This window comes from Colobus angolensis, unplaced genomic scaffold, assembly GCF_000951035.1.
Source record: "Colobus angolensis palliatus isolate OR3802 unplaced genomic scaffold, Cang.pa_1.0 Scaffold566, whole genome shotgun sequence".
Taxonomy (NCBI): Eukaryota; Metazoa; Chordata; class Mammalia; order Primates; family Cercopithecidae; genus Colobus; species Colobus angolensis.
Window position 1 is genome coordinate 1,357,732 of NW_012119221.1, and position 61,707 is coordinate 1,419,438.

The 61,707-nt window shown below is 38.6% G+C and overlaps 1 protein-coding gene across 1 annotated transcript; it reads left to right on the plus strand.

The window, feature by feature from the left end:
• Positions 1-36,254: 36,254 nt before the first annotated feature.
• Positions 36,255-53,431, plus strand: LOC105525921 (exocyst complex component 1-like). The gene is made up of 3 exons (XM_011961719.1): positions 36,255-36,375; positions 47,544-47,674; positions 53,165-53,431. The coding sequence occupies exons 1-3, from the start codon at positions 36,255-36,257 to the stop codon at positions 53,429-53,431; spliced, it is 519 nt and encodes a 172-aa protein (XP_011817109.1).
• Positions 53,432-61,707: the final 8,276 nt, after the last annotated feature.

Genomic DNA, 61,707 nt, shown 5'->3' on the forward strand with positions numbered 1-61,707 from the left:
AGAAATCTATATCTATGTAGTGGATCACTGAAGTCTGCTAGTGAAGTGTACTAGTTCCTAATCATTGCTGCCCCATGAACCATATGTTTTCAAAGGTGTTTGCCTCCTGAACAAAAGTCATTCATTAATAGTCCATCTATCTCTCTCTTTTTAAAATTAAAGACATATCTTCTTATCAATCAGTACTTTTGATCAGTTATTAAATACATTTATTTATATTCAAAATTAGTTATGTATCTCAAACATATTCCCCAAAAAATACACATATTAGGAACTCAAGGATCAATATTCCTTTAACCAATGTACAAAATACATGAAAGGGAAAAACTGCTTCATTAGACCAAAGAAAATAGAAATATCCCCACCACCTTTATTTAATACCATTTTGTTTTCTAAAACACTAAAACTAAGGAAGGATTAAGAGAGTACACACATAAGAAAAATAATTTGGCATGACTTTTTTATAGTGTGATATGATTTGTCTCTGTTTCCTGACCCTCATCTCGAATTGTAATCCCCACATGTCAAGGGAGCGAGGTGATTGGATCATGGGGGCAGTTCCCCCATGCTGTTCTCATGAGAGGAGTGTGTTCTCACGAGATCTGACGGTTGTATAAGTGTCTGGCATTTCCCCTGCTTGCACTTCTCTCACCTGCTGCCTTGTGAAGAAGTGCCTGCTTCCCCTACACCTTCTGCCATGATTGTAAGTTTCTGAGGCCTCCCTAGCCATGCAGAACTGTGAGCCAATTAAACCTCTTTCCTTTATAAATTACCTGGTCTCAGGTATTTCTTTATAGCAGTGTGAAAATGTACTAATACAGAGTGCTAGCCTGTATTTGCTTAAAATAATAAAAGAAAAGCATAAGTGGATAGTATTGGAATAATCATATATCAGAAAAACATCTTTTTTTTTTTTTTTTTACCTCTCTGAGATTTTCTTGGCTTCTTAGATTAGGTTGAATGAACAACAATGTCTTCAGCTTTTCAAAATCTTTGCTCTATAAAACAAAGTGTATTTATATTGAATGCATCCCACTTGTCCCCATGGACACAATTTCTTCTAAAAACTTGGAAAGGATTTATCACCTGTGCAATATGAGGTATTATGTTTAATTTTGCACATACATTTTGTTGAAATGACTTTAAGAAACAGATTTACTTAAAACAATTGAAGCACCAAGCATGGAATTCACTGGTCATGTTATAGATAGACAAGTTTAATTATAACTAAGACAATAGGCCCATTATAATCAATTGAGAGTTGTTTGCATAATGAAATGCTATTTCTTGAGTTATGATTATGATTTACCCCATGAATACAGCTTAATCTCAGATCAACTAAGTCAAACAGGGTTCACATTCACCAAACAGATTTCATGTACTTATAAAAAAGGATCAATAGTAGTCATTTTCTTTTTATCTAGGGAATTCAGTTTGAAAACAGTATTACCAACTAAGGGCTATGCCATAAGGTGAAACACAACTCAGTTCAGTTGTGTTTGTTTATCCCAATTATGCATTATCTTTAACTATTTATTCCAGGTCTTCAGTATCAACATAAAACATTATTTCCATGCTATATCTTGCTATCACCTTGCTCTTCACATCACACATGTGATGATAAAAATCTGAATACAGGCCAGGCATGGTGGTTCATACCTGTAATCCCAGAACTTTGGGAAGCCAAGGTGGATGGATTACCTGAGGTCAGGAGTTCAAGACCAGCCTGGCCAACATGGTGAAACCCTCTCTCTACAAAAATACAAAACTTAGCTGGGCATGATGGTGGGTACCTGTAATCCCAGCTACTCAAGAGGCTGAAGCAGGAGAATCACTTGAACCCAGGAGATGGAGGTTGCAGTGAGTTGAGATTACACCAATGCACCCCAGTCTGGACAACAGAGAATCCATCTCAAAAAAATAAAAATAAATTTTAAAAATCTGAATATAGATCTAAGATACTCCTAGACCTATTCTGATAACTGTTTGTTCTTACTGAGCATTTAGTATGTCAGACACTATTCCAAGCACTTTATATGTATTAACTCACTCATGAAAGCAGTTTCCATTTTTTGGTTTCCTGTATAAGAAAAATATTATTTTTCTGGTTATTTAATTATGGTTATTTAATTATATAAAAAATTCTGGTCATTTCTCCTGGTTATTTAATATGCCTGTGAATGACACGCAATATTCTGACTTAATCCTTCTGGTTTTTTGTAGCTGTTTGTAAAAAGGGAATGAAGGACAGCAGTACCATATAGCCTATCAAAGAAATATAGCAAAGATGACACAACACATAATCCTATATAGCTTGCCTACACAGGGAATTATTAATACGTAATAAAGTGTGAAGCAAATTAACACTCCCATCATAGCTGGAATTGTTCTAATATCATTCACATGAGCTCATGAAAAATGAACTTTTACCCAGTCTAACCCTAATGAGTCCAATCTACTCAAATGTATGCCAGCAAGCAGCAGAAAATTATTATTGAGGTAATAAATAACAGTGTAACTGTACCAAATAAAAATAACAAAGGAAAGTAAATTGTTTAATTTGATGTCACTATATTCCCCAAATACATATATCAAGGAATTTAACCCTATTAAGCATAATCAACTGTAATTTTCAGAATTAAGTTTTAATCTGTGATGGAAGGCACATATGTAAGCTTGAATTATTTTAACATTAAATATGTTAAATTTCAAACTAGTCTACAAAAACACGTAACTATGAAAATAGTTAATACATTCATGTGCATAGAAAAAACGGAGGAAAATATACCAAAATGTTAAAATTAATCATCTGTCATTTAGGAAACAGAATTTTTTAGCCATTTTTATTTTCTTCTTGATAACTTTTCTATAATATCCAAGTTTCCTACACTAAACCTGTATTACTTGCATTTTAAATTTTTAAAATAGCTACAATATTTTCTGATTATAAAAATAATACATTTACATTTCAAAAGTGAAAATTTGTTGAAATTCTACCAACCATAATCACTGTTATATTTTGATGCATTCTAGATCTTTCTGATTCTCTGTGTCTTTGTGTGTGTCTATAGAGTGGGAGAGATGGAGAGAGGGAGATGTTTACATATGTATACGTATGTTAGTGTGAATATTTATTCACACACACACACATATATACATCTGTACAAATACAGAAACATACTTTTACAGAAATAAAGTTATACTATTCTGTTTTGTAGCCTGTTTTTTTTCCTCAATGGTATATTGATTTTTTCCCAAGTGTATATCATTATTTCTAATAGCTGCATCTTATTCCATTACATGATACATCAAAATATATTTAACCCAATCACTGCTCAGCATCCAGTTTAAATATCAGTTCATCTAAAAAGCCTTCGCTGCCTCTCCAAGTTAAGGTTCAACACCCATCTTTTGTGCTCCAACCACAGTCTGTACCACCAGCACCACACTCAATTAATGTTTAGTCGGCTTTCTTCTTTCCTAAACTGTAAGGTATATGAAGACAGGGATCATCTATCTCTAGTTAACTTTTATAGCTCAGTACCTACTACAGTGCCCAGTAGGGGTAGGTACCCTATAAATCATTGCTGAAATATAAATTGTTTCCTTCTTAAAAACTATAAAGAGTAAGATGAACATCCTTGAACATACAAATCTGTGAACCTATCCAATTGTCCTCATGAGGTAAATTTCTAAAATTGGAATTGCAGAAAAAAATGGTATAGGCTTTTTGAACTTTAATACATATTTTTTAATTGCCCTCCAAATCCCTGTAGGAATTTACATTCTCACCATCAGCCAATGAGTGTTTCCATTTTACCATGTCCTTAAAATACTGAGCCTTGTTATCCCTTTAAAAACCTTTCCAAATGTGATTATCTTGTTACTATTCAGCATTTTATCACTACAAAAGCATTTTTATATATTAGAGAGTTTGCTTAAAACTAGATTGGGATGTAAATAAAAAATACTAACCAAGTTATATTTGGAAAAATTGTTCATGCTAAATAATGGTCCATACACCAAATGATTCTTCATATTCAAGTAAAAAAGTGCCGACCCTTCTGTGTGACTCTTTTCAATGTACCTAAAGGAAAGATGATATAAATTTAAAATATAAACACATAGAAAAAATATATATATAAGTACCTACTTGATGGAGAAAATCTGCACAAAAACAAGCTAACATTGAGATGAATCTACTGTGGGACAACTCTATGGTATGGATTCAAAAAACAAGGTGAAATTGTCAATTTACAGCCGAGGAGGTGATGTGTTGCTCTGACAAAGGAAGTTGGAAGATGCTCTGTTGTGCTACTCTAGAACTGCATTCCAGTGGTCTGTTGTCTCCATGCACAGGGATGTCAAACAATCCCCAAACTCACTGGGTCCGAAGCAAAACTCATGTTCTTCCTCTTTTCCCCAAGAACACTTAGTACATTTCAGATCCAAGGCTATCAAATTATGTCTAAGAGTTGTGCTGCCCAATACGGATTAGCAGTTAATATAAACTGAGATGTGCTATAAATGTAAAAACTACCCACTGCATTTTGAAGACTTAATATGAAAAAAGAATGTAAAATATCTCATCAATAATTTTTACGTAGATAACTTGTTGAAATGACCATTGTTACTGGTGGAAGGTATCTGAGTTACCAGTGCCAAATCCATACATGTCTGCAGCTATCTCAATTCTTGCCTCCTCAGAAGAAGGTATGCGACTGAGGGGCATAAGGCAGAAAAAGAGACCGAGGCAAGTTTCAGAGCAGAAGTGGAAGTTTATTTAAAAGCCTTTAGAACAGGAAAGAAAGGAAAGAAAAGAACACTTGGAAGAGACCCAAGTGGGCGCTAAGGTCAAGGGCCCCATTTAACCGTGATCATAGGACTTTATAGGCTCACTTCTTTCCCATGATTCATTGTTCCCTTAAGGTGGGCTGCCAGCATGCTCAGCGCCCTCCTTACCCTTGGGAAGAGGGTATGTGCAATGTCTTTAAGAAGTTGTATACATGCCCATCTGAGCCTTTCTTCCCTTTTCCAGTGGAGTGTCCCTGAAAGGTCATAATTTGCCATTTTGTCTCTTAAGGAGCATGCCCGGGAAGTTCCTTCTCCCTGGCATCTGCATTCAATTAACACTTTAATATTAACAGCTGTGGATCATCAGAAGATTGTCTCTCCTTGGCACCTTGGTGCCCGGTTGCCAAATTATCATTTTTAGAGAGGCAGTGTGATAATTGTTGAACCATCACCTGACATCCCTAATGGGTTGGGGAGAAGAGCCCTCTCTTGCCCCACTCATGCCTATCTAACTACTTGTAACAACTGTGTTTTTGAGATATTAGGTTGAAAACATATCATTCAAAATAACTTTACCTGTTTCTCTTTTCCCTTTTTTTAATTATGTATGTGGCTCATGTTTATGATCTGCATTATATTTGTATTGGACAGCAATGGTCTAGACCAGTGAGATCAAGGGCTAGATTATGAAGCTAATTATCAGGTTGGATGTTATGCCCTAATAATCCTGCAGAAAGGAACAAGAAAGTGAGAATAAAAAGGAGAAAGGGAAATCCCATGAATTGTGCGTGGCGTGGACTTTGGCAGTCAGTGAAGGGATCTTCCAGGCATAAGAGACAGAGTAGAAGCTGAGGAGAACTATAAACCTGAAGATAAGACACCTATGTTTTACATGCCAGATTATCTAAATCTATGACTCTCACTGTGTTATCTCTCTGATGTTGTTGCCAGAGCCTTTAGCAGTGCCTCAAGACATTCTAATCATGTCTAAGTTGGACTACTAGGTAGCAAACTTGAGCTAGAGTTAAGGTTAAAATGAGAAAGTGTGGAAGCTAAACAACTCCATTTTGGATGCTAATCTACCATGTTGACTTATTAGCCCCAGTTCTGGGAATGCCTCTAAGATTTCTATTTTATCTACCATTCCTTGTGCACTTAGATCCCGTTAGATCGAAACAACCTTGACCATAAATCCTGCCCTTAGGTAGACTCACATAGCATGCCTGCCTTTCCCTGAGGGGTCAACTGTAATTGTTCTACACATTCCTTCCCTAAGGTCTGGGGGGTAATGGGGTTAAGAGTGGGTAATACACCATCTTGTCTTACGCCACCCGAGGCACAGACATAGCTTCTGTTCATAAGTCCCTATTAAATGTTTCTTTCTAAGAAACTGGATTTGTCAACCTCTTTCTTTGGCCTCCCTGCTTCCTTGGACTCTGGCGGTCATTTTGCATAGACCTGCCCACCACAGAATGATCGTATATCTCCCATCGCCAGAAGTGACCCATAAGAGAGCCAAGAGGATGATGAATTTGAAGGACAGAAATCAGCTGCCCTACCTACCAGGAAAGTCCTTTTCCACTGCCAACCTTGAAGTTCTGCGTTTGGGTGGGGGTTTCTGTTTGTATGTTTTTATTTTGGTTGTGCAGTTCAAGGATGGCGTCATTCCCTAAGGACCTCCTTTAAAGGACCTGCAAAACCTCAGTCTACCCCAATCTTAAAGTTTACCTGAATCCAGTTGCCTCTGGTTCTGAAGTTGCCACATGCTTTGGAATCTGTGTCCTGTTATCACCTAGTTCCTCTTTGTATCTATCTCCTTTCCCAGTGAGCAGATAGCAGCCTAGCCCCAGTTACTTCAACTTCCCTCCTGGTCTTATTCCATAGAAATCTCTGAATGTTGAACTACTTGGTAACAAAGGCTAATGATCTCTAAGGTCTTTTTCAATCTATTGTTACCATAACAAAAAGCATATCAGTGGTTGCCTGGGGCCAGTATGGGAGTTATTACAATAAGTTTTGGGAGTAATGGGTACCTTCATTATTTTGATTGTGTGATGGTTTATGGGTATATATATATATATATATATATAAATGTATCAAAAGGTACACTTTACATTTGTCAACTACACTTTCATAAAGCTGTTAAAAAACAGCATTAACATGTTTCATTCTCATATTCAATTGCATCAAACAAGAAATCAATGATGAAATACTTACGTAAAACCCACTCTAGCTATCTGAGTTTCTGGGAGGAATAGGGACTCTCTTGGCCAAACAGCATCTCAAAGGGAAGTTATTCTATCCTCTGCTTTACACACATAAAACAATATTTTAGCAGCATACATTCCATAATGTATCTCAAGGTGCTCATCAGAAAAGTCATCTGATATACGTTTGAAACCATTGAATTGGTTAGTTGTCTTTCCATATAAAGAAATATCTCTAGTGAATAAAGCATAAAACTCTGAAAACCTTCACCACCCAGTATAGTAGAGTCACTGTCTTAGGTCACGTTTCATAGAAGCAGAGCCTGAGAGGAGAATTCTTGTGCAAGTGATTTGAGGCTCTTGAGTGAAAACTCTCAGAAAGTGCCACAAGCAGGACAGGAAATGAAAGCAGCCAGGCAAAGATGCAGGGCCAGCTGCAGTCCAGCCCCAGCCCAATCCCACAGGGAGCAGTGGAAAATGAATGACACCACAAAGGTGTTCCCTGTAAGGCAGCAAGTTTGGCTCTATGTAACCCCTGGTCAGTCATCCTTTAGCTATTGACCACACCTGAAAGTCTTGAGGTGTAACCTCCTGGGAATCTCCCAGCAGGCAGCTTCCATCAGCAAGGACAATGCTTGAGACAGGGTGCAGCTGTGAGCTGTTGGCAACCTATGCTCATAGCACCTGGAGAATGGGGATATTATTTGTCCTCACTAAACTCATGTTGAAATTTGATCCCCAGTGTGACAGTGTTGGGAGGTGAGGCCTAGCAGGAGGTGTTTGGATCATGAAGGTGGATCCCTAAGAATGGCTTGCTGCCCTTCTCGTGGTGGTGAGGAAGTGCTCACTCTGCCAAGGCTGCATTAGTTCTCACAAGAATTGGTTAGTTCTTGACAGAGTGGGTTGTTATAAAGCCAGAACATCCCTCGTGTTTTGTCTCTGTTGCATTTGTCCACTGCCCCTTTGACCTTTGTGCACAGGGTCAGTCCACAGACGTGCACCAGCACCCCGGCGACCCATTGCAGCCTTCTCCTCGCTGTGAGGGGAAAGAACTGTGAGCAAAATAAACCTCTTTCTTTATAAATGACCCAGTCTTAGGTATTCTGTTGTAGCAACATAAAATAGACTAAGACATCATATAATCTTAGAAAAGTTACTTAACTCTGTATTTCAGTTTCCTCATCTGTAAAATGGGGCATATGAGAGCAGCTGCTTCACGTGCTTGCCAAAAGGAAATAAAATAACAAAGCACTCGGAATAGTACTTTATATTAAACTGTATATGCAATTTACTTAAAGTCATGCATAGCACATAATGATCAATAACTTATAAATTTTGTTATTGTTGTTGTTATCCTGTCCTCAGAGATGCCTGCACCAGGTGTCTCGTTGCTCAAGTGCTATCCAGGTGCTTTATACATCTGGACACCCAGGAGTGAAATTTTTGTCTCAATATTGACCTTAAGGGTAATCTAAAGATTCCACATCTAGGTGACTGCCTAAATAGATACATGCATGTATCCATTTAATCTGACATTTCTCCAAGCTCAAAATCAAACAAGTGTAGAGCCAGGCCAGGTGGCTCATGCCTATGATTCCAGCAACATGAGAGGATTACTTGAGCCCAGCAGTTAGAGGCTGCAGTGAGCTATGATTGCACCACTGCACTTGGCCCTATCTCTTAAAAAAAAAAAAAAAATTAAACCAAGGTAGCCTTTTGTGTGTTTCTCTTTTAAAGAGTGGGATGGATGCTATTTCATCATTGGCTGCTTTTTACTTACGTGGAGACCCTCAATAGGCAGATTCTTCTGGTCTGTGGTAGGAAAAACAAAGAAAAATAAAACCCCTCTCTTTCCTAAGCCTCCAGACCCCAATCATGAAACCAGAGTTTCCCTCAGGCAACAATGTCCCCACAAAATTGCATCCAAGTGTAATTTTGCACAAAGTTATATTTGAAGCAACACTTCAAATCAAAGTCCCAGCAGCCAGTTCTCTGATTCTTGCACCCTCCAGAGGCAAATACGAAAAACTTCAGACTCTTCCTCCAGTTCTGTTTTTCAGTTTGGGGAAACAAACTGGCATCTCTGACCCACACCTGACTAGAGAAGGTGGGATGGGTTAGTGGCGAGTGGGCCACTGACCTCTCGGGAGAGGGAAGGCAGCGATTCCAGGAGTAGGGGGCGCCTCGCTGCGATGGCAGGTTCAGCTTCGGTTCACTAATCGCAATCAGCCCCCTCGGGAGATGGGGAGAGCCCTGGCGGCTGCAGGCCGGAACCTGGGCCGATGTTACCTTTTCCTGCACAGGGTCAGTCCACAGACGTGCACCAGCACCCCGGCGACACCGTTGCAGCCTTCCCCTCGCCCCGGGCGGGCGCGGCCTCCGAGAGCCCTCAGGGCTTGGGGCTAGGACCATGGCCATCCATCTACGCGCTTCGGCCTCGCAGTTCCCAGGGATGCTGTGGGCCCTCTCCATCCTGGGAGGCGGGGTCCGGGGAGGACACACCCCTGGCCCCGCCTCTCTGAACGACCCTTCGGATTTTTCTCTTCCACACCGGTTCATCCAGTGGAGCCCCCCACCCCATACCCCGCAGAAATCTGGGGATGGGGAAGAGCGACGGCCGCTAGCGGTGGCGCTGCAGCTGGAACCGACCATGCGTATGTGGAGGTGGGGGAATTTGAACTTTTATTTTGTATGAAATTAATAAGCATATAACATCTTCATTCATTCTTAAAAGAATGCATGGCTTTAAAATAAACGTAGCGGGACAAGAGAGACCCTCGGAGTAGCTTTGCCTTGGGTGCAAGTTTGAGAAGCGCTGTTAGGTACACAGGTGCTTCTTTCTAAATTCGAGTTCTTGACGCTGGACCCCGCGGGTCCAGGACACGCCCTCCGGCTGCGATCCACGTTGACCCCCAACAACCCTAGGGGCGAAGGAGGACAGCAGACCTTCGCCTAGGTCCAACTCCTTTAGCGAGACAGCGTGTAACCTGCATCTGGGCCCTCCTGTAGAAAACAAAGAGGCCTGGGGCATAAAAAACCATTTGCAGAACGTTAGACAACTGGACAGTGAAAGCAGAGGTCTCTCCTTGTGCTGTAGGATAAACCGCACTGATGGCTTAAGGGGCCCTAGAACTGTTCCTTCTGTTAGGTTGATTCATAAGTCATTGCTGTGTCAACAGAATAGGCCCAGTTGCTTTAAATTTACCGGGAAGTGAAGCTAAATATACATTAGTCATCTATAAGTACTTACAGTGCCATCAGCAACAGCCATGTAATGAACTGTTCATTAAGAAATTTAATGTTTTCTATAATTTTCACGTTTTTGTTCCATTAGAAAGGCCTCAGAATGGAATTATGCCAGAAATACATGAAAATATACATGGTTTTATTAGACTTACCTAACATATGTGGTTTATAAGCAAACTAATCTAAAACAGTAAATCTGTGAAAGTCATTGTTGCCTTTATAATTCAGCTTTTTTTTTTTTTTAAAGTCATAAACACCATCAAGATTTTTTTTTTTAACTGGGGAATGATAGAAGGATGGTTGTAAGGATGCCCAAATCTCAAGATTTAAGCTGATTCTGAATCTGATATAAATAATGAACCTGAATTTAAGAACTATCTAGTCTTAACCATACACTGATTTTTCTTTTTTTCTTTCTTTTTCTCGAGATGGAATCTTGGTTTGTCACCCACACTGGAGTACAGTGGCACGATCTCAGCTTACTGCAAGCTCCGCCTCCTGAGTTCAAGCCATTCTCCTGCCTCAGCCTCCAGAGTAGCTTGGATTGCAGGTGTGCGCCACCACGCCCAGCTAATTGTTGTATTTTTAGCACAGACAGGGTTTCACCATGTTGATTAGACTGGTCTTGAATTCCTGAACTGGTGCCCTGCCCGCCTCGGCCTCCCAAAGTGCTGGGATTACAGGCGTGAGCCACCATGCCCGGCCAAACATACGCTGATTTTTCTTATGCGAAGTCTGCTCAGTAAAAATACATGAAATTTTAAAACTGTTGGAACCCCCAAAAACACTTTAAGCCTTTACAAAGATGTGGCTGATCTTAGTCACATATGGTTAAAACTTCTGTTCTCAGATTATAGATGAACTCTTTTTCTTGTTTTTCTTGTTCTGTACAATGACTAATGAGAATTAAACAGCATCAGGGACAAAAACCTCCTGCCTTCTTAATTCATGACCCTTGTTATAGATTAACTTCCCTCTTCTTGTCCTGCTTTGCTTAGACCAGATGAGAGAAAACTCAGGACTATTAGACCCTCTGTTTTAAAAAAAGTGTTAAATGTACCCTTTCCAAAAAGGAACATTGCCCATAACCAGTCAAATTGCTGTAACTGTTTGCCAACCTTGTATCAATAATGTTGCAATCCGCCTAAAAAACGCCTCTGTCTCTGCCAGTATATATGAAACCTTAACTTCCCTACTTGTGAATGCTTACTCCATTCTTTTGTTGTTGGTGTTTCCAGGTGGTCCATTCTCACACTCTGCACTTGAATAAATTATTTTTAAATTAGATTCTGACCTTTTTGATTATTTTAGATTGACAGCTCTGATCAATTAGATCACTCCCCTAGATACTATAATAGCCTTCCCCCACAACCAGAAGCTGTTCCCTGTCTCAGTGAATGGCACCAACTTGTCCATTTGTCCAAGACAGAGACCCAGGAATCTTTTTTTTTATTCCTCCCCCATTCTAGTGGCTCTCAAATTCATTCTCTCTGTGGCTACCCAATTGATCTTTATAAAGTACAAATTTGTACACATGTCACTCCTTTGCTAAAACCCCTTAAATGATTCCCTATTGACCAGAGAATAGTCCCAACCCGTCCCCCCCCATTCGATTTTAAGGCTCCTTGCAGTTCACCTCCACCTCCCGCCATCCCTCCTTCCCAATGGCACTTGCGGTCAAATTGCTGTAATTTCTGAAAGGTACAGGAATGTCCCTTTGATCACTGCGCCTGAAACACCCTTCAGTCCTTTCTTCCCTGACAAGCTCTTACTGCTTCATCAGGTCTCTGATTAGATTATTTCCTGCAAGTAGCTTCTCAGATTCCCTGCCTACAGGTTCTTACAACCCCACCAGACCTTATCACACAGTAATGTAGTTACTTTTTCCTCCATTTCACCACTAAACTAAGCTGCTGACTTGTGCCCAAAAGGAAGCTGCATTTGGAAAGAGATCAAGTTTTCAACTCAGAGATACCTGGGATCTAAATCCAGGTCTTGCATTTACAAGTTATGTGCACTTCAACAAGTTTCTTAACCTGACTGGCTGCATCTCAGTTTCCTATCTGCAAAGAAAGACGATCATAATGAAAATTAATGAGACAATGTGTGTAAAGCATTTTGCAGGTAGCCAGGCACTTAGTAAATGCTCAGTAAATAGTAGTTACAAATGGTAACCCTCTGCCTTAAAGCTCCTCCCAGACTGGACTCCTCCCAAGAGAGTGGACAGCTCTTACCACACCAACTAGAGACAGATGAAGAAGAAAACTATAATATTTCCTAACCCCAAAAAGTTTCATATTAGCTGTATATATTCACAGAGTTTATTTGACTGGTCTGCTTCATGCCTGTTTATCTGTTTGAACATGCTTCATGCCACCAGTATAATCAAAGAATAGCATAAAAGTATTTTGAACAACATATAGCATTTTGAAATGATGTGTTCCTTTCTTATTATTTGTTGAAAAAAAAGTGATTTTAAAACATTAAAATATTTGAAACTATCTTAGGGCTAAGGGACCATAAATAACTGAAAACAACAAACCCTCACTTATAGCCAAGATCCTTGACATTTTCCTTTAGCATCTTTTTACCAGAAAAGATAAATTGTGAAACAAATTGTTAGGAATTTTACCACACTTTCTGCCACCATCTACTATAATAGTGATATAACTAAGCAAGTGAACAGCTAGTATAATAAGACAGGCCCCAGGAATCAGGAAAATCTATATCTTGTATAACATAGCGTTAGATAATTAAGATTAGGGTTTTGTTTGTTTGGTCGGTTTTTTTTTTTTTTTTACAATTTATCATACACATCTTTTTTACAATGTATCATACATATCTTAGACTAACAGATTATTAGAACTAGAAAATATATAGCATTCTGGAGAAAAGGATAAGATTGAATACATACACGCTTACTTTCACTACTTCCAAATTCCACAAAAAATGATAGTAAAAAAAGATGGTTGTAAAACACATAAGATACATGTGGGAGAGGAAACATCACAACAAACTGAAAGCTGGAAAACAGTGGATGAGAGGCAACTTACTCAGACAGCTGATTTAGACCTCAATCCTAAACCTGCAGGAGAAAGCTAAAACGCAACCCAGTTTCACTACAGGATCCAGAAAGTCTGTGGAATAAGCAGCACCAGGTACCTCTGAAAGTAGGGACAAAATTAAGGCCATTGAAGGACTGGGTTGGTTAGTTTAAGAAGCAATTAGAACTTCTGATCACTCATTTTCACTCAGTGTAGCAAACCAAATGCCTCCCTAACACCCCATCCAAACACTGGAGGTTTACTCACTTCAGATAGAAAAAAGAGTTCCAGGACTAGGAGTTATTAGGCACAGTTGAGGGAGTATTATGCTGAACCCAGTCATATTAACAGAACATTGACATGCCGAATGTTGAGAAGACACTCCTTCCCTTCCAGTCTCTTCTTCAGCTCCAGAGTGAAGAGAGCCAGCACTGTACATTTTAAGCAGGAAATGTAAAAATACTTCTCTAGGAAACATGAGTAGTCCTAATTAATATATATTAAGGATACCCACAAAATGACCCTGGCAAATCACCCTCCAGGAATCCCATAGTCAACAAGCTTAGAGCTCTTAAATATGAGCAAGTGGCCAAAGATCACCAGATATCTGAGGGAAAGCTATGGCATGAAAGAAACTAAAACAAAGTAATAAACAGGAAAATCAAATTAAAGAAATAGAGACTACTGTAGAAAGAATAAATCCTTAAACGACTATAATTAATGTATTCAGACAAATAGGAAAAGTTATTTTACTCATAAGACAATAATAAGATGTTCTCTTTAAAAAAGAAATATTCTGGAAATTAAAAGTTCTTGAAAATCGCATGTATAATAGTAGAAATAAAAACTCAGTAGAAGAGTTGGAAGATAAAGTTAAGAAAATCTTCCAAAAGTAGAAAGCAAAAATACGTAGAGCTCTGCTTTGGCAGCATATATATTAAATTTGAATGATACAGGGAAGATTAGCATAGCGCATTGCAAGGATGACACACAAATTCATAAAGCATTCTTTAAAAAAAAAACATAGAAAATAACAAGTGTTGGAAAAATTGTGGGGAAGCTGGAACCCTTGTGCACTGTGGGTAGGAATGTAAAAGAGTGCAACCACTATAGAAAACAGTATGGCAGTTCCTCGATAAATTAAACATAGTTACTATATGATCTGGCAATTCCACTTTTGGGTATAGTCTCAAAAGAATTGAAAGCAGAGACTCAAATAGATATTTGTACACCCATGTTCATAGTAGCTTTATTCACAATAGTCAAAAGGTAGAGGTAACCCAAATTTCCACTCATAGATGGATAAACAAAATGTGACATATACATAAAATGGAATTTATTCAGCCTTGAAAAGGAAATCCTCACACAGGCTACAACATGGATAAACCTCAAAGACATTACACCAAGTGAAATAAGCCAGTCACAAAAAGACTAATGTATGATTCCACTTATATGAGGTACCTGGAGTAGTTAAATACATAGAGACAGCAAGTATAACAGTGGCTACCAGGGGCTGGGAGCAGGGTTTAGTGAGGAGTTATTGTTTAGTAGTTACAGAGTTTCAGTTTGGGATGATGAAAACATTGAGATGAATAGTGGTGATGGTTGCCTGACAATGTGAATGTGCTTAATTCCACAGAGTTATACACTTAAAATAGTAAATCTTATGTATATTTTACCACAATAAAAAATACTGTCACTAACTTAAGTGATATAGTGGCAAACATTAAAAGAAGTAACTCAGAGTTGGAAGTGGTTTCTTCCAAGGATGGGCAAATGTCAGAGGAAGGGCTACTGTTTTTCAAAGAAGCTTTGTAAAACTATTTATCTCTTTAAATTATGTGCATGTAAAACTGTGGTAACAATTTTACAAATAACACTAATAATGAACTTGAAGACTGAGTGTAATGAACAAATAACACTAACAATGAACTTGAAGGCTGAGCGTGACGGCTCATGCCTGTAATTCCAGCAATTTGGGAGGCCAAGGTGGGTGGATTGCTTGAGCCCAGGAGTTTGAGACCAGCCTGGGCAATATAGCAAAATCCTGTCTCTACAAAAAACATAAAAATTAGCCGGGTGTGGTGGCATGCACCTATAGTCCCAACTACTAGGGAGGCTGAAGTGAGAGGATCACCTGAGCCTGAAGAGGTTAAGCCTTCAGTGAGCAGTGGTGGTGCCACTGCACTCCAGACTGAGCAACACAGAGAGACCCTGTCTCAAAAATAAATAAATAAAATAAACTTGAGATATTTTTAATTCCTTCAATTTCATGGAGAGAGGAGGACCTTTGGCCAAAGTAATCTAAAACAGCAAGTGGCAGAATAAAGACTTGAACCAATATGTTCTAAATCAAAGTTCAGCATCTTACCACCACAAGCATTGTAGTCTATGATAGCATCTTCCTTAGTACCCTAAAATAAACTTTTCTGGGTGTCCTGCCTTAAACCTTCTTAAATTACGTTTCTTAATGTTTTATAAAATGCCTAATAATACTGCAGATTTTTCCATTTTTACCTAGCATTATTTAATACCTAATCACATATTTTCTAATCCAAATACGCTTTTGAAAAAATATGCTTTTCCTGACTTTTTTCTCTATCTTCGTACTTAAAATTGAATAGGATTTTGGGGTCCTATGTTTAGTGTTGCTCCTTAAATAGTTGGAGAGACTTTGCTATTGCTGAATAAGATACTGTTCTTTATTTCTTTTCTTCTCTTCTTCTTCTTTTTTTTTTTTTGAGACAGATTCTCGCTCTGTTGCCCAGGCTGGAGTGCAATGGCATGGTCTCGGCTCACTGCAACCTCTGCCTCCCGGGTTCAAGCAATTCTCCCGCCTCAGCCTGCTGAGTAGCTGGGATTACAGGTGCGTGCCATCACGCCTGGCTAATTTTTGTGTTTTTAGCAGAGATGGGGTTTCACCATGTTGGTCAAGCTGGTCTCAAACTCCTGACCTTGCGATCCACCCGCCTCGGCCTCCCAATGTCCTTTATTTCTTTTTTTTTTTCTTTTTCTTTCTTTTTTTTGTTTTTTGGAGACAGTCTCCCTTTGTCACCCAGGCTGGAGTGCAGCGGCACCATCTTGGTTCACTGCAACATCCACGTCCTGGGTTCAAGCAATTCTCCTGCCTCCCGAGTAGCTGGAATTACAGGCGTGCACCACTGTGCCCAGCTAATTTTTGTATTTTTAGTGGAGACGGGGTTTCACCATGTTGGCCAGGCTGGTCTCAAACTCCTGACCTCAAATGATCTGTCTACCTTGGCCTCCCAAAGTGCTGGAATTGCAAGCATGAGCCACCATGCCTGGCCAGGCCTTTATTTCTTGAGTGGGATATTTTATACTGAGTCCAAAGAGCTACCCATGGTCTCCTTTAAGACAACAAAAAGCATTGCCAGTTCAATTAAACTCAAGTCACTAGTCTAATATTAATTTTAATGTTAATTTTTTCCATTAGAAATATGGTATCATTATAAAGAGCATTTAGACTAAGGAATGATATATAATTTACCATGCTTCAGACTTTGCATTGAAGCCCTTATGTGCACATCGCTTCCAACAGTACTCCATTAGTTATCAGTTGAGCATATACTAATGGACATCCATGAAATATTTTTTAAAGAACTGTGAGGACCTGTCATAAGCATATCCTCCAACACCGACAAAGTGCCTTTTCCCAGAATAATGTGCTTGATAAGTTATCAATGTGAAAACTCTAAATAAGATCTATTATGCTTTTAAGATATCATCCCTTATCAAAATAGTGTAGATTACTGTGTATGGTTTCTCGTCTTATGTGACTGTTTCAGCAAGGTTGTGTGCTTCTTGAGGGCAAGGTAATACAGGACTACACACATAATAAGTGATCTTTAAGCATTTGTAATAAGTAAAGAATCAGAGCAAGGAATCATGGAAAGTTACAGCTGAAATGGGGCTTAGGGATCCATGGCCTACCTACCTCTTTTCAGAGTAAAGGAAATACTAATTGATATTTGAATGTATATTTATGTGGGATATTTCATATGCATTTGCTCACAGCAGCCCCTCTAAATAGGTACTGTTATTACCTCCTATTAAAGATATTAAAAAGAAGATCAGAGAAGTCAAGTAACGTACTCAAGGTCACATAGCTGGTCAGTGCTTACACTTGGACTGTAGCCAAGGTGATTGTAGTCCGGAGCCTGTGCTTTGCTAAAGTCTAGAGATAGATGTTAGCTCATTTACATGTGATCATATGGCTGGCTGCTAACAGAGGCAGGCCTAGAATTCAGATTGGTTTGTTGCCCAGAGCAAAAGCTTATCTTGGGACCCACTGATGCATATTTTAAGTTAAAAATAAGTTTCTGTCTAGGGATGCTCTTGGCTATAATTTCTCATTTTTATATAGCAAAATTTGAAAAGACTACATATAAATTACTCCTGCAAAATTGTCTCTCTGAAACATATATCTCAGAGCTGAAAAAAGTTAGCATTGATTTGCTTCCATTTCTTAAATAAGGAAACCGGCTCAGAGAGATGAAGAGACAAATCCGAGATCATCCCACAGCTAAGGGAAGGTAGGCAACTGGGACCAGGTCCCTTGCTTCCTGGGGCAGAGCTGCCTCCCCCACCTTCTGGTTCCATGTGTCAACAGAGTCTTCTATTCCCCGTGCTCTATAAATCCATATTCCAGATATATCCTTCTGGAACTTTCCATTTACCTAATTACTTTCATCACATTTCCAATCTCTGATTTACTCCTTATCTATCACTGTCTATAATATCAGACTCAATTTATGCACATCCTCAGATTAGCTCTTGCCATCTGCCCCCTGCCATTTGCTCAGTAGAAAGCCCTGGCCACTGCCACCATTGCCTCTCCGCCCAACACTGCAGGATATCTGTTCATTCCGTGGAGGGAGGCCAGAGGCTGTGTGGCCTCCCTTGGGCCCCACATGGGAGCAGCTGTAACTGCTCCAGCATCAAATTCAGCTTACTGACTCTCTGAGGCCCTGTGCTGTGCAGCATGGGATGTGGATTTCCCATCAGCTATCCCAAGCAGTCAAATCACACGACAAAAATGGGGCAAACTTTGACCAATGAGAGACATAACACATGAAGGAACCAACAGACAAGTTTATTTCATTTCATTTCTTTCCCATGACTTTTCCATGGACACCTTCAAGACATAATGGTTTCATGTAGCCTATCGGGAGACATCCTTATAACCAAAATATCAGCTGCATTTTCTTTTGAAGCTTTTTCCAGTGCAGTAACGTTCTACAACTCTCTCTGTATGGCCCCTCACTCTTGCTACCCTGGGGTTGCACTCCCCAGTAAAACAATGGCAAGAACACTTTACCCTATGCCTATCACAAAAGCTTCATAGCAATGAGCGAGTTTTGGAGGAATAAAACTCAAATTAAAAATATCTTTGGCTGGCCACAGTGGTTCATGACTATAATCCCAGCACTTTGGGAGGCCAAGGCAGGCGGATCATTTGAGGTCAGGAGTTCAAGACCAGCCTGGCCAACATGGTGAAACCCCGTCTCAACTAAAAATACAAAAATTAACTGGATGTGGTGGTGGGCACCTGTAATCCCAGCTACTTGGGTAGCTTAGGCAACAAAATCGCTTGAACCCAGAAGGCGGAGGTTACAGTGAGCCAAGATCACACCACTGCATTCCAGCCTGGGTAACAGAGCAAGACTCTCTCTCTCTAAAAAAAAAAAAAAAAAAATTATTTCACAAACTCATTTGGCAATTGTGGTGGGTGAGCATTCTTTTCTGAGATCTCCTGAGTCCTGGCAAGGACGAGAAGGGACATACAGAGGTTGGCAAGGAAGAGGTCAAGGGAACTGTAATACTCATTATGGATCTTCATTTCTTTCCTCCACTTTCAAGCACTTCAGCTCTCAGTAGATTATTTTTGAACCTAGGAGAGGAGGTCCTCAAGTGAGGGGAGGTCATGGATGTGTATATTCTTCTAGGATATCTACAATATCTAGGCAATTAACTTAGAGTGTGGAATCTTTGGGTTGCTGTTAAATTCAATGCGGAGGGCCAGGTGCTCCCTCCCCTTTGAAAGTGAGGTGTTGCTACCCACTCTGATTCTGGAGGAGGGAAGAGGTTTCACTGATGGGAATGAAGAAAGCCTTTGGAAAGGAGCTGGCAGCCCTGGAAGTTGAGCCAGCAGCACATGGCTCTGAGTGTCCAGCTATGGAGGGGACCTGGGCAGGACTCAGGCAACCAGGCATCTGGTATGGGCACCTCTGCTCAGGTTATAACTGCTACTATCTACTGAACATTTTCTACAGTAAGCACTACTTTAAATGCTTTACAAAAGTTAACTTATGTAGTTCTTGCCATAAACTGTAAGATAGGTAATATTATTATCTACACTTTATAACTAGGGAAGCTAAGACAAGGTGGCACAGAAAGGTTCAGTAACTTGCCCAACCTCACTCAGCTTGAAAGGGGCAAAGCCAGGATTCAAATCCAGTGAAACTGACTCCAGAATCTACTCTCTTAGCTATTGTGACACTGTAATACTGTCAGGGAAGCTGCAGAAACCCCAGCCCATGGAGAGGACAGAGCAAAACCTTCTTCTGTGGTCCTTCCTAAGCTATTGTCTCTCCACTTCAAACATATCCTATACTCGGCTTTGTGATGCTGTTGCTAGGGCTCTGCCAACCACATTTCAGCTTTGTCAACTGGCTTGTCTTTAGCCTTGCCAATGGGGGCTCCATGGGAGACTTGCAAGGCTGGAAGAGGAAGAAGGGGCCTGTCTCCTTCCTGTGGGCTTCTTGTTCCTCTCTGTCTTCCTGCTCCAGTAAGCAACATTTCAGTAATTCTTCTCCACTCTGCAGGAGCCATGCCTTCCTGCAGCAGCAGCTAAATCCAATTTACAGTTTTTCCAGCATTTATAGAACCACCTTCATCACATTCTCTTCAGAAACATCCAGCACTAACTGGCTGGAGGTCCCTCCTTAGAAATTAGGGTCCCAGTCGCCAGGCCCTCTCCTCTGCACTCAGAAACGCCAGTTCAGCTGAACAGACCTCCTCCTCAGAGACCTGAGTTTCAACCCCATGGGGCCCTTACTGTAAATTTGTAAGTTTTCATCATTTCAACCTCTTTTCTTTGTTTCCTCTGTCCTAGGGGTGGTAGAGTCACTTCCTGCTGTTGCCACCTCCATGATACAGAGTTCTTCTTTTGTCTTTTACCTAGTCAACAATTATTCATATGAAATTTTCTAAGTCAAAATAACTGTTGTGTTTTCTCCTTCTTGACTATACCATCTTATGGTTAATCCTGGCACTTGAATTTGCATCAGAGTTTAATAATTTATCAATAGCTCGTGACAGATTGCCAAAGTTGGGGGAAGATATGTGTGGAATAAACCCAGCCAGTAAAAATTCTGGGAAAACAAACAGATTCAGATCAATTTACAATGTGACATCCTCAAGAAAATAATGCTAAATTCCTCACACCTGCCAATATTTCATCTTATGCAACAATGATATTCTGTCTTTACCTTTTATTAAATCAATACTGGAGACAGATTCAAGTATCTGTTGTTAATAAAGGTCACGATAGTCTTGTGGAAATGGAGAGGATATCAAAAACGTATATATAATGGAGAGCAAGATCTTGCCCTGTGACAGACTTCTCAATGGCATCTTTAGCTTCCTACCACATAGGAATCACTCAGCTAGGCTAGCTATTTTTGTAATGACGGGCAGTGGGAAATACTCTGGAGTGGTAGCAAAGTACTTGGGTTCTAATCCCAGCTATGCCATTTCATATTAAGTTGGTGCCCTTGGGAAAAGCACTAACTTCTCTGAACCTCAGTTTCTTTATTTCAAATGGAGTTATTAATACTACTTACTCAGCCTCCTTTATAGGCTTACTCAATTCGCTAAATATTTATTCATCATCCATAGGCAAGATGTGTGGTAGGTATCCGAGGATTTAGATAGAAAAGTAAAATACGGGTCGGGCATGGTGGCTCATGCCAGTAATAATCCTACCACTTTGGGAGGCTGAGGAGGGCAAATCACTCTCAAGTGATCAAGCCAGGAGTTCGAGACTAGCCTAGACAACATGGCAAAACCCCTTCTCTACTAAAAATACAAAAAAATTAGCTGAGCATGGTAGTGCATGCCTGTAATCCCAGCTACTCAGGAGGCTGAGGCACAAGAATCGCTTGAACCCCAGAGGCAGAGGTTGCAGTGAGCCAAGATAGTGCCACTGCACTCCAACCTGGGCAACAGAGCACGACTGTCTGAAACAAAAGAAAAAAAAAGAAAGAAAGAAAAGTAAAATACAGCCCCTGCCCTAAAGAAGTTTACAATTCAGTATTTCTTCATGCATTCAACAGTTATGAAACACTGTCAGGCACTGTGCTAGGAGCTGAGAATACAGTGATGTCTAAAGTATGATTCCTTTATTCAAAGAGACTACAATCTGTACAGAGATAAGACAGCAGTGCAGATAACTAGAACAGGAGGCAGAGTGTACGATAGGGAGATGAAACTAATCAGTTAAAGAAACAGAGGACGTGCACTGAGTTGAGAGGGTCAGGAGAGGCTTTGTAGATCTGGTGTCACTTGAACTGACTATGTACAAAAACTTAATGAAGGAAAGACAAAGGGAGTAATTTAAAAAAAAAGAGCTTCCTGAAAGCTTAGAGGCCACGCACGGTGGCTCATATGTGTAATCTTAGTGCTTTGGGAGGCTGAGGTGGGAGGATCACTTGAGGCCAGGAGTTCAAGATGAGCCTGGGCAACATTGCGAGACCCTTTCTCTATAATTTTTTTTTTAATTAGCCAGGCATGGTGGCATGCACCTTTGTAGTCCTAGCTATTCAGAAGGCTGAGGCAAGAGGATCACTTGAGCCCAGGAGTTTGAGGTTATGGTGAGCCAAGATTGTGCCACTATATTCCAGCTTGGGCAACAGAGCAAGACTCCATCTTAAAAAAAAAAAAAAAAAATCCTGAAGTGGAGTGGAGTTACTGGAAATTAGAAAGAAGAAATGAATATAAGTGATACTAGATGAACAGTGCTCAAAAATCCATATGGGGCAATTATAATAACAAATGAGTTACTGTTGAGGATATAGTAATGGATAAGGCAGCTGAGGTCTGTTTTCAAGAAGCTTTTGATTAGTTGAGGCTACAAAAAAGTTTTAGTTTCCTTAGTATGGTCTATTTTAAAATGTAGTGTGTTGACAGAAAATTTGAAGTTCCATAAGGCCAACAGATCGGGAGTCTATTGCCAGTGAAAAGATGGCTTCATTTTACTCACAAATCCCAGGAGGAAGGGGCACACCATGTCACACAATGGAGTCAGGGGAGACACAGGGAAGCACCAGGGTTGGTCAGGAGGTAGAGGGAGGGGGAAATTGTGGGTAACAGCTTTTATTATGGTTTCCACAGTCAGGAACAGATGACACAGGGTTATCAGGTTTAGGATTGGCTAGTTCGAATCATTTCAGCGGGCTCTAGAGCATAGAGACTGGCCTAATTGTCTAGCACTTGGCTCTGGGGTGATTGGGGCAGATGGCCAGGAGTATGAGATAAAGAAGGTGGAGGGGCATGGGATTTGGATTGGTTAGTTTGCAGCTGAAAGTTATACTCACAGGTGAGGTTTTTACTATCTCTAGAAATTAACTAACTCTGGGAGGGGACATCCCTTCAGGGTCAGCAAGGCCCCAGATATCAAAGCATCAGATTACAGAAAATAGATAGTTAACACAGCCTCCTTAAAATAGGGGAGCATATTCAACTTTGTATCCCTAGCATCCACCATAATACTTTGCACATGAGGAGAGAAAGTACACAGTGTTTGTTGGATGATCATATTAATAAATCCCCTCTTTGACTCTTTAACTCTGTTAGAGCTTGACAACTCTAACACATCCTTCAGTTCTCAGCCAGGTGGTCACTTTTTTAGGGAGACCCTCTCTAATTCCTTAGACAAAGCAAGTTATCACTGTGGTGGACACGTCGATGCACCACCCCAACCCCCCCTTCAGTGAAGGAGGGCTGGCAGATAGCCTTCAGTAGGTTACGCATGAAAGCTAAGGAAGCAATCCTTTTAAAACTTAAAGGTACTTTTAAAACAGAAAATGAAAGGTGAATGAGTGGTTATTTCCTTTGTGGCAAGGCTACTTTATATCATAATTACTATTCTTTCAACTTCAAGAGACAGAAATCCAACCTAAACTTACTTAAGAAAAAGAAAAAGAATTTATTGGTTTATATGACTGGAGAGCTATCTTCAGGCATGGCTGGATCCAAGGAGTCCAATGATGACCTCAGAATTCTCTCCATCCTCATTTATCTCACATCTATTTCTCTCTCTGTGCATGACCTCATCTTTTTCTTTTTTTAACTGAAAATAGCCTCCTTCTCTGTCACTGGGGACAATGGTATCAAGCAGCTTCTGTTTACCTTATACTTACAGCTCCCAATCCAGTAAGAAGATACAGATCATCATTTTTTACATACCACTGTATAAAATTTCAGAGGACATTTATATCAGTCAGGATCCATTCTGGACACAGAAACCACACTGGTTATCTGAACAGGAAAAATTTAACAAAACAAGTTTTAACCAGAGCAGTAGAAGGTGGTTCAGTAAAAGTTAACATCCCCTGCAACTTTTTAAAATAAATGACCAAAACAGCACACACACACAAGGATGCTATTGAGTCCAGAAATAGCAGGTACAAAAGAGCAGCTACTAATTGTAGGCTCAGGATGAATTAACAATAAAGGAACCAAGGACTAAAGGAGCCCTCTCCTGTTGAAGGATGAGGCTGAGACCTCTTTGAAAATGATGTGGCTAGTGCAGGAACAAGAAGCCTGCTGGTGGTAAGTCAATTTGCCATAGGGCACAGACCACAGCCAGCCTAGAGAAGCAGCTTGCAATTGAAAGAGGGTGTGGATAGGCGGCAACTGGTCTGTTGAAGCAGCCCACTGCTGCCTGAGGGTGTGGCTGAGCATAGCTACTGAAAAGTAGCCGCAGATGGGGAGCACATTGCCTAAGGATACAACTAGAGCTCCCTGGTGCAGCCCCTGGGCTCCCACCCTAATTAATAAGAACAATAATGAAAAGTTATGTATTTAATATGCAGCATATTGTATACATACATATAATAATAATGTAGGACCAGGACCTGGAAGGGAAGATTCTTCTGCTGCTATTGCCTTGCAGGGACACTCCATTGTTCTCGATTGGTGCAGTTTAACATTCCACTAACAAGCATAGGAGAAATGTTTACAGGGCTCAGTTCCAAGATCCCAAAGCAAGGAAAAGAAGGATGGGTTTGAAGCTGGGAGACGGTAAGTTAGGCACAATCCTGCTGGGGTCATATGCACAGCCCTGAACCAATCACTGTGACTAGGGGAAGGAGGACTCTGAGTAACTAAATCCAGGCCAGATTCATGAGTAAGCAAGGGAAAGGAGGAACAGCTCCACAGCTACACGTGGAATGACTTCTTCATAGAAAAGATGGATTCTTGGCAGGGAGCAGTGGCTCATGCCTGTAATCCCAGCACTTTGGGGGGCCGAGGCTGGCGGATCACGAGGTCAGGAGATCGAGACCATCCTGGCTAACACGGTGAAGCCCCGTCTCTACTAAAAATACAAAAAATTAGCCATGCGTGGTGGTGGGCACCTGTAGCCCCAGTTACTCAGGAGGCTGAGGCAGGAGAATGGCGTGAACCCAGGAGACGGAGCTTGCAATGAGCCAATATCACACCACTGCACTCCAGCCTGGGAAACAGAGCGAGACTCCATCTCAATAAAAAAAAAGATGGATTCTTCTACCAGAAAAAAGGAAGAACACTAGGCAGAGGAAGACAATAGATGTCTTTTGTATATTATATGTTGATCTTAAAATGTCTGGTTCTATTTGAGGTTGTTGGTATAAGAAAGGTAAAATTAAAGCCTTTCTTTAAGACCAATGAAACTGTGTTCATTCTTTCATTTAAAAGATGGTTATTAAGCATCTATTATGAGAGAAGTACATCCTTATCACTTCTGAACTCCTGGCATCTTTGTGCATGTAGGCAAAATTGAAAGGTCTGGCTGGGCACAGTAACTCATGCCTATAATCCTAGCACTTTGGGGGGCCAAGGCAGGAGGATCACTTGAGCCTACGAATTCAAGACCAGCCTGGGCAACATGGCAAAAACCCATCTCTACACAAAAACACAACAATTAGCCAGGCATGGTAGCATGTGACTATATTCCCAGCTACTCTGAAGGCTGAGGTGGGAGGATCACCTGATTCCAGGAAGCTCAAGCCTGCAGTGAGTCACAATGAGGCAACAGAGTGAAACCCTGTGGAAGAGAGAAAGAGAGAAAGGTGGGGACAGAGAGAGCGAGAGAGAGAGACAGAGAGAAATAAAAAGAAAGAAAAGGAAGGAAGGAAGGAAGTAAAGGAAGGAAGGAAGGGAGGAAGGGAGGGAGGGAGGTGGGGAAGGAGAGAGGGAGGGAGGAAGGATCTAAATTGTACCTTTGGCCAGGCGTGATGGCTCACGCCTGTAATCCCAGCACTTTGGGAGACCAAGGAGAACAGATCACGAGGTCAGGAGTTCAAGACCAGCCTGGCCAATATGGTGAAACCCTGTCTCTACTAAAAATACAAAAATTAGCCAGGCATGGTGATATGCACCAGTAGTCCCAGTTACTTGGAAGGTTGAGGCAGAAGAATTGCTTGAACCCAGGAGGCAGAGGTTGCAGTGAGCCAAGATCACACCATTGCACTCTAGCCTGGGCAACAAAGCAAGACTCTATGTCAAAAAGAAAAAAAAGAAAAGAAAAGAAAATTGTACCTTTATTTAATGATTAAAATGTCCAGAGAAATATGTGTACAGTTTTTGTGGCAACCTTTTTTCTTTTCTTCAATGTTTAAGTTCAAGGGTACATGTGCAGGTTGTGCAGGTTTGTTACATAGGTAAACATGTATCATGGTGGTCTGCTGCACAGATCATCCCATCGCCTAAGTAATAAGCCAAGCACCTATTAGCTATTCTTCCTGATGTGCCGCCCAACCCCCAACCTCCGAAAGGCCCCAGTGTGTGTTGTTTCCCTCCATGTGTCCATGTATTCTCATCATTCAGCTCCCACTTATAAGTAGAACATGCGGTGTTTGATTTTCTGTTCCTGTGTTAGTTTGCTGAAGATAATGGCTTCCAGCTACATCCATGTCCCTGCAAAGAACATGATCTTGTTCCTTTTCATGGATGCATAGTATTCCATGGTGTATATGTACCATATTTTCTTTATCCAGTCTATCACTGATGGGCATTTAGGTAGATTCCATGTCTTTACCACTGTAAATAGTGCTGCAGTGAACATACACGTGCATGTATCTTTATAATAGAATGATTTATATCCTTCTGGGTATATACCCAGTAATGGAATTGCTGGGTCTAATGGTATTTCTCCCTCTAGGTCTTTGAGGAATCACCACACTGTCTTCCACAATGGTTGAACTAATTTACACTCCAACCAACAGTGTAAAAGCATTCCTTTTTCTACACAACCTCAACACCATCTGTTGTTTTTTAACTTTTTACTAATAGCCATTCTGACTGGTGTGAGGTGGTATCTCATTGTGGTTTTGATTTGCATTTCTCTAATGATCAGTGATACTGAACTTTTTCATGTCTGTTGGCAGCATGTATGCCTTCTTTTGAGAAGTGTCTGCTCATGTCCTTTGCCCACTTTTTAATGGGGTTGTTTTTTTCTTGTACATTTGTTTAAATTCGTTGTAGATTCTGGATATTTGACCTTATCAGATGAATGGATTACAAAAACTTTCTCCCATTCTGTAGGTTGTCTCTGATGACAGTTTCTTTTACTGTGCAGGAGCTCTTAAGTTTAATTAGATCCAGTGTGTCAGTTTTTGCTTATGTTGCAATTGCTCTTGGTGTTTTCATCATGAAGTCTTTGCCCAATGTGTACAATTTTTTTGAGATGGAGCCTTGCTCTGTCGCTTAGGTTGTAATGCAGTGGCTCGACCTCTGCTCACTGCAAGCTCCACCTCCCAGGTTCATGCCATTTTTCTGCCTCAGCCTCCCCAGTAGCTGGGACTACAGGTGGCTGCCACCACACCCCACTAATGTTTTATTTTTATTTTTTGTATTTTTAGTAGAGATGGGTTTCACCATGTTAGCCAGGATGGTCTCAATCTCTTGACCTCATGATCTACCCACCTCAGCCTCCCAAAGTGCTGGGATTACAGATGTGAGTCACTGCACCCTGCCAATGTGTACAATTTTTTTTAGCAAAGTTTTTAACTACTACTTATGGTCAAATTGGAACAAAACAGTAGATATGGTAGTTAAGAGCACAAACTATAGCACAACGTTGCCTGCATTCAAATCAACTCTACTAAAATGTGACATTGGACAAGATATAACTGGTAACTTGTGTCTAAGTTTCCTCATATGTAAAATTTGAACAATAATACCTATTTCATTGGACTGTTTAAAAGATTAAATAAAATAACATCTGTAAAGCTCTTAGAACAGTGTCTGGCAAGTAGTTAGCACTATATGACTGTAAGGATCATTATGAATTGGTTGTTATAGCCATTATTATTATGAATTGGTTATTATTAGTTGGATATCAAGTAATATAATTTTCACTCCATTTGCTAATTTGAAATCCCCTTATCTCCAAAATTAGGAAAAAACTTATTTTAAAAACATCTAACTGCTACATATATGTTGGCACCCACAAAACAGGACTTTTTAAATATATCCTATAGGAATAATTTTATTCTTTTCATTACCTTATAATATTGAAGTAGCCTCTTCATAAACATAAATCATATTTCACAGAACCAAAAAACAAAAAACTTGTTACTGGTATTATCCTGTAGAATACGGAAGAAAATACAAATCTTTTCGTTATAAGCTTTATTTAAATATTCATAGACTTGTATGAAAAGACCATCTTCCTGAAAATCTATTTGTGTATATATTTTGTCAGAAGAATGTGGTGATTTTTTTCGTGAAGTACTTTTAGGATTTCTTTTATTTTTCTCACTTAAAAGGAAACTGCCTCTGTAAAACCAATGTTTTAAAATCACACCAGAACATTCTGAGCAAGAGATGTACTCCAGCTCTGGCTGAGTCAGAGAAACCCCTAATGAGGACTCTGGCACTGACTATGAACTTCTGAGGCCTTCCTACTGTGACACATTCTGCAATATTAGTGATAAACTGATGTCTGAGGTATCAGGCATCTCAGCAAGTCCTCATCAGTGAATGTTACAATGTCAGGGAAGAGTGGTCACAAAAAGAAGCAACTATATTTCTTTTCCTTTCAGGAATAGGATTGATTCTTTATTAACTCTTACAATAGAGTTGTGGGATTACAAACATTCATAACCAAATGGAAACAAGAGAAAACACCTCACAAAGTATATCCACTTGAAACCCACCCTTGATCATCATAATGTGCACAAACAGGCACACACATATACACACACTCACATGCATATACACACTCACAAAACATTCCTAAACTACAGTCACCAAAGAAGTATGAGATTAAGTAAAACTCAGATGATACAATAATAGAATTTTTGTATGTAATAGAAGATTAAATATTTGGATAACAACACTATCCTGATTCCTACAAATAAATTTAAGCAATACAATATAGAACTGGTATTTTCCAATCTGGTATATAAACACACATAAAAAGATATCAAGTTCAAGACTCTATTAATAAAGAAATTTTAGTTACAGCAATTTTTATTACTAAATATTGATTTAATAATAGTTAGCTTTAATTCCTGAACTTGTGATTTCAATGTTACTTAAGACATTATTACCAAGGGTGGAAGCAACAAATGTGGATCAGAGATGTATTATCTTCCTTGTCAGGCTTTAAGGAGGGCTACCATGTTGCCATAGAAAGCTCTATTTCCTCAAGACAACCCACAGAGTAGGAGAAAATCTTCACAATCTATGCATCTGACAAAGGACTAGTATCCAGAATCTACAAGGAACTCAAACAAATCAGCAAGAAAAAAACAAACAATCCCATCAAAAACTGGGCTAAGGACATAACTGGGCAATTCTGAAAAGAAGATATACAAATGACCAACAAACGTTTGAAAAAATGCTCAACATCACTAATGATCAGAGAAATGCAAATCAAAACCGCAATGTGATATCACCTTACTCCTGCAAGAATGACCATAATCAAAAAATCAAAAAATAATAGATATTGGTGTGGATGTGGTGAAAGGGTAACACTCACACTGCTGGTGTGAGTGTAAACTAGTACAACCACTATGGAAAACAGTGTGGAGATTTCTTAAAGAATTAGAAGCAGAACCACCATTTCATCCAGCAATCCCACTCCTGGGTTTCTACCCAGAGGGAAAGAAGTCATTATACGAAAAAGACTCTTGGCCATGCATGTTTACAGCAGCACAATTTGCAATTGCAAAAATATGGAACCAGCCTAAATGTTCATCAATCAATGAGTGGATAAAGAAATAATGGTATATGTATACCATGGAATACTACTCAGCCATATAAAGGAATGAAATAATGTCATTCACAGCAACCTGGATGGAATTGGAGACCGTTATTCTAAGTGAAGTAACTAAGGAATGAGAAACCAAACATTGTATGTTCTCCTTCATAAGTGGGAGCTAAGCTATGATGATGCAAAGGCATAAAAATGAGACAATGGACTTCAGGGACTCAGGGAAATGGTGGGAGGGGAGTGAGGGATGAAAGACTACACATTGGGTACAGTATAGTGTATACTGCTCAGGTGATGGGTGCATCAAAATTTCAAACATCATCACCAAAGAACTTATTCATGTAACCAAACACCACCTGTTCCTCAAAAACCTACTGAAATAAAATAATAGTAATAATAATTTAAAAAGAAAACTCTGTTTTCTCATAGATAAAATGAGGACGACGATATCTACCTCTTAGCTTTGTTGGAAGATTAAATGGAACAATGTATACTTCAGAGGCCAGCACACACAGCCTGTCATTGATTAGTGCTGGTAAATAGTATTTCTCCTCCTGTCCTAGAGGTCACTCAAGGACTTAGTGATGTGAGGCCACACATAACCGCCTAAGCCAAAAAGGCTTTGGAATGTGGGTCTAAAAGAAGACACGGAAGTTGGGGCCCAGCCCTTATTTGCATAGTGTTTTCTACTACGTACTTATGCACCCGAAGAGCAGTGCTGAGAAGACTTTGGTTTAGCAAACTCCCAACAAGGCCAACTCTGTAATTCCAGAAGAGCAATTAACTACCTTAGCTATGAACTCTGTACGAACGTATCATTCGAGTACTTTGTGAATGTGCAAAGGGGATTCCTATTATCATTTGCTCACATGATGATCCTATTACTTATGTACAGGTAGGGGACTTCCAGATTTCTTAAGCAAATAAATAATTCTGTAGTTGCAAAAAATGTGAAAATTTTAAAGACTAGTTTGGGAAATGATTAATGCAAGATTCCAAAACTGAAAATTAAAAGAAAAATTATTCTTTATCTCTGAAAACAAAATTAAGGATAAAATAGGTCTGGACTAATTTTAGACTTAGAAATGATAGTTGACTCCTTTAATTGTGGATATTTTAGAACCCAGGCTTCAGTTTCTCAACTAACTTCAAGTTTAATCTATAGATCTTATATGCAAGGAGGTTTTTTCTTCTAAGTAACTAACCTTCCTCTATACCATCAGGGCTATATCCATATAAACTGAGGCCTCCCCAGCCATGCTTCATCACTTAATCAGATGGCGAACTAGCTGAGCCTCACTAGTGCAACAATAGGTATTAAAAAGTCCTTTCTTATAGGAAATACACTTGGGGGACATTGGGGTTCTTAAAATGAGTCTTTCCAGAAACATACCATTTTGCCACCGTTTCCTCTTTATCACCACTGACAATTCTATGAATTTCAGAAAATAAATTTATAGACTAGAATAATCTTTAGCTGTGAGGAAAAAATATTTTAATAGCTCTATTAAATATCTTACTGAACATTTTTTGAATATATTTGTCACTTTTCAATAACCTCTTGTTTTGAGGTTAGTTTTCAAAGATCTGATGTTGTATTCCTCCTAATTAACGAAGAAATCAAGGTCTCTAAAAATTTTCCTTATTTTCACTTTTGGTGAATTGTCTTTCATACTCCTTTTAAAGTTGAATCCTTTGAATTATTTAACTTAGGTAATGTTTCGATAGATTGTAGAATTATTTAGAACCTTAAGAAAGACATTTATTAGCATTTTAACATGACTCTTTTACTTTTCCCTTTGACTCTTATGGTTTGGGTCTGTGCCTCCACCAAATCTCATGTAAAGTTGTAATCCCCATGTGTTGAAAGTGGGGCCTGGTGGGAGGTGATTGGATCATGGGGGTGGTTTCTAATGATTTAGTACTCTCTCCCTAGTGCTGTATCATGATAGAGTTCTCAAGATACCTGATTGTTTAAAAGTGTGTAGCACCTCCCACTTGTTGCGCTCTCTCTCTCTCTCTCTCTTTCTCTCACCATGTAAGACGTGCCTTGCTTCCCCTTTGCCTTTCACCGTGATTGTAAGTTTTGTGGGGCCTCCCCAGCCACAGAGAACTGTGAGTCAATTAAACCTCTCTTCTTTGTAAATTACCCTGTCTCAGATAGTTCTTTATAGCACTGTGAAAATGTACTAATACAACTGTCAAACAAATCGATATAAGAATATTCAAACCAATGGCATATAGTTTCTGAACACACTTATTTGATAGCACACATTTCATCTTGGAACAACAAAGTCACTAGGTCAGTTCCTGAACTTCTGATTTCAGTGTTACTTAAGACAATACTGGAATACATACACATTCTTTTCTTAAGAACTTAAAGAGAAAGTTGCAGTAGTTTCTCCAGAAATGCATCTGAGACTCACAACTAAAGACCATTTTCCCTCCATCTGTAAGGATATAGCACTATAAAATTGGCTAGGCAAAGAATTCCTAAAAATTCATTACAAGATTTTTTTATTTACTTATTTGTTCTTTAGTAAACATTTACAAATAAATTAATAAATGAACACAAGAATGCCCATTATATGTAAGACACTACAGCCCACATATCTTGGATATGTGGTAAGAGAAAAAGCATGGTTTCTGCCCTCATAAAACTTATAGTCTAGCAGGAAACAAAACATGATACAAAGAATCATGAAAATAATTATCTAATTACAATTTCAATAACAATATTGTTGATGAGTTGCTGAGTCATATGATTTTTTTTCTCCATATGAAGATGAAAACATATAAGACACACCTTTTTTGTTTGTTTGTTTCTCTGTTGCCCACGCTGGAGTGCAATGGTCCGATCTCAGCTCACTGCGACCTCCATCTCCCAAGTTCAAGCGATTCTCCTGCCTCAGCCTCCCAAGTAGCTGGGACTGCAGGCACGTGCCACCACACCCAGCTAATTTTTTGTATTTTTAGTGGAGACGGGGTTTCACTGTGTTAGCCAGGATGGCCTCGATCTCCTGACCTCATGATCTGCCCACCTCAGCCTCCCAAAGTGCTGGGATTACAGGCGTTAGCCACTGCGCCAGGCTGGAAATACTTTTTTAAGTGTAAAATCTGAAAAATAATTTCTCCTCAAAAACCTATCTCCCATGATGGGAGGCCATTTACTCATTCCCTAGGTGGTAGTAGAAAGCAGTTGTGTCATATTGACTTCACTTTCCATCTTGCACATTCAACTTTGTGCTACTGCTTACTGATTTTATTATCAGATGTATCTTATATTCATCCTCCTTTCTCCATTTCCATATCCAAACATAGTACTAGTTGATATGGTTTAGATTTGTGTTCTGACCCAAATCACATGTTGAATTGTAATCCCTAATGAAGGAGGAGGGACCTGGTGGGAAGCGATTGGATCATGGGGGCGGATTTCACTCTTGCTGTTCTCACGATAGTGAGTTCTCATGAGATCTGATTGTTTAAAAGTGTATTGTACTTCCTCCTTCTCTCTCTTCCTCCTGCTCCGGTCATGTAAGACTGTGGATCCTTCCTCTTTGCTTTCTGCTATGATTGTAAGTTTCCTGAGGCCTCTCCAACCAAGCTTCCTGTACAGCCTGTGTAACTGTGAGTTGATTAAACCTCTTTTCTTTATAAATTACCCAGTCTCAGGTATTTCTTTATAGCAAGGTGAGAATGGACTAATACACTAGTCCTTTGATCATCTTGCTCAAATTGTTTTCATAGATTCTCAGAATCACAGACAAAATAGGAGGATATTAAAGGTTGGGAAAGATCCTAGAGAACATTTTTCAGATGAGGAAATCGAGGCTCAGAAAGGCAAATGTCTCACCCAGTACTTCACAATTCAGCCTAGCTACAGGCATGTCATAGTTTTTCTTTAGAGCAGCCATGGTAGACACTGTTAGTTATCCGCTCATAGCCATTCCCATCCCTTTCTTCTTTGTTAGAAAATCCCACCTCCCATGATAGCAGTCAAAAAAGACAAATACCATTATGCATCACTTAATGATGGGTTTATCTTCTGAGAAATGTACCATTAGGCAATTTTATCACTGTGCCCACATAATAGAGAGTACTACACAAACCTAGATGGCATAGTCTACTACACACCTAGGTGGGCTATATGGTATAGCCTGTGGCCTATAGGCTGCTACAAACCTGTGCAGCATGTACCGTAGTGAATAGTGTGGGCAGTTGTAACACAGGCTTAGTATCTGTGTAGCTAAACATATCTAAACATAGAAAAGGTATTGAGTTGACATCGTGGGGTCTATGACATCACTGGATCATAGGAATTTTTCAGCTTCATTTGAGATGATGGGATCACCATCCTGTATGTAGTCTACTGTTGACTCAAATCTTGTTATGCAGCATAGGACTATACTAGCTTTCCTAGGGATGTCATGCGATCCATTTATGGCCACTGAGATGTAAAGGAAAGTGTGCGTGATGGCTTTTGAAAAAGATTTTGCTTCCTCATGAAAAGAAACAAAAAAGAGCCACCTCTCCTACTTTCTGTCTTTGGATCTGAACCACACAGCCTCAGGACAAAAAAGCCAACATCTGAGGAAGGTAGATCGGAAGAATGGGAAGCATTTGGGATCCTTATCTATGAGCTCTGAGCTAACTCTTGGGACTACCTACGTGCAAACCTTCTATTACATGAGATTATTTATATCTTTATGTCATATATTCTGTTACTTGCAGCTGAGTGCACCCTGGATATACTACTGCTTTATTTCTTTGTTTTCTATCTACTGCATTGAGCTCCATAGAGCAAGGAATTGGCCTATCTTTTCATTGCCATATCACCAGTTCTTAGAACAGAGCCTGGTACATAGTCGATTCTTAATAAATTTCTGTTGAATGAATAAATGAATGAAAGAATGAATGTCAATAACCTTAATTGGCCCTCTACTTTTATAGAATAAAGTCCAAAGGCTTAGCTGGTATTTAAGGCCCTTCATGATCTGGCCCTAATCTCTCTTTGCAGGCTAATCTTTTACCTTCACATACCGTACAACTCAGGAAAGCTGGGCTATTTCCTGTCCTCCCAAATATCCTGTCTTAGTCCTTCTGTGCCGCTTTTACAAAATACCACAGACTGGGTCATTCATAAGAAACAGAAATGTATTTCTTACAGTTCTCCCGGCTGGCAAGTTCAAGATCAATGCACTGGCAAGTTCAGCTGTCCGGTGAGGGCTGCCTCCTCCAGATGGGAAGAATGTTGTGTCTTCACATAGCAGAATGCAGAAGCGTAAGCCAGCCAAACCTGTGTGAAGCCTCTTTTATAAGGGCCTTAGTCCCATTCAGGATGGAGTAGCCCTCATGGCCTACTCACTTTTTTTAAGGGCCCCACCTCTCAATACTGTCACATTGACAACACCTGAGTTTTAGAGGGGACCCATTCAAGCCACAGCACAGCCCTCATGCTTTTTTGATGCAGGACTTTGACTCTCTGAACTGACACATGCTCCTCCTCCTCCACCTCTCCACTTTTCTCTCATTCTTCAAGCTCCAGATCTTCTCCCATAGCCCTTTCTCCAATACCTGTCAGGTATAAGTGTCTTTTCTATTCTGTGTTTCCTTCTTCTTTGTGCCTTTATCACTCTTACACATTTATGATAACTGTTTGGTGTACTCATTTCTATTAGATTAGAAGTTCCTTGAGGCTAAGAAATTCACCCTTCTAAGAAAAATACAATGTTTTACCCTAGTAGGTGGCTAACACATTTTTGTGAGCGGAGGCATAAATAGTATTAAAGTGAACCCATGAAAAATTTCCGTTTTAAAAATAATTTAGACCCAGGAATTGGTGCAGACTGTCATGGAAGCAAAGATCAGGAGGGGAAGGAAGGGAGGGAAAGAGACTTGTTGGAAGTGTTAGGAGCAAGCACAAATGTCTTTTCTCTTGCCGATGATAGCAAAGTTCTTAATGGAAGATGATCCCAATCAATAGAGCCAGACAGTTGATTTATATAATGGCATCAAGCTGAAATCGTGGTCTTGCATAGTGTTGTGAAAGGGGAAAAGGCTACCAAGACTGGAATAGCCAGGGGACTCCACAAGTAGATCTGTGAGTATCAGTCGGTGGTCATAAATATGTTTCCCCACCAGCAAGCCACGGAAGAGTTCAGAGAGCAGCCTGCTGGAGGCTGGTCGCGGAAGACTGACGGTGGGGCTAGTGAGGCTGCTGTACTTTGGCTGCCGCCGCCGCTGCTGCCACTGGGCAGATACCGCAGTGAGGGGTCTGACCGCGCTGAGTGCTCTCGGGAATCTGGGCTCTGGCTAGGAATGAGAAGTTAAGAGAGGGAGGGCTGGAAGGTGGGCAGGACTCACCAAGGAGCTGCAAACCCAAACGAGAAATCTAGGGAGCAAAAGGAGAGGAAAGAGTGAGCTTGAGCCAAGACATCAGGCCAAGTGCAACTGGAGGAAATGTCATCATTGGTAAAGGAGGACTTGGAGAAGAAACTGTTTAAGCCACTCTCGCAGAATCTGTACGAGTTTATTGAAATAGAGTTCTCCGTCCAGGACAGGTATTACCTCTGTGTGTCAGGTAATCTGTTCCTTCTGTTATTATTTCAAAAAGCAAGTCACTCAAAGATGCTTGGATGATAGAGGGAATTTTTTTTGGTATTTATTTTCCTATACAGCACGTGCACCTTCTTCTGATAAGAACTTAACTATGCCAGGTTTAAGAATTTGGGTTCTACAGAATTTTTTTAAAGTGTTAAAAATGAAAGAACAAAACATTGTATTAGAACATTTTGGTTAATTGTGGAGAAATGAAACTGATATATACTTCTCCTGATTTGATTATTTTGTCTCCAATCGTTTGTTTAATTCATTTGCATGGCATGGAATTTTATCGTGTAAGAGCTCATTTTTAAAAATGCAACAGAGAGCTGTCCATATACTTTTAAATACATTAGAGAATAGAGTTATACAGCACCATTTGCAACCAGTCTGGAAAACCGGCATTATCCCTTTTCATCTTAGGAAAAAAACAAAGCCTTAGATTTTCTTCTGAGGGCTTTAGACTTCCTGGTGGTTTATTTGAAGAAAGAAATTATATTTTAAAACTTCTTTATCTTATAGGAAGTGTGCTCACAAAAACAATACCTTAATGGTGAAACTAGTTTATGAAAATGGAACTTTAAGGATTAGAGCATGTTCTCCAAACTATTTAACTAAAATAAAGATTTTACCCTCATGTTTCTAAAATTCATGAAAATTGTCCAAAGCTAGGAAAAGGATTTTGCACTTAATTATGATTTGCCTAAACTGTGATTTCTGTGCTGAATTTAGACAGGAATGCTCAGGCCACTATTGAACAGAATATACAGCACTCCCTTTTCTTTGTCCATGCCTTTTAATGCTTTTCAGGGGCTTAGGAGAAAAGAGCTTAGAAACTTTATGTTCATTGTGGACTTGCCTGTCTAAGGCACACACCCATTTTCAGAAAACAACTTCTTATAATTCCCTTTCTGATAATTGACTTAGAAGGCCTTTACAAAGTTGCCAGGAGGGAGTGCTGTAAGGGAAATAGAATGTCTTTAAAGAAAGTGCCAAGAATTTTTTTAAATTCTGTCATTTCTAATAAATATAGTAATATTTACCCAATAATAGCATTAGAAATATTTATCTGACACTTTAGCATATTTTGCTATATAACTACAAAGTATAGAGGGTATTCTGGTGACATAAAAAAATTAATTGACCCAGGAAAAAGAAATTAAACATTTTAAAAAGTCAATTTAAAACAATTTAAGAAACTATACTGTATCCTAGCCATCACATCACTGTATCTTGAAATACTTTTACTGAATATATTAGAGAAGATGCTTATTCCAACATTAAAATGTAATAATTTTATACTTGTTGTAATTTCCACTTTATAAAGTTGATTTCTCACTGGTAACATTAGTATACACATATTTTTAAAGAAAAACATGAAAAATTAAATAATCACAATAACTTATATATCTAACTTACCAAATACATCTTAGTTTTTCCCTCCAAATTATGTAATTAACTAGACTTGTTCTATCTGACATGAAAAAAAGTCTCCTAGATTTAAATGTTTGGAAATAATTCAATAATTCTGTCATGTAAGAAGCAAGGAAAAAACAAGATCTTCTCAGAGATGAAGAAAAGAAGACCATATTGTGCTATTCTAGATACAAGTTAACTTTATAAGCCTTATCAGTTCACTAACTTCACGACTCTCTTCTACATCACATCCATCAATTTGAGAGCACTTTCTCTAAATGTAACACCTTTTTATGGCAATTAAAAATACATCTTGCTGGAACAGTAATTTAAAATAAGTCAGCGTGTTGCTTGAATAGTCTTGGCTTTGACCACGCTTGACTCAGACAATTTCCATTGGTAATGAATCCAACAGATCACATCACAATTGTTGAGACACGAAACTCCATACTTTGAACGATGCCACCTTCATGGAGTAGAGTCATATTATGATTTCATCTTCATTCCCTACAATCTAGTACTTCTAAATTTGTGAGACTCATGAGTCCAGTGTAGTCAAATTCCATCATGTATTTTTTCAATTAATGAAAATATGTTTAAATATCGTTAAGCTTTCTATTTATCTGACCAGAGTCCCTTTTGCAGGGCTCTCGCAGTCAAAGGATTGTGACTTACCGTTAAATCTTGATGTTTACCTGGTTGATATTAAAATTAGATGTCAAAAACTCAAATTTCCCTTTCTGGTTTGCTAGGATGTACATGGGGGATTTCCTGGGACCTCAGCCCACTCCCACCTTAGGGTTTGCATGGTCGTTTCTCCCTGGGACTAGCTTCCCCTAGCTAGAACATTATCACTGGAAGTTAAAAGCAGCATCTTCTTATAAAGGAGGAAGGAGCTCTGTTACGTGCTGGCACTAGAAAGGGATAAGCCACATGTGCAATGAAGAGAGTGCACGTGAATTAAAGAAACGCCGAAGGACTTGACACAGCATATTAAAGCATTAGCCAAAACTGGATGGAAAGTAACAGGGCATAGTGGAACAGACCTTCAGACACTTGGAATCAGGCAAACTTGGTGTGAAACCTGGTGCTGCTTTGCCACCCACCAGTTGTGAAATTTAGGGCAAGATAATTAGGCTCTCTGGCCTCAGTAGTGACATCTCTGAAACGGAAATAAAAACACTTACATCTGCCCACAGTGCTCCCCTGTTAAATTCTTACTAGGATAAAGCCAAATGTGATACATTATATTCTAAATAAATAAAATTAAATTAAGGTTATAATTTTCAGATATACAGAAAAAATAATTTGCCATTAAAAATATGCTGAAATATATGTTTATATATGTATATACTATAAATACATACTTATAGTAAAAACAAAATAGTAAACACGTGTATGTATTTAATATAAAATGAAAAATTAATATATTTTATATTAATTTAAAATTGTATGTATATTCAGATGTTGATTATTTTTGAGTATTCTCATACCTCTAGAAAAATATCTTCCATTCATAGATATTAATCTGAAAATAAATGACATTTGCTAGAATTATAAAAATAATATGCATAAATTCTCTATACATATTGTTTTTTAAGCCGTACCAGAACTTCTCTGTGAACCAAAAAATTTAATAATTTTGTCAAATCATTTACAATAAGAATGTTAACAATAAGATTGTTAAATAAGAACAAGTTAACGAGAAAAGGAGGTTGCTAAAAACAATTTTAAAGACTTCATCTGGTACCACTCCTGCTATATTTGTGAATTCCCAACATCTTAACAACAGAGCACAATCTAAAGAATTTCTTTCTTTAAGTTGTCATTTCAGGAGGTAATAGTATTGTCTGGAAGAGGTTAGTTTAATTTTTCAGTTGTGAACTGAGAACAAATTATCCTGATACCTAGTGTTTTGAAAATTAAACATGGACTAAGGCTTTAAAAAGTTTTGGTATAATTAACGATGTTATTAGCAGTAGTAGAATAACAATTATGCAGGCCAAAATATATCCAAACAGCTATACATATGTTCTGATTATAGAGCCAAACATAGTTTATATTTATGTTCTTTTTTATTTTTCAAGTTGCAGGTTTACTCAAGGCTGTTTTTTTGTTTTGTTTTGTTTTTTGAGACAGAGTCTTGCTCTGTCGCCCAGGCTGGAGTGCAGTGGCGCGATCTCGGCTCACTGCAGTCTCCACCTCCTGGGTTCAAGCGATTTTCCTGTCAAGGTTGTTTTGCTACATAATAATTTAATATCTTCCCTTTCATGACCTATAATACTTCCTTTAATAAATATGAATAGATTTGGTTCTGTGACAAGACAGAAATCTTGTGCTCAAAAAGAGACCACACTGGAAGAAACTCTAATTTGACAGTGTTTATTATCCTCTATGTTAAAAAATTATGAAAAGAAGAAATGTAGGATTGATTTCCAAGAGATACATTTTATTAAAAAATAAAATACATGTATCATAAAATTCACAAAACTTACTAATTGTTACTCATTGTAACAATTAGTTACAATCAGAATTGTCAAATGGGGAACAGGCCTTGAATATTAAAGTAGGTTTTATACTTTAAAATTCTTGCTCTTTGTCTTCTAAAGGTATTAAAAAAACACTTTATTATTCTTGTTCAAGACTCTCTCTATATATATTTTGTTCAGATCTCTCTCTCTTTCTCTCTCTCACACACACACACATACACACACACACAAACACAAAATGCATTTGTGGAATATCACTAAATGTCTCTATGGAGGAATTTATTTTAATTTAATTTAATTTATTTTGTTTTTTTGAGACAGGGTCTCACTTTGACACCGAGGCTGGAGTGCAGTGACCTTATCTTGGCTCACTGCAGCCTCAACCTCCAGGGCTTAGGTGATTCTCCCACCTCAGCCTGCTGAGTAGCTGGGACTATAGTCACGTGCTACTATGCCTGGCTAATTTATTAATCTTTTTTGTAGAGACAGGGTCTCACTATATTGCCCAGGCTGGTCTCGAACTCCTGGCCTCAAGCCATCCTGCTTCAGCCTCCCAAAGTGCTGGGATTACAAGCATGAGCCACTGCACCCAGCCCTGGGGAGGAATTTAAATAAAATATTCTGACTCTCCAAATCAGGGTAATTATAGGTGAAGGTTACAGTATGGAAATGATTAAGCTCCCATTTGGGTCCTTTTGTTACCTTGCATTTATTGTGAGTTAGTGTTTGGTTCTAAAAGGGCCAGTGGCTTGGATTTTAGAGTGGGGATAGTATCATTATCTCTAAAATGAACAACTCACATCACCATCATAAGTTAGTAACTTATGAGACAGATTCTCCCAGTGGCTAATCTATTACCTTGGAGATCTAAATATGGAAAGATCTAAATGTGGCTAATCTATTACCTTGGAGATCTAAACTCCAAGCCATTTGCCTCATTTGTAGAGTGAATAGGAACTTGATTTCAGAGCTTTGAAGGGGAGAAATATTTAAAATGTTTCATTATTAGCATGGCATTATTGATGATGCAATAAAAGGGATAGCCTATCATGTAAGGAATGCCTGCTGAGTGCCAGGCACACGTCCATTTAGTACCATTTATATTAATCCTCACAACCACCTTATGTGATAGACAAAATTCCTGTTTTACAGATGAGGAAACCATAGGTCACAAGAAGTTAAATACACAGTCCAAGGCCCACAGGTCATAAATCTAAATCTAAAACCCAAGTTTTTTTCCACTTTACCACATTGCTTCTAACCAGTAAGAGGAGATGCTTTTCTTAACACATTTGCCAGGCACTATGGTAAGTCCTTCACATATTTTATCCTATTTGCCACATCTATGCATGATAAAATTGAAGTACACAGTAGCTAAATAACTTGCCCAAGATAATCAGCTGATAAGTGACTAATGGAGGCTTTAAATGCAGGTCCACTTGTGCCAAATTACTATGCAATATTACTTTTAATAGGGGCATTGAGTAATGCTAGATTGGAGCTCATAAAGCCAAACCTTGCATATGCCTCATTGGATGTCCCTTTTCTCTTGGTGCTTCTATTCCCACAAAATCACTTTCCTTCTCTTTCATTCTATCTCCCATTCTGTAAAAACATCAGCAACTCATGTCCTTACTTGCTTATAGCCCATCTTTTTCATTTTAAAGACACTCAGTGTAGCACAAAATTTGATTTTAAAAAATATTTCTAAAGAAAAATGCTACATGAAAACTACTCTTTTGGCCAGGCTTGGTGGCTCACACTTCTAATCCCAGCACTTTGGGAGGCCAAGGTGGGCATCTGGATCACCTGAGGTCAGGAGTTTGAGGCCAGCCTGGCCAACATGGTGAAACTCTGTCTCTACTAAAAATACAAAAATTAGCTGGGTGTGGTGGTGGGTGCCTGTAATCCCAGCTACTCAGGAGGCTGAGGCAGGAGAATCGCTTGAACCCAGGAGGTGGAGGTTGCCATGAGTCGAGATCATGCTGTTTCACTCCAGCCTGGGCAACAAGTGTGAAACTCCATCTCAAAAAACAAAAAAGAAAGAAAGAAAGAAAATTACTCTTTTGATGAAAGCAATGATAGCCTTCTCAGTGACCCCAGACAGCACCATATATAACATTTCACTATTGCTGCTTTTCTGCAATATCTCGTAGCAATTTCTCTCCATCATTTAACTTAAATGATGAAAACAATTGTATAACAATACAACATAAAAGAAGAGTTGTTTCTTTAAAGCATTCTGTGCAACTTACTTGTGAGCTACTGTTTTCTTCTATTCTGCCAAATTATATTGGATCAATCGGGCAATGTTCCTTCCATTTAGCCTCATGAATAATAGTGACTATTTTATCATGGTAACAGAGGCATTTATTAATGACAAAGTTTATTTTAAAATGTAAAGTGAAAATAAAGTGATTGGCATGAAGTTAAAATTATAATTCTGAAAATGCTGATTAAAATTAAAACTAGAACAGATTAACTCTGAAGTTCCCTTACTCTGTAGATATTATTCACTAAATCATAATTCAATAACAGAAACTCTGATGTAACTGAAAACAATTCTCTAACATTTTGATTATATAAACACATTTCTGTTTTAAGACAATGTGATAGGTTTCCACTTTGCCACTGCATTAATGTGGATATGGCCATTTAATTTTAGCTGGCAGCAAAGCTCAAGCGTGGAAATTAGGGATTGGGTTGACTCCAGGCTGAGTAGACTTCTTTGGCTTGTGGCTAAAGACAATTCTTGGAGCCTCCTTAGCTACAAAGGAAGCTGTTTTGTCAAAAGGTTAACTTTTAAAGAATGCTTTTTTGTTTTCTTAGTTTGGTGTTAATGGGACATTGACCATTAATATAAGAAAATGTGATGACTCATAGGACTCACCTTCTTCACGTCTCCTCTCCATTCCCCACCTCCAACCTATCCTTTATGGAAGATCCCAAAAGAAATTTCTGAAACTTAAAAGCTCAGTCTGTCCATTCACTTTAAATCCTTCAGTGACAACTTCTCTCTCTTACACAGATAAATGCATGGCTTTCAGAATAACCTTTGATCTTCTCAGCCTGGTATTCTAGACCCCTCAGGGACTAGTCTTGCCTAACTTGTTCCCTGCCACCTGTCCACCCTCAAACCTCAGGCCAGCAGTACCAGATGCTTTTAATGACTTAAAAGGGTCAAGTATGTCATGCGTTTGTGTGAATGCTTTTCTAGAACTACCTTTACTGCATCTGCATTCTGCTAACTTCTACTGCCCTTTACAACTCAGGTTACCTCTCTCAGGAAGCTCTCCCGGACCCCCACTTGGATGAAGACATCCTTCCTCCACGTTCCTTAATTACTCTGTCTATTTCTTCTTTGCAGAACTGTGAGCACAGGGTTTCTTTCTGAAGACCCCACTCCCTACAATCTCAGCGACAGCAGGAATGATGCCTTATGAGAATTAATGTTTTCAATTCCTAACACAGTGCTTGGTATAAAAAGGGCACTCTAATATTTATCAATTTAATGAGATGAATGAGTGGCCTACAGATGACCATAACATGCTTATCATAACACGTAGACGAGGCAGTGGAATTTGCTCAGTGAAAATACATTTTCCATACCTCCCCAACCCCATTCTCTCCCACCCGCTAAGCAGCATGTGAGACAGCTAGCTGGAGCAAGAACATAGTCCTCTGGTTATGGGGTACAGCTTCTTTTGGGGCATACAACTGCCTCCTGGTGGAGGAGAATGTCTCCAAGATCTTGTCCTTAGTAAGCATGACAGATTCAAGTGTGCCTCCACTTCACCACCTCTGCCTAATAGCTTTACTTTTAATCCTTTCGTCTTCCCAAGGCTAGCATCTACACCACTGGAGATGGAACCTTTTTAGTGCTAGAGAAGGATAGATGGACAGAAGCCCACCAACTTTGGCACACTGTCAGGGGGATCACAGACTCTAAACTAGCTCATTGACCCCAAGCTAAGATATTCTGCTTGAGGTCCTCTCCCGAAGGTGTGCCTTAGTCACTTCCTCTGCCTCCAAAATATACAATCCCTCCTTTTCCAAACTCCTGGAATATGTGATCTCAATCATAGCCTTTAGTCTTCATTCCTATTATCTTTGTAAATCCTACCTAACCTTGAGGCTGGCGCACAATGTTCACTCACATAGTGTTGGTGCATGAGGGAGTCCTCTGCAAGTTGTCTTCTGCCCTAAGCATTCTAGAGAAACTGCCCTTATGGAGGAAATTCATGATCTTCTTCCAAGTCAGATTCAGTGCTAGGGCTGAACTCTGCCTTACCTAGTAAAGGGACTTCATGGGATAGTCTCCAAACCTTTAAACTTCACTATTCTCTTGATTCCCATAGCATTACACAGCTGGGTCTGTCTCTCAGACGTCTTTCTTGGCATCTATTCTTCTTCTCACTTTCTCTCACCTCTTTCCTCTGCTCTTTTCTCTACAAATTTGGTTTGGGGGCAAGGCGTGGTGACTCTCACCTATAATCCCAACACTTTGAGAGGCTGAGGCAGGAGCATAGCTTGAGGCCAGGAGTTTGAGACCACTATCACTGTCACTATACAGTGAGACCCATCTCTACAAAAAAAGATAAAAAATTAGCCAGGCATAGTGGCGCATTCCTGTAGTCCCAGCTACTCAGGAGGCTGAGGTGGAAGTATGCTTGAACCCAGGAGGCTGAGGCTGCAGTGAGCCATTATCATGCCACTATACTCCAGCTTGGGTAACAGAGTAAGACTCTCTCTCAAAATGAAAAACAAACAAACAACAACAAAAAAAACTGCCCTTGGAAACCTTTCCACACACAAAAAAACCCAAGTCTGTATCTCCACTCCTAAACTACAAAACTTCCATCTCATTCTCTTTTGAGATAATTTGTGGCTACTTCATCTGTGTGTCAAAAACAAAACTCATTTTTCCACCCAACCAACTCACCCTCTCTACTTTCCTATTTGGGTTTGTGTCCAGTGTTTGGTTTTCATCCAGTGTTATTTCCATCCAGTGTTATTTAAAATCTTACTTGGATTTTCCACTTCTATATCCATGACCCACATCCCATGCCCAGGTTACTACAACAGCCTCTTAAACAAAACAAAACATTTTTAACAGTTACTGTAAACCAGTCACTATCTTAAGTTCTTTATATATTTTGTCTACTTTAATCTTTATACCCTATGAATTTGTATCATTCTGATGTCTGTTTCGCAACGTAAGAAAACTGAGGTTTAAACTCTTTAGAGATTAAATCATTTACTCAGACCATGCTATTCAGAGGTGGTGTCGTGATTTAACTCCAGAATGTCTAGTGCCAGAACTCACTAAGCTGCACTGCATTTTCCAGGGTCCTCCAGTTCCTCTTTCATTTCTTCTCCCAGGTATCCTGTACATCACTGCTGCCAGAAAAAATTCTTCCTTAATAGGGCACCATTTTATTAGCCTTTTGCTACAGAAGGAGGGAGACTTAACGAACAGGTATTGCTACATGAGCTTTCACTAGCCACCCAACACAGTGCCTTCTTCTGAGATTTGTCAGACGGCTCCCACTCCTTCTCCTGAGGACTGAGCTCCATCACCAACTCTCAACTCAACTGGCTGCCTTGATTTCAGTATCACTGGTACCTTCAGGCAATGGATGCTCCCTTTGCTAGAGCCCTTACTATAATAGGTCAGCCTCATATCACTCCATCCAGAAAAGAGAATTCAGACACAGGTCCAAAGTGCTTTCTGTTGCATTTCAAATCCAGAGTCTTTCAAAACATTTTCACAACCTTCTGTACCTAGTGAATCCTTATTGCCCACAAATCTTAACATCAACCAACCCATGCAGTCCACTTTCTTTAATTCTACCTGGTGACATTAACTTCTGTTGCTGATGCATTTCCACATGCTGTCCTTCACCTAGAAATGTCTGCAGTACGACCCTTGTCTTTTCAAAATTTAAGCCTCATCTCAAATTCTATTTCATTTGTAATTCCTGCCTTAACTACTCCAATCCTTTCCCTTCTCAGAACTCATTGAACATTTGGTCTGCTCCACATTACTTATCTTTCACTACGATTATACTGTGGTGTATTGTTTCATGTCTACAGAGCTAGGAGAGCATGTCAAAGTGATGTTTTCCAGAACCAAGAGAGCATCTTTTCCACCCCCCGAGAAAAAATTCCAGAGTCACTCTTAGAAGACAGAACCAGCTTGCAACTCTCTAAGTGACATTACTCATCTTGAAGGGAAATCCTAGGCATTCAATCCCCACCTGCCACCTCTTTATAATATGCTATTGTATGTCACATGTGTGTTAGCCTTGTCTCCCCAGTGAAACCATAAATTTTTAGAGGGCAGGAACCATGTCTTTTACTTGTATCCCCTGTGGCATCTATTACAGTTCTATCATGTGAGTAGCAAATACTCAGTAAATACTCCTTTATTATAATAACTCATTGATAATTTTCAACTTAAGAGCTCTATGCTCAAATATTGATTCTTCTGATGTGTATATATAAGACCAAATGATTTTAAAACCAAATAAAGCATTTCCCTCATTTTGTTCCCACAAAATAAGCAAAAATATTCCCATATCTTTCAAAGTATAGTACTAAAACCTTTTGTGCAAGTGGCACATTTTGAATACTAGAATTTGAGAGACACACTTGAGAGGATTACAATCTCAAGCAATACCAAGCAGCTTAACAATAGCTGTGATGCAAGCATTTCTACATTGTAAGTCTCAGAGCGAATTTAAAGGCAAGTGTCCACAGTTACTGCAGTATTTGCTTGGTCACTCACTCTTCAACACTGTGTTGCTGTAAAGCAGTGCTGTTTACTTCCATGACCTCACTTTCTTATATTGTCATAAATTAAAATTCCAACCTGTTCTGATAAACACTTGGCACTGGCTGTATGCTAAGGCTAAGCCTCTTATTTCCTGCCCCAAGGTGAACACTATTCTCTACCACAATGCTCAGAGCTCAAAGCACACAGCTCAATGTTCTATTTAACAGACATTACTGTGGCAGTATGTAACCACAACTGTAGCAAAAATAAAGTTAATACGTTGAGCAAATTTGGGTGCATACTGTGAGGATTCAGATACATCAGGGCTCACAATTGAGGTGCAGTTATAATACGGGTTCAAGGTCATTTTATTAAAAGAGGATACATAAATACCAAAAAGTATAACGTGAATAATTTATTAGCTTCTAAGAATTTATGTAAACTAAGTATTTTTCTGTCCTACAGTGACCAAAAAGGAAGAAGTAAAAATAATCATGGTGAAACACTACAGAATAGGTTTAGATGAAAAATATGAAGTAACAAAAAAGTGGTCTTTGAACGATCTGCAGATGATTGATGGAAAAGAAGCAGATACTGTAAGTGTTACATTTTATAAGGAGATGTGGAATCAATATGCTGGAGATCTTTATGTTCAATATCCTGCTTCATATATTCGTGGCATGTACTAAGTGTTAAGATGACATTATATTGTTCGTAAGTGGAATGGTTTAATCTACTGGGATGATGTACTGGTTTTTTGGTTCTGTTTTTATGAGTTTCAAGTGGAATTTTGCCTATTAAATTTAAAAGCATCTTTCCCAAGGGCCTCTTAACAGGTTAAACACAATCTACCAGTCAATCCTGAAAATTTAAATGCCATTTTTCCAAATATATGATGCTTCTACCATCACTTTCTCCCCACAACAATTTCCTCTATAAATCTAGGGGATTTCTTCCCTCATCCTCACATTTTACCGTCAACAAGCCCACTTCATCCTCTAGAAGGATGGAAATCCTGTAATCTTAGAGTTGAAAGGCGAGAAAGACTAGATACTCCAATCTCTCCACTTGAGCCCTGGCAAGTGATTTTCACAGTCTGTTCTTGAACTCTGCTGTTGATGGGGAACCCTTCCCCCTTGAACTTTCTACATCCACAATGCTTATGTACTGACTCCTGAGGCTTCAAATGTCCAATTACCTTTAACTGCTACCCAGATTTCCCGTTGAGTAAAGTCCTATTGACACTCCGCCCTCATACACTCATTATGGCATGGGTGGAAATGTATTATAACAGTAATCCTACAAACTGCAATTGTTGGGTTACTCTGTATTCCCTCTAGATGGAAAGCTCCTTAAAAATTAGGACCATGGTTTTCATCCTTTATCATAGCCTGATAGATGATACGCACTCACTAAGTCTTTGTGGTATTATTGTTGAATGAATTAGAACTTTAAGCTCATTTATTTTTAATCTTAATAAATGCCATATTCTTCATTTGGCCTATTATTCCAACCTTTAAAATATTCTAATATCGTTAGTTTTTAGTATCACTATAGTATGATTCAGATTTAATGAACACAACATTTAGGACTTCATCCAAGTCAATAATAAAATTGATGAGGCAGGCAGGGCCAAGTATGTACCTCTAAATCATTGATGGTTACCATTACTGCTGCTAGTAATACTGTTACTTGCTACCACCAATATTCAGTAAATTTTATGAGGTGCCAGGAGCCAAGCTAAGCTCCTTTCATGTATATTTTTACATAATCATCATAAAACCTCATGAATTAGATTACATTATTCCATTTTACAGATGAAGAAAATGAGACTTAAAGAGATTGACTTGCCCAAGGTGACATAGCTATTAAGTGGTAGAGCTAGACGTTACCCAGAAATCTATTAATTTTCCTTCTTTGGATTGGTTGTTGAAAGTCTCTACAAATTTATATATTCATTTATTCCTTCATTAATTTATTGAGAATTTATTGTATACCAGGCACTGTTAGGCTCTGAGGATACAGTAGAGAATTAGCCAAAAGCACTTATTTCTGCCCTAATTATTCATCTAACCTGAATATCTAAAATTTGTCGTTTACTAAAATCAACATATACTATCTGCTGTTACCTTGACTTACCACCTTACAAAACTTTTTTAAAAAATTGGTGTGTTTGACATGACTTCTTGGCAAAAGAATGCTGGATTTCATTGCCGTGTTTCCAAAATATTCATGTAACTCTTTTCTGACAATATGTTCTACCTAAATGTTTGATGCTTAGGAAATGGTTAAATATATCATTACGTATTTATATGATAGAATATTATACAACCGTTATAAAATTGGCTTCCAAAAGAATATCTCAGAACACAATTGTTCAGTCACTTAACAAGTTTTCTAAAAATCAGCTAAATATAAAACTTTTCTAAAATATTATGTCAATTTTGCATATTTAGTTTGTCATGTTATTGAAATATGAGTCTTAATATTTTTACAAAAAATACATGTCAGTATATGTATATGTGTATACATGTATATGTAAAACAAACCAATACTTTAATAAGTTATCTCAGTGATAAGATTACAAATTTTTTAACTACGATTTTATTTTTTATATTTTTCTGTACTTGTCAAATTTCTATAATACTGCATTTAATTTGATCAGAAGTGCATGTCAAGTTAACTAAGCTGTAGTTTCAGGAACTATCCCCACAAATTAACTATCCTCACCAATCTTTGGCCCATTTTCCTTGTCTTTTTTCTCCAGCTCTCAAATATTACCGATGTTATAATTGGTTTTTACAAGTTTGTTCAATGCCCAGGATTCTATTCACCAGGACTGTCAATTTAGACTCATTTCAAACCAACTAACTGTGGTCTATTTTTTCCTCACTTTTCATTGCCTTTAATTCCATCCCAACATTGTTGATTCTTCCCTTTCCAATTTGAAGATTATTGTCTTTCATAGTAAACAAGATACAAAAGATAAGCTGAGTATTTCTGGTTTTCTCATCACTTTAGGACTTAAATATTAAATTGCCAGAAGAAAAACCATAATATCCAAAGAATAGTTCTTTGCAATATTTATTTTCTATGGATGAAGTAAAAATAGTCTGACTGTTTTAGGAATTTCTATTTCTCTTTTTTGGAATCAAATCCTTGGGGATCAGCATTTATTACATTTTTTACATTTACGTGATTGCATTTAATTTATAAGAAATGTAATAATTTATATTATTATATTTACATATCAATAGTAATGATACAGTTTTATAGAGAACAATTTTGAGCCAAAAAGTTGCCAACTTTAAAATGCAATGAAATTGAAATTGAAGTCAATTTATAAAGCAGAAATCAAAATGACTGGGGATTTGGAGACTGACTGGTGCAGCAGGAGACAGGATGATGTAGCAAAAACTGAGCTTGTGCTGATTGAGAGCTTGGGTTTTGTCCTGGCTCTTCCAATAACTAAATGTGTGACCTGGACTTCATATCTCTGGAAACTACTGTGTAATCTCAGCTAAAAACAGGAGATCAATAAATGATTCCTGGGATCCCTTTTAGTTCTAGCATTCTATCAAAAGAGAGAGAGACAGAGACCGGCAGATTTGTATCCTATGTGCATGCATACTCAGGCTCCAATTATTAGGCTAAAGGAAAATATTACTCTTGTGGAAGTCTCAAAGACATGAGGGGTATTTTCTATCTGATGAGGAGCAAATGTTTGCAAGAGAAAACTCCCTAAGGAGCTTGACTGGTATCTGGTGATGCAATGGATGTGATTTCCCTTTATGGAGATCCTCGGCAGAATTGTCTTTCAAGCTGTAGTTATGAGCGCCAGAAAAAAAAATTTTTTGAATGTGACTATAAAAGTGCTGCACTTAAAATCACACCACCTTTATACGTTGTTTTTTAAGCATGATTATGGTTTTTTAATTTTTATTTTATTTATTTCTTTTTATTTCAATAGATTTTTGAGAAGCAGGTGGTATCTGGTTACATGAATAAGTTCTTTAGTGGTGATTTCTGAGATTTTGATGCACCCATCACCCAAGCAGTGTAACTATACCCAGTGTGTAGTCTTTTATCCCTCACCGCTCCTCCCACCCTTTCCCTGAGTCCCCAAAGTCCATTGTGCCATTCTTATGCTTTTGCATACTCATAACTTAGCTCCCACTTATGAGTGAGAATATACGATGTTTGGTTTTCCATTCCTGAGTTACTTCTCTTAGAATAATGGTCTTCAATTCCATACAGGTTGCTGTAAATTACATTATTTCTTTCCTTTTATGGCTGAGTAGTATTCCATGGTATGTCTATATATATATATATAATATGTTAATTATATATATATAATTATTCCTTTATCCACTGGTTGATTGATGGGCATTTGGGCTGGTTCCATATTTTTGCAATTGCAAATTGTGCTGCTATAAACATGCATATGTAAGTATCTTTTTCATATAATGACTTCTTTCCATCTGGGTAGAAACCCAGGACATCCATGCCAACATCTATTATTTTCTGATTTTTTGATTATGGTCATTCTAGCAGGAGTAAGGTGGTATCACATTGTGGTTTTTATTTGCATTCCTCTGATCATTAGTGATATTGAACATTTTTTCATGTGTGTTGGCCATTTGCATATCTTCTTTTGAGAATTGCCTATTCATATCCTTTGCCCACTTTTTGATGGAATTGTTTGTTTTTTTCTTGATGATTTGTTTGACTTCGTTGTAGATTCTGGAAATTAGTCCTTCGTGGGATGTATACATTGCAAAGATTTTCTCCCACTCTGTGTGTTGTCTGTTTGCTCTGCAGATTATTTCTTTTGCTATGCAGAAGTAAAAGCATGATTATGTTTTGTTTTTAACTTTTTTAAATGGTAATATCACAATCTTTAGGAACTATCATTTATTAATCTTCACACTCGTTTACATGATCATTCTCATGTAAATTTCACAGCAGCACTATTTAAAATAAGGAGAAAAATGAGAGTCAGATCAAATAAGCGTTTTGCCCATGGAACAGTCAAAATGGTTGTCTAACTTTAAAATTCATGCTCTATTTACTGCCTCCTGCAAGAATTTTCCTATTTAAAAAACAAATTGCAAATATGTAAGTTGCTTGTATACGATGTTACATACTACGTGCTGGTGAATTATTAATACTTTGGTTTGGTTTAGTCCTTCTCTGCCTATTTGTTATTTGGGGCAATGTTTGCCTCCACTTCTCCTGTCTTAGGACTACTTCAGGTCAGTTCAACACATACTTGTTGAGAAATTAGTAGTCATCATGCATAAGTACTAAGAACATGATGATAAATAATGCAAAATCTCTGTCTTAAAGGAGAGTTAGGAATTAGGCAGATAATGAATGTGAAAGCATTTTGTAAACTTTATAAATGCAAGGCATCATTGTTACTGCTATTAACAGTAGTAGTTATTATTTTAACATGTAGGACCTAGATCAGGTTTGGTTTCCACTTTTTCTTGAAATATTTCCGCTACAGATATAGCAAAAGCCCAGAGGTAGTCTTTAGTAAATTTGTCAGTTTCAGTCGAATGATTCAATGGTCCTTGCTATTACCTTCAAAAGTAATTCCTTGCTGTAAAACTTCAAAGACAGCAAATTGGTGATCTATAGCATGCCAATAGCTAGCTATCGTGTATTTCTTCCTTCTACCTTTGAAATAGCACAAGGAACCAACCTCCTACTAAAAAGGGAGAGAAACCTTTTCTATTTTCCAGAAGTCTGTGAGTTTATTCTGTGCTTTATTTATTCCCTACTCATCCTCTCCAATTCATTACATTGAGAAGACTTAATAACTACACAGTCTGAGGCACATTTTATTTGTATACTTGAAAAAACATAGATGCTTCAAAAATAACCTTTCTTATTGTTGATTTTTAGAAGCAATTACTTTGAAGTAAGTAGCTTTGGAAAGCCCATTTGTAGATTTTAGAAATATGTTTGATACTGATACTTTACAATCAATAAACATATCCAAGAGAATGTGAGAGAATCCAGGAAACCTAGCTACTTTCTTGGCTACAAACTAAATCATGTCTCTCATTCTCTTCCAGGACAATCCATTTTTTGATCTGCACTTCAAGAAAGTGTACAGTTTGGAGGCATATAGCTGTGCTTCTAAATATGCCTTTGCTCGAACAGTAAATAAGCTGAATCATGCATATCTTAAGAAGGACTTACAGATTGTGAACTTTGATTCTACATACATTAACGATGATTCCATTTGGTCTTCCAATAATAAGGATTGTTTGGTCCTTATGAGAATATGCTTTTATGCTTTCAATCTTGTGTGCTTGTCCCTATGTCCCTTGCCACTCTGAAGCTGTGTACCACATTCCTTCCTCAGTGACCTATGAAAATGGTTTCCCAAGTAAATACTGATTGTCATAATTTTCTTTTTCCCTTCATCAGTGATTATTATAATTTAAATAAAAATAAAGTAATGCTTGTGAATTGCAGTGAAATATATTTTAATGTAATCATTCAACATTCAAGACTTCTTGCAAATGTGATCCTTGGTAACTTTGGAAGGAACTATGCGGTTTTGACTAAATTAGTATTCTCCTAAAGTGTGTGAAGAAAAACCCTAAAAGGCCTAAGTATGTGGAAAAAGACCTTGTGTTCATGGATAAGAAGACTTAATATCATCAAGATGTCAATACTACTAAAAGTGATCTGCAGATTCAATGCAATTCCTATCAAATTTCCAATAGCCTTTGTTGCAGAAATGGAAAAGTTGATCCTCCAAATTCATATGGAATTTCATGGGGTCCCAAATAGATAAAGAAAAAGTACAAGAAAAAGAAGTACAAAGTTGGAGAACTCACACTTCTTGATTTCAAAACTTATTATTAAAGCTATAGTAATCAAAACAGTGTGGTACCTATATAAGGACAAACCTATAAATCAATGAAATAAAATTGAGAGTTCAGAAATAAACTCATACATTTATAGTCAACTGATTTTTGACAAGGATGCCCAGTCCATTCAAAAGAGAAAGAATAATCTTTTCAACAAATTGTCCTGGGATGACTGTATATCTACATATAAAAGAATTAAGCTGGACCCCTACCTCACACCATATACAAAAATTAACTAAAAACATAAAACAAGAACAAAACATAGAGGTAAATCTATAGGACCTTGCATTTGGCAATGGGTTTTTGTGACATCAAAAGCATGAGCCAAAAAAAAAAGATAAATTGGACTTTATTAAAATGAAAATCTTTTTGCATCAAAGGACATTATCAAAAAAGTGAAAAACCTACAAAATGGGAGAAAATATTTACAAATCATGTATTTTATAAAGGTTTAATATCCAAACTATATAAATACATTCTACAACTCAATAACAAAAAGACAAGCAATGCAATTTAAAAATAGGCAAGAGCTTGAATAGACATTTCTACAAAGAAGATAGACAAATGGCCAATAAGCACAGGAAAGGATGTTTCATATCATTAGTCAAGAGAAAAATGCAAATCAGAACTGCAAAGTGATACCATAGCACTGACAATACCACTTAGATATCACTAAGGATGACTATTGTTTTAAAAATGGCAGGGGTGGGAGGGAATAAGTCTTGGCAAGAGTGTGGAGAATTGGAACCATCATACATTTCTGATGGGAATGTAAAATGGTGCAGCCACTATGGAAAACAGTGGCAGTTTCTCAAAAAGCTAAACAGAGAATTAATATATGACCCAGCAATTCCACTCCTAGGTATACATACACACAAAAAAATGGAAACAGGGACTTGAATAGATATCTGTACACCAGTGTACACTGTGGCATTATTTACAACAGCCAAAAGGTGGAAACGACTCAAGTGTCCATCGAAAGATGAATGAATAGACAAAAAGTGGTCCAACCAAACAATAGAATATTATTCTGCCTCAAAAAGAAATGAACTTCTGATACATACTGCAGTATGGATGAACCTTGAACATGTTATTCTAGGTGAAATAAGCCAGACACAACAGGATATATATTGTATGACTCTCCTTATGTGAAATATCTAGAATATACAAATTCAGAGACAGAAGTAGATTAAAGATTTACAGGAACTGGGAGGACAGAAGACTGGAGAGTTATTGCATATCAGTTACAGAGTTATTGCTTATCAGTTTCTGTTTGGGGTGATGAAACAGCTTTGAAAATGGTGATGGTTATACAACCTTGTGAATGTAATTAATCCCACTGAATTGTGTGTGCATTTAAAATGGTAAAATAGCAAATTTAATGTTATATATAACCACGAGTTTTTAAAAAAATGTGACAAGCCAAAAACCATTGAACTGTACACCTTACATGGGTAAATTTGTATGATATGTGAATTATATCAGTATCTACATAATTATATAACCAGATCTATAATCTATAATTATATCTAAGCCTATTAAAAAGGGAAAAAGTGGTCTTTAAAAAGAAGAAAATCTTGTCATTTGTGACAATATAGATAACCCTGGGAGACGTTATATGAAGTGAAATAAGCCAGGTCCAGAAAGACAAATACCATATGATCTCATTTATATGTGGAATCCAAAAAATCAGATTTCATAGGTGAGTAGAGTAGTGATTACCAGCAACGAGAGGGTAGGGAGGGTTAGAGGAATTAGGGAGATACTGTTCAAAGGATACGAAATGTCAGTTAGGTGAAACAAGTTCAAGAGATCTATGGTATTATATATTATGATAACTACTGTTAATAATTACATATTGTTTACTTGAAATTTGCTTAAGAGAATAGATTTAGCTTGATTTACCCACTGTTCAATATATGCGTATTTCAAAATATCATGTTGTACACCATAAATATATACAATTTTGTCCAGTGCTTTGGGAAGCCGCAGTGGGAAGATTGCTTGAGACCCAGGAAATTCAAGACCAGCCTGGGCAACATGGAAAGCCACTGACTCTAGAAAAAAATTAAAAATTAGCCAGGCACAGTGACATGTTCCTATAATCCCCATTACTCAGGAGGCTGAGGCAGGAGCCCAGGAAGTCAAGGGTGCAGTGAGCTATGATCGCACCACTGCACTCCAGCCTGGGCAACAGAGTGAGACTCTGTCTCTAAAATAAACAAACAAATAAATAAATAAACAAACATGGAAGTAATTGCTGCAGACATGACCAACAAATTAATGCTTAAATTAGTGGGTAAAAGTTTAGGTAGAGATGGGATATTTTAATAGCCTCAAAGTGTCCCCCATAACATATTTGTTGACTAAAAATGAAAAAAAATAGTAAGTTTGCAATGTAGACACCTGCTAGACATCATCTTAACCAGAGATCAAGGATAGCATTCCAGTATGGGGACATATCTGTATTGCATGCCACTGGATATGAGGCACTAAGAAAGGCACATCACCTCTGATATTCCTCCCAAATCCATAACCCTAGTTTAGCCATGAGACAATATCAGGCATACCCAAATTCAGGGACATTCTACAAGGTACCACTCTTCAAAAGTGTCAAGGTCAGGAAAGACAAAGAAGAACTGAATGTATTTGTTTGCTAGGGCTGCCATAACCACCTATCACAAATCCAGTGACTTAAACAACAGAAATTTCTTGTCTCACAGTTCTGGAGTCCAGAAGCCCAAAATTAAGGGGCTGCAGGGCTCGTTCCTTGTGAGAACTATGAGGGAAGGATCTGTTCCTGGCCTCTCTCTCTCAGGCTTGTAGATAGCCATCATCTCCTTGTCTTCACATCATCTTCATTCATGTCTTTGTACAAATTTCCCCTTTTTATGAGGATACCGGTCATATTGGATTAGTATTGGATTACCACTCTATTGACATCATTTTAACTTGATTACCTGTATAAAGATAGTATCTCCAATTAAGGTCACATTCTGAGGCACTGGAGGGTAGGACTTCCACATATGAATTGGATGTAAGTAAACACAATTCAATCCATAACCCTGATGAACAGATTGGAAGGAAGTTTAAGGAGACATGAAAATGATGTACAACGTAGATTGCTAGAATGGATCCTGGAGCTGAAAAAAAATATTGGTGAAGAAGCTGGCGAAATCTGATAAGGTCTATAATTTAGTTAGTGGTATTATACTGAGGTTAATTTCTCAGTTTTGATCATTGTACCATGGTTATGTGAGATGTGTTAGCTGTGGGGGAAGCTGGGTGATGAGTGTGTAGGAGTTCTCTGTACTATCTTTGCAATTGTTCTGTAAGGCTTTTTTTTTTTTCAAAATAATAAAGTAAAGATCTATTCCAGTTTATTTCCTATGAAGGAGCTAAAATACAAAGGCCATCATTTTACAGACAGCATCAAAATGTGGAAAAATTAGTTAGTTTAATCTTATTCCCTGAAAACAAATCATCTAGTATCTAGTTGTGCTGAGAATTGTCCATATTGTTGAGAGTTAACAAAGAGGGCAAGAGGTAAAAACAACTTTTGATCAAAGCGGGGAGTGAAAATGATGATGTGCTTAAAAAAATCTCATATATCCTATGCCAAGTCTTGCATTGCCCTCTCCAATGAATAAAAACCCATCTATATAGTTCATGTGTTTGCTTCTTGGGGGAAAAGTTCAGACTGTGGTTAACAAAAGTGACCACTTCCTATATTAGAGTGATGTCTTTATAAAGAGAATAAAGATAGTATCTCATTCACCTTTGGATTATATACAGGAGGCACTCAAGATATACGTATTTAATTTTTGACATATAATTTTTATAAAGGAAATATGACTTTTGAGGTATTTGTTGAAAACCTAATCACATTAGCACTACTTCCTCTTATGTTTCTTTTCTCTCCCCTTTGCATTCTCTGTCTTCTTTTCTCCCCCCACTCTTTCTGTTTAATTCCTCTGTAAGCCAAAATATCTTTATTTATCTACACTCTGTCCTTATATATTTTTTCTTTTACTCCTTTTTTGCTGTAACATTGCAAGCAGTTTGAAACTCCTAGAGCCTAGGCACCAAGAGTGACAGGGTCACCCATACTGGCATTGAGGTTGTACACCACACCTAAAGGAGAATCAGTGCTATAATAGATGTAAATTAAGTCAGATGACAAAGTACAAGTGAGCTCTACAATTTTAGGCCACCCAGCTGAGTTCTGAAGCAGCGGACAAGAGCTGCCTCCTTCATAAACCCTCATCAGCACACACAGAGAATACCCATAAACGTCTTCACTGGTGCACACTCCAACAATTGTCTGCCCTCTCTTTCTCTCTCTCTCTCTCTTTTTTTTTTTTTTTTTTAAGAAACAGAGCCTTGCTAATGTGCAGGCTGGAGTGCAGTGCTGCAATCATAGCTCACTGCAGCCTCAAACTCCTGAGCTCAAGCGATTCTCTCACCGGTAGCTGGCACTATAGGCACGTTCCACCACACCTGGCAAATTTTTTTTTTAAATTTTTTTTAGATACTGGGTCTCACTATGTTGTCCAGGCTGATCTTGAATTCCTGGCCTCAAGCAATTCTCCTGCCTTGGCCTGCTAAAGTGCTGAGGTTACAGGCATGAGATATTGCACCTGGCCTGCATCCTCTCTCAGCCACATTCTGAGCATCTCTTTGTATTAGCTTGTAACTGAACCCAGGTTCAGCTGCTTGCCACTTGAAAGCCTAACACAAGAAGTGAGGTTTGGTGGGAGAAAAAGCAGATTTTCACTGGAAAGCCTGCAAACTGAGAAGATGGTGAACTAGCATTCTAAGGTACCATCTCAAGTTTTAAAACTTACTATAGGATTTTTAAAGGGAAACTTGGTATGGGAGACATGGGAGTGGTGCAGGCTGCAGGGTCTGTATGTCTTGTTCCAATGGCTGTCTTGGGTAATTGCCCATCTGGAGGTCTGGTTGGTGTTATCTTGACTTCAACCAGATGATGATGGACTAATTGTTCACAACTCCCCCTGAGCAGGAGGATTCTGTAGGGGCTTCATGCCTGGGTTGTTTCAAAATTAGCCCCTGAAATTTTAAACAAGCATATAGTTAGAGAAGCATGCATGGTGCAAGGGAGAGAAACAGAGTTTCAAAGTACATTTCAAGGTCATATTTTAAGACCCAAGAAAAAAGTTTTAAAATGCATCCCAAAGCTGAGATGCTTGGTTACAATCTGGTTATTTTCCCAATAATGCTATGTGACAAACAGTCATAAACTGAGAGGCTTAAAAACAAGTAGTTAGCTCTTGCTCATGCATCTGTAGGTTGACTGCAATATGGTTGATCCAGGCTGGATTAGGCTGGACTGGACTGGACTGGGCTGGGCTCCAAGCTTCAGGTTAGGTTCAGGTTTGCTCTGCCTCTCCTTTCCTCCTGCTACCAACAACTACCCAAAACATTTTTTTCTTTTACTTTTTTCTTTTTTTTTGAGATGTAGTCTTGCTCTGTTGCCCAGGCTGGAGTGCAATGGTGCCATCTTGACTCACTCTAACCTCCACCTCCCAGGTTCAAGTGATTTTCCTGCCTCAGCCTCCCAAGTAGCTGGGACTACAGGCGCATGCCACCATGCCTGGCTAATTTTTTTTTTTTTTTTTGAGATGGAGTCTGCCACCCTGTCACCCAGGGTAGAGTGCAGTGGCGTGATGTCGCTCACTGCAACTTCCGCCTCCCAGGTTCAAGTGATTTTCCTGCCTCAGCCTCCCAAGTAGCTGGGACTACAGGCGCATGCCACCATGCCTGGCTAATTTTTTTTTTTTTTTTTGAGATGGAGTCTGCCACCCTGTCACCCAGGGTAGAGTGCAGTGGCGTGATGTCGCTCACTGCAACTTCCGCCTCCCAGGTTCAAGTGATTCTTGTGTCTCAGCCTCCCAAGAAGCCAAGATTACAGGCGTGGGCCACCATGCCTGGCTATTTTTTTGTATTTTTAATAGAGATGGGGTTTTGCTGTTGGCCAGGCTGGTCTCAAACTCCTGATCTCAGGTGATCCGCCCACCTCGGCCTCCCAAAGTCCTGGGATTACAAGTGTGAGCCATCACGCCTGGCCAACTTTTGCATTATTTTCGTAGAGAAAGGGTTTCACTATGTTGGCCAGGCTGGACTCAAATTCCTGACCTCAGGTGATCTGCCCCCCTCGGCCTCCCAAAGTGCTGGGATTACAGGCGTGAGCCACCATGCCCAGTGCAAAGTTTTTTTTTTCTTATGGTCAAAGACAGAAACACAAAAGTCAAGTTCAAGTATACAAGCACATTTCAAGCTTTCACTTACGTTATGTCTGCTAGTAATCCATTGTTCAAAGCAAGTCACTAGGCCAAGTCCAAAGTTAAAGAACAGGGAACTACCATGAGGTCATATCAAGGATTTGAATGAATAGTAGGAACAAAGGGGGATAATAAGGACTAATAATTCAATCTACAGACCCCTCATGTTGCTTCTCTTGCTCACATGCTACTCTCAGAGGCCTGAGCCCTACCTGCTGTTGTCTCCTCACCTACATGGGGATTGGGAGGAAGGCTGGTCACACAGAAGGCATTCTGCTTGCCTAGGTTCTGGAAATCCCTTGCATAATTCAAGCTATTTGAGAACATACTGCTTATATTTTTATTATTACTTTTACTTTTAAAAAGCATAACATATGCTTCACTTAAATTCACACCAAGGTATTTCATGCGCAAGGAAGTGGTGGCCCCACAGAGTGAATATAGCCAAGGTCATCAGTTTTCCGTCCAAGATTCTTGAAGGCACATTGAAAGCTGGTTCATCTTTGGGCTCTTTATGGCACATAATATACTGTCTGCCTCAATACTTGTCTTATGTCTTCATTGCTTGAAATAAGTGAGATTTGGAAAATATTATTATTATTATTATTATTTGTAACAAGGAGACCTAAATTTTAAAGATATTTCGTTGATTGATATTTGCCATAGTTCCCATTTGCAACATATACATTTTTTATCCTTACTCAAGCAGCAAATGGGTCTATGATTCTGCAAATCCATTGACTATGTTTTTTTAATTACAAAAAAGTTCCCCTTGAAGTCTGGTTGTGGGAGAAGCTTGAAAACTTTCAGTTTTTGCCTGAAGTGAAGTCAAGCCCTGATAAAAGAGAACTGATGGATCTGTGACCATTTGCTTAGATAACCTCTAAGAATAGCTTATTCATGATGTGAGAACAGTCATTTGCCCCTTCATGGGGAAGTTTCAGTCAAGAAATTATGAATTAACATAATTATTTCCCAGAGATTGTAGAAGTGCTTAAAGAGACAAATATTTGTTTATCTTACACAGTATTTTAAAATCATCTAATTCTCTACTAAAAAATTCTATTCAAAGAAAATAACACTAAATAGAACAGTGGTTAGCAGGGGTTGAGGGGAGGGGAAAGGGGACTTACTGTTTAATGGCTATAGAGTTTCAGTTTTCAAGATGAAAAGCGTTCTGGAAATGGATGGTTGTAAAGGTTATACATTATGAATGTACTTAACACCATTGAACTGTACACTTAAAATGATTAAAATGGTAAATTTTATGTTATGTGTTTTAACACAATGAAAATTTTAAAAAGAAAATATCACTGAAAATATTAAGAAAATAAACGGGGGGGCGGAGCAAGATGGCCGAATAGGAACAGCTGCAGTCTCCAACTCCCAGCGCGAAGGACACAGAAGACCGGTGATTTCTGCATTTTGAAC

What these genes read in the sequence shown, in the direction of transcription:
- LOC105525921 (XM_011961719.1), top strand. Translation starts at nt 36,255, where the DNA reads ATGTCATCATTGGTAAAGGAGGACTTGGAGAAGAAACTGTTTAAGCCA. An exon ending in GTATTACCTCTGTGTGTCAG is followed by an intron (nt 36,376 to 47,543) that starts GTAATCTGTTCC and finishes TCTGTCCTACAG; the next exon opens with TGACCAAAAAGGAAGAAGTA. An exon ending in ATGGAAAAGAAGCAGATACT is followed by an intron (nt 47,675 to 53,164) that starts GTAAGTGTTACA and finishes ATTCTCTTCCAG; the next exon opens with GACAATCCATTTTTTGATCT.